General features: G+C 39.0%; 1 protein-coding gene and 1 long non-coding RNA gene across 8 annotated transcripts in view; both read left to right on the top strand.

The window, feature by feature from the left end:
• The first annotated feature begins 29,915 nt into the window (after window positions 1-29,915).
• Window positions 29,916-59,454, top strand: LOC123621832. Its single transcript, XR_006729277.1, has 3 exons — window positions 29,916-30,074; window positions 54,467-54,542; window positions 59,342-59,454. It is a non-coding gene; the product is annotated as an uncharacterized LOC123621832 (long non-coding RNA).
• A 9,145-nt stretch (window positions 59,455-68,599) lies between these two features.
• ZFP2 (ZFP2 zinc finger protein) overlaps window positions 68,600-72,089 on the top strand; it is a 23,083-nt gene continuing 19,593 nt past the window's right edge. For 6 of the 7 annotated variants that reach the window (XM_045527776.1, XM_045527775.1, XM_045527777.1 and 3 more), the window contains exons 1-2: window positions 68,600-68,691; window positions 70,727-70,823. The gene's annotated coding sequence lies outside the window, so the exon portion shown is untranslated. Of the gene's footprint in view, window positions 68,692-69,148; window positions 69,244-70,726; window positions 70,824-72,089 lie in introns of those variants that run through there. The other variant, XM_045527774.1, reaches the window with a different exon arrangement.

Raw genomic sequence — 72,089 nt, 5'->3', positions numbered from 1 at the left:
TTAATTTTTTAAGTCTTTGTTTCCCACATCTCATTCCTTTCCTGAAGTGGGAAGAAATTGAATTTTGTGGTTCTATCTCTTCAACATTCTTTAAAGTTTTTTTGCAGGGTAATATTGGAAATATTTAACAACCCGTATGACACGGGCATTGACCAGTGAGTTGGGTGAGCTGAGGCCACAGACACAGCACAGCTGCTCCACATGTCTGTGTGTCTCTGAACAGTGTATTTAGTGTTGAATGTTTTAAAATTTTTCTTTTTTATGAAGTTATATTTTTGAGATTTATTCATGCTGAAGCATGTAGCTACAGTTCATTTCACTTCTGTATAATGTTCCGTTGTGGGATAATACGTTATTTTATTTATGCTGTCTCTTGACTATGGCCATTATATCCTTTCAAGCTTTCTTCTATTAAAATAATATTGCTAGGAAATTATCTGTGCATTTCTCCTGGTAGACTTGTGCAAGAATCGCTCTAGGTACATACCTAGCAGAGAAATTCCTGGATCTCAGAATATACATGTGTTCAATTTTTGAAGGTAATGGCAAATTATTTTTCAAAGTGGACAGGGGAATTTGTATTCTCACTGGCATTTCAAAGAGTTTTCTTTTGGTACTATTAGCTTCAATTTTTTTTCTGTCTGATAGATGTAAAATGGTATCCTAGGTTTCTAAAAATTTCTATTTCTTGGTTATTAGTGAGGAAGATCATTTTTATGTATTTTGGATTTGGTCATTCCTGTTTCTTCTTTTTTAAATGTTAGTTCACGTCTTTTGCCTATTTTTCTATCGGGTTGCTTCTTACCCTGCCCTGTCCCCTGAGTCTATATATGTTTTTGTTGGCTCAGATAATTAATATTCAAATTAAATGACTCGGTGATGTCACTAATGACATCAAGGCCAGGTCTGGTCTGTCCTGTCTGTCTTCTTTCTTTGCATTGTTTGCTGCAATCACAAAGGCCTTTCTCAGGATGCCTGAGTGGTTGTAGCCATTCCAACCCTCACGTCCTTGCACTGTGCCTGCAGAAGCAGCAGCTCATCATTGACCATGGACATGGCAGTGAGTGGGCTCCTTGAGGGCAGGGATTATTATCTTTCTGGCCAAGATATATTTCCTGTACTTAACTCCCCTGGCATGCTGTGGGCACCCAGTAGCGTATTTTGAGTGAATAAGCAAGAATTGCTTTCCCAAGGGACCTCAGGAAATCTCAGTGGACTTAGTCCTGCGCAGGGGTGGGGTGCCAACACCGGGTTGCAGTCAATGGCAGAGGGAGGTCAGCAGCGGGTGGTTTTGCTTGACAACATGCACATTTCTCTGGACTGACCAGTGTCTTCAGAAGAATGTTTTTCTGCTCCGAGTGCCTTCATTTGTAGCCCTTTACACTGCTCCTTGAGAGTATCCACTTCATCTCCATGTGCGGGAGTCAAATATCTTTTCACCGGATCCACTTGCCTTAATCTGTCCTCAGTACTCCCCTTGCACCATAGAAGGTTTGCAAGTTCTTCTGTGTCTCAAGAAGCAGGTCCTCCTCAGGTGGGGTTGCCAGGAATCACAACCCCAAGACAAAGTCAAGGACGTTCCTGTCTTACATAGAAGAGATCCTTTGGGACAGCATGTAGGATGTTCTCTCTTTTTGTTTTTTGTAGCCTCTGAAGATGGATAGCAAATGTGTAGAACACCATGGACAATGAATTGGAGCAGGGACCATTTTTCCTGCAGAAACGCACATTTTGTCTGAATATGATCTCATCTGATTAAGGAAATAATTTATGATGAATGCACACCTAGTTAAGAAAACCAGTACAGCAGGACAGCCCAAATATTTTTTGCTCATTTTCCCTAGTTTTACTGAAGAGTAATTATGCAAAATGAATGGTTCCTGCCGAAAGTATATAATCTGATGAGTTGTTAACATTTGTACACACCCATGATACCATCACCACAATCAAAATGAACATATTCATCACCACCAAAAGTTTCTTCACATGTCTTTTGTAATCCATTCTCAGGCAACCATGAATCTTTTTTCTGTCACTAGAGATCACTTCGCATTGTCCAGAATTTTATGTAAATGGAAACATGAAGTAGGGCTCTACTTTTGTCTGGTTTCTTTCATGTAGTGTCATTACTTTAAGATTCATTCATTATTGCATGTATCAGTAGTCCACTCCCTTTTTATTGTTGAGTAGTATTCCATCTTGTGGTTAGCCTACAGTTTTATTGAGTTGCCCCGGTAATGGACATTTGGTTGTCTTCTAGAGTGTGGTAATTACAAATAAAACCGCCATAAACATTCATGTCCCAGTCTTTGTTTAGACACATGCTCTTGGTTAAATACTCATCAGTGAAATAGCTGAGTTATAGTGTAGGTGTATGTTTAGCTTCTTAAACTGCCACATTGTTTTCCAAAGTGGCCGTGCCATTTTACATTTCCACAAGCAGCGTATGAGAGTTCCAGTTGCTCTACATTCTTGCCAACATTTACTGTATTCTTTTTACTTTTAGACATTCTAGTGGGTGTGTAGTGGTATCTCACTGGGATTTTAGTTTGCATTTCCTTAGTGACTAATGATGTTGAGCATCTTTTCATGTGCTATTGTGCTATTCATACATTTTCATTTGTCAAGTGTCTATAAAAATATTTTGCCTATTTAAAAAAATTAGGCTATTTATTACTGAGCTGTAAGAGTTTTTCGTGTATTGTTGGCACAAGTCCTTTGTTGGAAATATGTTTTGGAAATATTTTCTGCCTGTTGTTGTCTTGTATGTTCATTTTCTTAACTAAGTATTTTGAAGATCAAAAGATTTTAATTCTAATGAAGTCCATTTTATAATTTTTTTCCTGTTGGAGTTCCTAATCTTGATACTCTGTTTAAGAAATCCATGTTAATCACAGGTTTCTAAAAATTTCTTTTCTGTTTCCTTCCAGAAGTTCTATAATTTCTACTTTTAGATCCTTGATCTATTCTGAGGTAATTTTTGTGTATGGTGTGAAATAAGGGTTGAGACTTATTTACTTATTTATTTTTTTATATGGCTTTTCTACCAATCCAGCATTCATTGGAAAGATTATTCCTTCCCCCTTGCCTGAGTCCCCTTTACATTTTGTTAATCTGTATGTTTATCTTCATGCCATCACTGTACTCTCTTCATTGATTTCTGCTCTTATTTCTTTTTTTTCTGATTAAATTTGGATTTAATTTGCTCCTGCTTTTCTAGTTTCCTCTCATGGAAGCTTAGGCCACTGATTTGATACCTGCCCCCTTTCCCCTTAATAGAAGCGTTTGGTGTTGTTAATTTCCCACAAAGCACTGTGTTAGGTGCATTTCAAAATCTTTAATGTGTTGTATTTTCATTTTCACTCAGTTCAAAATACTTATAAAAATGTCCTTTTGATTTCTTCTTTTATCCATGGACTATGTGGAGTGTGTTTATTTCTTAAGTATTTGGGGATTTTCCACATACTTTTCTGTTAATGATTTCTAATTTAATTTCACTGTGGTTAGAGGGCATTTTCTGTTTGATTTGATTTCTTCTAAATTGAGGTTCACTTTGTGGCCCAGAATATGGTTCTTTTTGTTAAATGTTCTATGTACACTTGAAAAAAATGTGTATTCTGCAGTTGTTGGGTAGATTGTTCTATAAATGTCAATTAGCTCAAGTTGTTTTATACTGTGGTTCAAGTCTTCTCTTATTTTCTTCACACTTGTTCTTTCAATTATTGATAGTAGGGTGTTAAAGTCTCCAACTATAATAGTGAATTTGTTGATTTCTCCTTTCAGTGTGATCAGTTTTTGCTCCAGGCATTTTGAGACTATGTTATCAGGTTATTGGCATTTAGAATGTCTAAATGTCTTCTTGGTAAATTGACACATTTATCATTATGAAACAACCCTCTTTCATCCTTGGTGATACTCCTTGATATGAAATACACTTTATCTGATGGTAATATAGCCATTCCATCTTTGTTTTTGTTAATGTAATCAGGGTATATATTTTTATTCTTTTCCTTTTAATCTATTTTTTTATATTTGAATTGAGTTTCTTGAGGAGAGCACATAGTTAAGCCATGCTTTTTTGTTCTTTTTACTCAATCTGACAATATTTGACATTTAATTGGGGTTTTTAGACCAATGTGATGAATGATTTGATTGGGTTTAAATCTACCATCTTCTTTTTGTTTTCTATTTATTCCATCTATTCATTATCTCCCTTTACCCCATTTCTTGTCTTCTTTTGGTTAAACTAAATAATTTTTTTGTGATTCTATTTTATTTGCAAGTTTGTCTTATTAACAACACTGTTTAGTGTTTGCTTTAGAATGTATAGCATATCTCCTTGACTTATAACAGTCTACCTTCAAATAATATAAAAACTTCATGTATAGTATAGCAATCTATGGACTGAATGTTTGTGCCACCACAAAACTCACATGTTGAAGACTTAGCCCCAAACATGATGGCAAGTAATTAGGGTTAGGTGAGGTCATGTGGGCCCTCATAATGGGATTCGTGTGCTTATAACAAGAGACTCCAGAGAGCTTGCTCTCTCTCTTTCTCCCTCTCCACACACATGTACTGAGGAAAGGTCACATGAACACACGGTGAGAGGGTGGCCATCTGCCAGCCAGGAAGAGGGCCTCACCAAAACTTGACCATGCTGGCACCCTTACCTTGGACTTCCAGACTCCAGAGCTGTGAGAAAATAAACTTCTGTTGTTTATGTTTACCCAGTCTGTGGTATCTTGTTATGACAGCCTGAGCAGACTAAGACAACAACCCTACAATTGTGTATCATCACTTCCCTTCTCCTAATCTTTCTGTTATTGTCATATATATTTTACTTATAGATATGTTATAAATGCCACAATGAACTATTACCATTTTTTGCTTTAAACATTCAGTTATTCTTATGAAAATTAAAACCATAAGAAATAATGTCATATTTACCCCCATATTTACAGTTTCCTGTGGTCTTCATTCCGTTTGTGAAGATCCAGGTTTCCACTGGTACCATTTCCCTTCTGTCTGAAGATTTATCTTTTCCTATAGGGGTGCTTTGGTGACAATAAAATCTTTCAGCTTTTATATGTCCAAAGGAAAAAAAATCTTTACTTTGCATTTATTTTTGAAAGATGTTTTCATGGAATAGAATTCTATACTGACAACGTTTCTCCCGACAATTCTTTAAGGATGAAACAGAACTCTATTCTGGTGTACATAATTTCTGCCAGGAAATCTGCTGCATTTAAGTCTTTATTCCTCGGACATCGTGTGACTTTTTGGTGTGACTGCTTTTGGGATTTTCTCCTTGTTACTGGTTTTAAGAGTTTGATCCTGATGTGGTATGGCATGGGGAATGAGCGTCCACTGAGCTTCTTAGACCTGTGGGCTAAGAGTTTTCATCAAATTTGGAAAAGTTTTTGCCCATTGTTTCCTAACATATTTTCATGTCCCCCCACAAACCTCCACACTTTTTTGAAACTTCAGTTTTATGTTTACTAGGTGGCTTGACATTGACCTACAGCTAACCGGTGCTTTGTTTGATTTTTAGTCTTTTTTCCTTCTGAGTTCCATTTTGGGTAGTTTCTATTGTTACGTATCAAAGTTCTCTGATGTTATTTTCTGTAGTGTCTAATCTTCTGTTAATCCCACCCAGTATATTATTTTAGTTGAAAATATCATTGGTAATTGTAGATTCACTTGATATTATAGATTCACTTGATGCAGCCAAATTACTTGGAAACAGTTTGCTCCTTTGGAGCTAGATTTTAAGCTCTGTTAGGTGAGATTCAAACAGCCTTATTTCATGGGTGATTTGGCCCCCTGCTGAGGAAATACCCTTACATGTTACGTTGTTTCCACTCTAGCTGGGGGGACGGGACAGTGCCGGGTTCTGTGCGAGCCCTGGTGGTTGTTCTGCCTGCTGCTTTCCATCGTCCACCCTGCCACCCAGTCTTCGGTCAGCACAGCTTTGTGTTTTGACGTGAGAATGCTCTATGCGCTCTTATTCTGTTCTTATTGTTCTTCTTTTGAAATGTCTTTGCTATGTTTGTCATTTTGCATTTCAAAATAAATTTTATAATTTGCTTATAAACTTTCATCACCATTAGGGTCTTAGTTGGAATTAGACTAAATCTACAATTATTTTTGGAAGAATTACTTTTTGATATTGAACCTATCTAATGATAAGCTCTATCATGCCATATATTTAGATCTCCTTTACTGTCTCTCTGTAGAGCTTTTAAATTTTCTCATAAAGAGATTACATATTTTTATTAGATTTATTGCTAAAATAAAATTATATTTCCTGATTATTTCTTACATACAGAAAGGTAATTTTAAAATCGATTTTTAAAAATCTGCCCACCTTGCTGAACTGTATTAATTCTAGTAATTACTTTGTAGATTCTTTTTTTAGACAGAGTCTTACTCTGTTGCCTGGGCTGGAGTTCCGTGGCATCAGCTTAGCTCTCAGAAACCTCAAATTCCTGGGTTCAAGCAATCCTCCTGCCTCACTCTCCTGAGTGGCTGGGACTACAGGCATGCACCACTATGCCCAGATAATTTTTCCTATTTTTAGTAGAGACGGGATCTTGCTCTTGCTCAGGCTGGTCTCAAACTCCTGAGTTCAAGCAATCCTCCCACCTCAGCCTCCCAAAGTGCTAAAATTACAGGTGTGGGCCACTGTGCCTGGACTATTTTGTAGATTCTTTAGTGTTCAATGATAATTGTCTCTGAAAAATGTTTTGTTCCTTCATTTCCAATTCTTTCACTTTAAATTTATTGATTTAACTTATTTAATTTTAATTCACTTTTCTGGTTTTATTATTTTGGCCTAGGAACTTCAGTTCAATTGTGATAATAGCAGGCACCCTTGTGTTATTTTTAAAAATAGATTTATTGAGGCATAATTTACATATGACAAAATTTATTCATTGTGAATTTGGTGATTTTCAGTACATTTATGGAGTTGGCCCATTTGCAGTCAGTCCCCACTCACTCCTCTAGTCCTAGGCAACCACCAATCTACTTTATAATTATAGGAAGAGATATGCAGAATCAATGTTAATAAATGAAATTCAAATTAAGGAGAAGTCACTGTTCACCCATTTGGCTGGCAATAGTTAGAGAAGTGGACAATGGTCACAGTTTGTGGAGCATGTAGAGGGAGGAAACTTCACCAGCTGCTGCTTGGGGTGGAGATTGGGGTATCATTTTAGAAAGCATCTCCCAGTGCTTTGTCAAGTACTCACATACCCTGTACCCTAGTCCAACTGCTTCTGCATATTCATGCCAGGGTAATTCTTTCACAGATCTGTAAGAAGCTATGTTCAAGAATGTTTATTGCAGCATTGCTGTAGAACAGGGAGTTGAGGCCACCTGGGAGTCTGTCCAAGTAAAGTGGATAGGTAATGCATGGTATTTGCACATTGTAGCATTCTTATGATGCCATTAAATGTAACAGACTAGAGGAATGCATACTATGAGTGTATCTTAAAATATCAGCTTAGTGGAAAAGGTAAGAAATAATGAGATATATGACATTTGAGTAAATAAAAATGTATGTCCATGAGATTAAAAAGGACAAATAAAATATAAATAAAAAGGGCAATATGCTCTTAGCCAAGGGGTGTGGTTGACTCAACCCACTGAAGTACCCAAGATATAAAACAAAACCCAGAAATCTATCTTGATAGCAAATCTCCTAGGGGTATCTGGCTAACTGATTCCATTGGACCAGGAGGACACAGTCCAGAAAGTCTGAAGTGACCCAGCCCCAAAGGTTTCACCACAATTCTCTATGCCCTGGTCATGTGGTCTGGAAATTTTTATTTTCCTTTCTTTATATGTTCCTAATGCTCTTTTTTCCCCCTCTGCTTATAGTCTGTCTGCTCTGCCTTCCTTCTCTATCATGTAGGTGGACAAATTCTGTTTGACTTTTCAAAGTGGCATCTGCTACTATACTGTTATTGATAATAGTCGAAGTAGTGATTGTACACCATAGATTTCCCTTTCTTGGCTTACTCTTTCATTTTACTGAAGCATATCCTTTAGTAGTTTTCTCAAAAAGTATACATTAAAAAGTAGATTGATACTTTACGTGGCTGAATTCATTGATATTCTGGAGTATTTAAATCTATAGTGGAAGTAGAGTTCCATCAGAATTTTGGATGCATTGTTCCCTGACTACTAGTAGTCTTTTTTTTTTTTTGAGAAATTTTATACCATTCTGATTCCCTTATTTTCTTTTTAAAATTATAATTTTATAGCAATTTTAGATTTATGTAAAAGGTGCAAAGGTAAGTGCAGAGAGTTTTCTCACCCTATCTTCCCCATTGTTAACATCTTAGATTACTGTGGTACATTTCCCAAAACTAAGACACTGATATTAGCACATTACTCTGAATTCCAGGCTTTATTTAAATTTCATCAGTTTTCCCATTAATGTCATTTTTCTGTTCCACGATTCAATTCATTGCATTTAGTTGTCATGTCTCCCCTATCTCCTCTGGGTTTTGGCAGTTTCTCAGTTTTGTTTTTCATGACTTTGGCAGTCTTAAAAAGTACTGGCCAGACATCCTGTAGATGCTCCTCAATCTAAGTTTTTCTCATGATTAGACTAAGGTTATGGATTTCTAGAAAGAATGCCACAGAGGTGGAGTGCCTTTCCTGTCACATCATATTAGAGGTACATGTATCCACATGCCAGCACTGGTGCCATTAACCATCACTCAGTTAAGGTAGTGTTCGCCAAGTTTCTCCACTGTAAGGCTACAGTTCTTCCCTTCCCCTACGCTATTCTTTGGAAGTGGGTAACTAAGTCCATATGACTTATTGCAAGATCTTTTCTTTATTCCCAGAGCTATGAATTTTCCCAGGTCAGCTAGTACTCCTGCATCCATTTTCTTATGATTATTTGGATAATTAAAAGAAAAAGATCTGTGGTCCTTACACAAAATGTAGTGAAACGTCCACCCAGATAAAAAGAGCATTAAATTAGAGTCAGGGGATAGAGTTTTCTTTTTGGAAACAGCTTAGTTGAGATATAATTCACATATCATACAATTCACCCATTTAAAGCAGTGGTCCCCAACATTTTTGGCACTAGGGACCGGTTTCATAGGAGACAATTTTTCCACAGACCAAGGCGGGGGTTGGGGGATGGTTTCAGGATGATTCAAGTGCACTACATTTATTGTGCACTTTATTTCTATTATTATAATATTGTAATATATAACAAAATAATTATACAACTCACCATAATGCAGAATCAGTGGGAGCCTTGAGCTTGTTTTCCTACAACTAATGCCCCCACTGATCTGATAGGAGGTGGAGCTCAGGCGGTGATGCTAGCGATGGGGAGCAGCTGTAAATACAGATGAAGCTTCACTCACCACTTCTCACCTCCTGCTGTGTGGCCTGGTTCCTAGCAGGTGAGGGACTGGTACCGGTCTGTGGCCCAGGGGTTGGGGATCGCAGATTTAAAGGGTACAGTTCAGAGGTTTTAAGTATATTCAGAAGGTTTTCCAACCATCATCACTAGTTGCACAACATTTTTATCACCTCCGAGAAAGGCCTCATGTCTACTAAGTGGTCAATCCCCCTCTCCACCTGCTTCCCTCCAGCCCCTGGCAACCACTAATCAATGTGCTGTCTCTATAGATTTGGTGGTTCTGTATATTTCATACAAATGCTGTCATACAATATGTGGATTTTGTGTCTGATTTCTTTTACGTAGAATAACGTTTTTTAAGGTTTGGCCATGTTGTAGCATGCATCGGTTCTTCAGTGCTTATTATGATTGAATAGCACTCTATTGTATACCACATTTTATTTATTCGTTCATCAGTTGATGGATGTTTGGGTTGTTACTGTTTTGGGCTATCATGAATAATCCTGCTGTGAGTATTCGTATATAAGTTTTTAGGTGGGCAAAATGTTTTCATTTCTCTTGGGTCTATAACTAAGAATGCAACTGTTAGGTCAGATAGTAACTCTAAGTTTAAGGTTTTGAGGACCTGCCAAACTGTTTTCTGCAGTGGCTGCACCACTGTACATTCCTGCCACAAATGGATGAGGACTCTGGTTTATTCATGTCTGTGACAACACTTGTTTGTTTGCATTATTGTGATTATATAATAGCTACCCTGATGGGTGTGAAATGGTATCACATTGTGGCTTTGACTTGTGTCTCCCTGATTGTCCATGTTGAGCATCTTTCCATGTGCTTATTGGCCACTGGGAGACACGTCTATTCAGATCCTTTGCCCATTTAAAAAATGGGTTGTTTATTTTTTTTACTATTGAGTTGTATGAATTCTTTATATATTCTGGGTACAAGCACCTTATGAGACATGTGATGTGCAAATATCCCCCCTCATTCTCTGGGTTGCCTTTTCACTTTTTGATGCACAATTTTTTTAAATTCTGGTGAAATCCAATTTATCTTTTTTCTTCTGACACATGTGCTTTGGATGTCATATTTAACAAGGCTTTGCCTAACCAAAGGTCACAAAGATTTACTTCCGTGTCTTCTTATAAGAGTTTTATACTTTTAGCTCTTACATTTATTTAGGTAGATTTTTTTGAGGGGGTGTTAGGTGTCCATTTTGTGTGTTGTGTGGGACAGGAGTACAAATTCATCTTTTTGCATGTGAATATGCAGTTGACTCAGCATCATTTGTTGAAAAGTTTATTTCTTTTCCACTGAATTTTCTAGACATACTTGTCAAAAGTCAATTGACTATGAAGGTAAGGCCTTATTTCTGGGCCCTCAGTTTTATTCCATTGATCTATATGCCCATCCTTATGTTAGTACCGCATGGTCTTGATTACTGTAGCTTTGTAGTAAGTCTTGAACTCGGGAAATTTGAATCCTCCAACTTTCTTCTTCTTCATCTTCTTTTTTTAAAGGCTGGTCAAGTGAAGCAGTGGGAGTGGAGAAGGAACAAAGGAATCTGTAACTGGTTGTGATGAATTAGTTGTAAACACCACTGCACTCGGACCAATGTTATTCTTCATGCTTAAGATCATTATGGCTGTGCCAGGTCCCTTGACATTCCTTATGGATTTTGAATCAGGTTGTCTATTTCTGTAAAATAAAAAAGGTCAGCTTGGAATTTGATAGAGATTGCATTGAATCTACAATCTGTAGATCAACTTGGGGAATACTTCCCTCCTAAAAATATGAAATCTTTCAATTCATAATATGGGATATCTCTACAATTATTATTTAGGTTTTTAATTTCTTTTAAAAATGTTTTGTTATTTTCAGCATACTTGTCTTATACTTCTTTTGTTAAGTTTAATCTCAAAGTATTTTAGTATTCTTTTGGATGCTGTTGTAAATTTTGTTTTTCTTAAAATCATGTAAAAACTTCTAGTGTATAGAAACACAGATGATCTTGTATCATGCACTAATCTTGTATTTTGCAACCTCGCTGAACTAAAAGATTTTTGTGGATTATTTAGAGTTATCATTCCATCTGTGAATAGACATAGTTTTACTTTTTCCTTTCTAAACTGAATGTCTTTTATTTCATCTTGCCTAAGTGCCTGGTTACAACTTCCTGTGCAAAGTTCAAAGAAGTGGTAAAAGTGGCCATCCTAGCCTTCCTTGTTCCTGATCTCAGGAGGAAAGTTTTCAGTTTTTAGCATTGTGTATGATGTTACCTGTGGGTGTTTCTTTATTAGATTGAGGAAGTTCCCTTCTAGTCTGAGTTTGTTCAGTGTTTGTTGAGTATTCCTATCATGAAAGGGTGGTTGGTTTCTTCAAATGCTTTTACTGCATTTAATGAGATGGTCATAAGTTGTTTTTTTCTACTATTGTATTAACATGGTGTATTATATTGATTGATTTTTGTATATTGAACAAATCCTGCGTTCTGGCTAGGATAAATCCCCCTTGGTCATGATGTATAATGCTTTTTACATGTTGCTAGATTTGGTTTTCTGGTATTTTGTTGAGGATTTTTGAGTCTGTGTTCATAAGGGACATTGGTCTATAGGTTTTTGTCGTTTGTGATGTCTTTATGAGATCTTGCTGTCAGAGTAATACTGGCATTATAGAATGAGTTAGGAAGTGTTCTTTCCTCTTCTCTCTCTTTTTAGAAAATTTTGATAAAAATTGGTGCTAATTCTTTTCAAAGCACTTGATAGAATTCACCAACAAAGCCATCCAGTCCTGGACTCTTATTTATGGGAATTTTTTTGCTTACTTACTCAGTATCTTTACTTGTCTATTTAGATCTTCTATTTCTTCTTGTGTCAAATTTTCTAGTTTATGTGTTTACAGGAATTTTTCCACTTCATCTAGTTTATCCAATTTGTTGGCATATGATTGTTCACAGTATTCTCTTATGATAATTTTTGGTTTTGTAAGGACTATGGTAAATTCTCCTCTTTTATTCCTGAATTTAGTAATTTCAGTCTTCCCTTTTTTTCTTCTTGGGTATTCTCGCTAAAGGCTTTTCAACTTCATTGGTCTTTTCAAAGAACCAACTTTTGAATTTGTTGATTTTTCTCTACTGTTTTTCTATTCCCTATTTCACTTATTTTTAGCTTGAACTTTATTATATCCTTCGTTCTTGCTTTTGGTTTAGTTCGCTCTTCTTTTAGTTTCTTAAGGTAGCAAATCAAGTTATTAATTTGAGACTTTTTTCTTATTTACTATATACATTGTACTATACATTCCCTTCTTGCCCTGCTTTCACTGCTTCCCACAGTTTTGGTGTCTTATGTTTTTCTTTCATTTATCTCAAAACATTTTCTAATTTCCCTTGTGACTTATTCTCTTTAATCTTTGGTTGTTTATTGTCCTTACTTTCTACATATTTGTGAAGTTCCCAATTTCTTTTTATTATTGATTTTTAGTTTCATACACTGTTCTCAGTGAATATACTTTGTATGATATCAACCTTATTTATTTATTCCCTCTGTCACACCAGCTGGAATGCAGTGGCATGATCATAGCTCACTGCAGCCTCAAACTCCTGGTCTCAAGTTATCCTCCCGAGTAGCTGGGACTACAAGTGTGCACCACCATGCTCAGCTAAGTTTTCTTATTTTTTGTAGAGATAGGGTCTCATTATGTTGCTTACACTGGTCTCAAAATCCTAGCCTCAAGCAGTCCTCCTGCCTCAGTCTCCCAAAGTGCTGAGATTATAGCCACCATGCCTGGCCTGTATGATATCAATCTTTTAAAACAATTTTTGTTTTAAAGTCTATTTTTTATGATACTGATTTAGCCACTCTTGCGCTTGCATGTGTGTGCGCACTCTCTCTCTCTCTTTGCATGATGTACTTTTCCCATTTTTTTTACTTTCCCCATGCCTTTAGAGTGAAAGTGTATCTCTTGTACACAATGTGTAGTTAGATCATTTTAAAAAAATCTATTCTGTCAATTCCTACAGCTTAATTGGAGAATTTAATCCATTGATATTTAATGTAATTACTGCTAAGGTAGGATTTATGTGGCCATTTTGCTAATTGTTTTCTATATATCTTACATCTTTTTTGTTCTTCAATTCTTCAATTACTGTCTTCTTTTTTTGTTAAGTAGAAATTTTCCATTGTATCATTTCAATTCCCTTTTTTAAAATGATTTTTTGAATTATTTTTTTATTGGTTGCCCTGAACACATTAATTTAAGACAATCTAGTTCAGATTAATCCCAACTGAATTTCAATATTATGCAAAAACTTTGTTCCTATATAACTCTGTTTCCCTCTCCTTTATATCACAAATTACATTTTTATACATTGTGTGATTGTCAAAATAGATTTATAATTATTGCTTTTTGCAATTGTCCTTTAAATCAAATAGTAGAAAAAAGAAGCTAGATACAGAAACTACATTTATACTATTTTTAAAAATGTTATATTTACCTCTATATTTACCTTTGCTGGTGCTCTTTATTTCATCATGTGAATTTGTGTTATTGTCTATTGTCCTTTAATTTCTGCCTGAAGGGTTCCCTTCTTGTTGGGCAGGTTTGCTAGTGATGAACTCTCCCAGGTTTTATCAGGAAATGTCTTAATCTCTTTTTCATTTTTGAATTACAGTTTTGCTCTGTATATTATTCTTATTTGGCAGTCCTCCCCCACCACCAGTTTGTATATGCTACCCCACTTCACTCTAGCCTGTATGGTTTCTGATGAGAAATCAATTGTTCATCTTACTGAGGATCCCTTGTATGTGATGTGTTGCTTCACACTGGCTGCCTTCAAGATTGTCTTTTGACAATTTAATTATGATGTGTCTAGATAGGAATCTCTTTGAGTTTATCTTACTTAGGGTTTGTCAAACTTTTTGGATGTGCAAATTAGTTTTTTTCCAACAAATTTGGGGATATTTTGGCCATTATTTATTCAATTATTTTTTCCTCATTCTGGAACTTTTTCTAACTAATTTTCTAAAGTGTGGTTCTTTATTGTATGTGATGTCTCTATTGACATCTCTACTAGGTTAGTTTAGTGGTCAGCTAATGATTAGATAGATAGATTCTTAAATGCCTGGAACCAATAAATCTCCTAGTTTTCTGTTGAGTTTACATGTAACACTCAGCCAGGCAACTCACAAGTCTGCTTTATCCTTCACTTCTTGCTTTTGCATACAGGAAAAGCAAATGGTTAGCCAGAGGTGAGAGATTAGGGCCATCTCAGGTCTTAGCTGGCCATGCACACAGTCCTTTGCATACACATGGTTTTCTAGGAATATGTCAGAATATATCCTTATGAGCATCTTATCCCTTAGCTTTTCTTTTAAAGCTTTTTGGTTAATCTAACCAAACTTTTGCCCTAACTTTTATCTATCACCGTGGGCAACAGTGATATTAATACACTTAACCTGTAAATGTTTCAATAAATGCACCTTGGGAAGAGGACCTTAGAACTGGACAAACACTGATCCAGGCCAAATAAGTCTTTCTTGTGAGAACCACCAGACAGGTCAAATAATGACAATTCTTTTGGAATAAAGCTCTGAAAAAGCTCCAGATCTGTTCTGTTCCTCTCATACTAGGAATGTGAACTGTTATTTTTCAGCTCTGTTATTAGGCACATAAACTTTGTGATTTGTTTGTCTTTTTATTGAATTGATTCATTACTATTCAATAATCCTCTTTACTCCTGGTAATAGTCTTTGCTCTGAAATCTGCTTTGAAGTGGAGAAAGTCACTCCAGCTTTCTTATGATTTCTGTGAGCGTGGCATATCTTTTCTTGTTCTCTTCACTTAAATTTAATTGTTTTTATATTAAAAATGGGTATTTGTTGGGAAATAGGCTAAAAGACGTGAAAAGATTTCAGGAGTTTTGCAGGGCTTTGCCTTGAAGGAATCTGTGGACATGTTAGTTCACAGAATAGAAGCTGCTTCTTCACAGAATAGAAGCTGCTTCCTATAAGGGAGGCATTGTCAGAGGACGATTGCAAAGCAACGTTTCTTCTTTGCTGCTGGCCATTCCCTTGAGCTTTTTTGCAAGGCAGAAGCTTGGTTTGGGTCCTTGGTGGAGAAGCTGACTAAAATGCCTGCCCAGCAGATAATGTGCAGCTGGAACTATCCTAGACTTCAAGGCTATTCCTGCTTCACTCCTGACTACGTGTCTCTGTGTTTAGAAGAAGTAGATTAGAGCAGTACACAGACTCAGTGTTCTCATTTTACACATTTTTAATTTGTTATGCTCAGCTAGGTCTGTTTCTAACTTAGGGCTTAACATGCTTATCTTAGAAAACTTTTGTAACCATCTATTCTTGTAGACAGAATTAGGTAAAGTTCCCCTGGAAACCTCAAAAAATGAGCTGTACACATAATCCTTTAACAAAAGACAACTATTTGCTGTAACAATAAATACTGATGTGGGATTTCAGTTGGGGCCTCACAGCTTGTGGGAATGCTGAATGATCCCCAACTCCCTCATCATTTAAACTGCGCTTTGTCTCCATCTCAATCATTTTTCCATCTACATTATTTCTTTATTTCCTATTATTTCCAAATCCCTCATGATGATCCTGCCTTGGGGCCTTTTTTGCTGGGAGAGTAGCTAACTCTTGGCGGGTGTTTTTAATTGGCATTATATATTTGTGTCTTGCTATGTTTAAATTCCATCTGAGAATATCTACCTTTGTTCTGTATAGACACTTTATGTTTAATGTGACTATTGATATGACTGAGTTAAAATTTACCTTCTTGCTATTTGTTTTCTATTTTGATCATCTTCCCCCCCTTTCACCTTTCCCTTTTCTTTTGAGGGAAATTTTAAAAATTTGTATATATTTTTAGAATCCCATTTTATCATTTCTTTTTGCTTATTAGTTGTAACACTTTGTTATTTTAGTGGTGGCCTTAGGGTTTACAGTACACATCTTTATCTCATCAAAGTATGCTTTCAAATGGTATATCAATTCACCTATAGTATAAAAATCTTACAACAATATAATTTCATTTTTCCACTCCTGCTCTTTGTGCTATTATTGTCACACATTTTGCTTCTGTGTATAATAAACCTCACTATACATTGTTATTATTTTAATCAATTATTTTAAAAGAGATTTTAAAAAGAAGAAAAAACTTTTACATTTTTCCTTTTATTTACCATTTCTGGAAATTTTTATTTCTTTGCATAGATCTAGATTTATATCCGGTATTATGTTGTTAGCCTGTAAGATTTTGCCACTTGGTATAGAATCTAGGCTGACTTTTTTAAATTTCAATATTTTAATGACATTGCTCCACTGTCTTCTGTTTGTATTAGTTCCCATGAGTTGTTTACTGTCACTTGCACTTTGTTCCTCTGTAAGTAGGCTACTTTTAGATTTTTTTGTTTTATCAAAGGTGATAAGCAATTTCATTTGGTGTACCTTGGTATAATTTCTTCGTTTTCTTATCCTTGGGGTTTGGTGAGATTCTTGGATCTGTGATTTTATCATTTTCACAATGTTTGAAATAATAAGATTACTGCTGCTCTGCTAATTTTCCTGTCTTTTTTCTCTATGTGTTTCATTTTGGGTCATTTCTGTTTTTATATGTTCAAGTTTGTGAATCTTTGCAATATCTAATCTGCTTTCAATTCTATCCAGTGTAATTCTTACCTCAGATATTACAGTTTTCATCTCCACTACTTCAGTTTGGGTTTCTTATATATTCTGTGTCTTAATGTGCTTAACTTTCCCCTCTGTCTTGAACTTATAAAATATAGTTATAATAAATCTTTTAATATTTTTGTCTACTGATCCTATATTTGGTCACTTCTGGATCTCTTTCTGTTGATTCATGTTCTCCTAAATATGGGTCAGATTTTCCTGCTTATTTGCATACCTAATATATTTTTAATGGATGTCAGACATTGTGAATTTTACCTTTTTGGGTGCTGGATACTTTTGTATTTTTTATTTTTGTACATATTCTTGAGCTTTCTTTTTGGACATAGTCACTTGGAAATATTAATAGTTTCGTTATTTCATGGTTGCCTGTCAGCACTGTTAGATGGGATCAGGGCAGCTTTCAGTCTAGGATTAATTTTGTCCTACCTTCAGTAATATCCTCCTGAGAGTCTTGTCAGTGTCCTGTCAATTATGATATTTTCCACTCCGGCAGGTGTAAAACATACGTCTGAGCCCTGTGTAAAATTCTGGGAGTTTTTCCTCTGCTACATTAGGGTGGTTCTTTTGCAAACTTTGGGCAGATTCTTTATGCACATGTGCTGGTCTCTGGGCAGCTTCTCCAGCTCCTTCAATAGAGCTGTTGCAAGGCTCCTGGGCTCTCTTCCATACATGCTCTGCTCACATTTGCTCAGCAAGGATGTAGGGGAGTCTATATGGGTATTTGGCACTCCCACTGTCTGTGTATACTTCCTTAATTTCCAACTAGAATGTCAGTATTCACCTTCCTCCACTAACACTTCAAGCCTGAAATACTGTGGCTTTCTGCTTGAGTTTTAGCTTCTTTGTGCTGCACAGACCGGAGGTACCCTTAGGTGACAAACCATAGAAATACAGGCCTCAGCCTGTGTGGCTCATGTCTTTCAGGGATCAAATTAATTTTATTGATTTGCTTTTTTGCCAGTTATTGCTCACTTTCTATTCTCTTTAAATAGTTGTTTTTTTAAGAAATAACATGAAGTCTATAACTATTTTTCACTGCAGGGTTAGTTGGATACAAGCTATTAAACCATTAGAGGTACCTTTACTTTTCATATAATATCTTCTTTCTTTCCTTTTCTTTTAGTTTCTTCTTTTTACTTAGAGATAATTGCCTCAGGTTTCATTGCCTTTCTAAATGTACCCGTCATAAATTCTTCCTCAAAACACTGATATGGAATTATATTATAAAATTCCTCTCAATACAGGCCAAACACATTTAGTGATCTACCAGATCTATTTTTTTTCTTTGTATGTAGTCTCTTCTGGAGTCCCTCATATTTCTGTTCTAGGAGGAACTCACTTCTCTCTTGGCTCGCTAGGCATTTTTCATCCCTATCCTGGGAGTTTCCATCAAATTGCTTCTTTGTTGGATTCTCTGTTTACTGACTCCCACTCTTGGCTTTCTTCCTCAGTTTGTGAAGCAAATCCTCTCCAGTGGTTTCATAATTGGCACATGATAGGCAAAATATCTGAAATCTTACATGTGTGAAAAGATATTCTTCCTTTACTAGGATTGATAGTTTGGAGAGATGTAAAATTGTAATTTGGCAATAAATTTTGCATTGCTGCATTGTCTTCTAGATTCGGGTGTTTTTGCTTAGAAGTTGAATAAATTGTTATTTTTGATCACTTTTTCCCTTGAAAATAGTTTTTAATTGATTTTGACCAAGATTCTAAAATTTTAATTATGTGCTTTTGCATGGGTCATTTTCATTAATTATTTTCTGTGTACTTCCATATTCTATGTGGAATAATCCCATTTGAGTGTGGTATATAATTCTCTTTTGGCTGGATTTGATTTGCTAATTTTTTTCTTTTCATAACTTACTGATTTTATTTTAATCATCACCATGGCTGTACTGTGTTGGTGTAAGATTTGGTCTCTACACAGTTGACCGCTCCTCTACAGACACCTCTGGAGCTGCAGCAGGCAGTTCTAGGTTTCTGGGGTTCACTACATACAGGGTGTCACTTAGAGAGAGGGGTGGAGTTCTCCAGGGTCTTTTGTCTCTGATTTCTTTTCCCATTCAGCATGTGGTAACAGACGAATATTGTTGGCTTTTTTCTCTCTTACGCTTTCTTGAATAGGCAGTAGATATTTCCAAGGATCCTTTTCCTTGTATGTCATTAAAAGGGTATTTCTACCCTCATGGATGTTTTCTGCACCTTATTACTGTCTCTGGACTTGCACTGACAGGGGTCAGCCTTTCTTTCCTTTCATGAGTGCTTGTGGCTCATTGTTCTATACTCGTGGTTGGCTATTCCACACTTGTGGTTGGTTGTTCTGTACTTGTGGTTGGTTATTTCACATTTTTTTCTTTATTCATGGTTGGCTATTTCACACTTGTGGTTAGTTCTGTACTCATGATTGGCTATTGCATGCTTCTGGTTGGTTATTGTGTACTCGTGGTTGGCTATTCATGCTTGTGCCTGGTTGTTCACTGCTAATATTTTCTTGGGGATTTTTGCATCCATGTTCATGAGAGATATTTGTCTATAGCTTCCCTTTCTTGTAATGTCTTTGGCTGGCTTTGATATTGGGTGATGCTGGCCCCATAGAGTGAGTTAGGAAGCATTGTCTCTGCTTCCATTTTCTGAAACGGATTGTCAATCTTTAGTATAATTTCTTCCTTAAATATTTGGAAGAATTCACCAATGGGCCTGTTTTGGAAGGTTTTAAATTACTGATTCAGTTTTCTTAATAGATATTGGCCTATCCAGATTATCTATTAACTATTATTAAAGCAATAGTTTACTAACATTAAACTGTTAGCATAGCTTAATAACATTAAGCTATTAGTGTGAGTTTTGTAATATTGTGTCTTTCAGAGAATTGGTCCATTTCATCTATGTTGTCAAAGTTGTGGGCATAGAGTTGCTTATTATATTCTTTTATTACTCTTATAATGTCCACGGTATTAGTAGTGATGTCCCATCTTTCATTTTTTTTCTTTGAGACAGGGTCTTTCTCTGTCACTGAGGGTGGAGTGCAGTGGCACAATCATAGCTCACTGCAGCCTCAAACTCCTGGGCTCAGGTGATCCTCCCACATCTGCCTCCCAAAGTGATGGGATTACAGGCACACGCCACTGTGCCCAGCCTCATTCTGATATTAGGATATTGGCAATTTATGTCTTTTCTCTCTTTTCTTTCCTGGTTTATCAATTTTTGTTGATTTTTCTTCAAAGACCCAGCTTTTTTGTTGTTGTTAATGTTTTTCTATTGCCTTACTGTTCTAAATTTCATAAATTATTGCTTTAATTTTTATTATTTTCTTTTGCTTACTTTGGATTTAATTTTCTCTTTAAAAAATTTTTATCTCCTAAGGTGGAAGCTTAGATTACTGGTTTTAGATCCTTATTCTTTCCTAATATATGCATTCAGTGCTATAATTCCCTCTAAGCACTGCTTTACTGAAGCCCACAAATTTTATTAAGTTGTACTTGCATTTTCATTTAATTGAAAATACTTTTAAATGTCTCTTGAGACTTATTTGACTCGTGTTACTTAAAAGTGTGCTATTTAATCTCCAAGTATTTGGGGATTTTTCCAGCTATCTTTCTGTTGCAGATTTCTAGTTTAATCCCACTGATGTCTGGCACAGACACTGCATAATTTCTATCCTTTTAAGCTTGTTAAAGTGTGTTTTATGGCCACAGACTGTGGTCCATCTTGGTGAATGTTTCATGTGGGCTTGAGAAGAAGGTGTACACTGTGGTTGTTGGATGAAATAGTCTATAACTGTCAATTAGATCCAGTTGATTGATGATGCTGTTCAGTTCAATGGTGTCCTTACTGGTATTCTGCCTGCCAGATCTGTCCACTACTGATATAAGGGTGTTGAAGTCTCTAACTATAATAGTGGATTCACCTATTTCTCCTTATAGTTCTACCAGTTTTCTATTAGTTTTTGTCTCATGTACTTTGATGCTTTGTTGTTAGGCTCATACACATTAGGGATTGTTATGTCTTCGTATGTAATGCCCCTTTTATTCACGATAACTTTCCTTGCTCTGAAGTCAACTTTGTCTGAAGTTAATATAGCTACTCTAGCTTTCTTTTGATTAGTGTTAGTTAGCACATTCTTTTGCTATCCCTTTACTTTTACTCCACCTATGTCTTTGTATTTAAAACGGATTTCTTTAAACAACATATAGTTGGGTTTTAAAAAATTCACTGTGTAGTCTCTGTCTTTTAACTGGTGTATTTACACTGACATTTAGAGTGTTTAATGATAGAGTTGGATTAAAATCTACCATGTTGTTGTTTTCTATTAATTGCCCTTGTCCTTTGTTTCTTTTTTTTAATGTCTTCTTTTCCCTTCCCTGATTTTAATTAATTGAGCATTTACTATAATTCCTATAATTTCATTTTCTCTCTTTGCAGCATACCAATTATACTTTTTTAAACCTTCTTTATTCATTGCCCTAGAGTTTGCAATATACTCCTACAAATAATCCAAGTCTACTTCCCAAGAACACTATTTCACTTCACACGTAGTGCAAGTATGTTGTAACAGAGTGCTCCCAGTTCTTCCCTCCCGTCCTTATAACATGGCTGTCATTCATTTCACTTATCCACAAGTTATACTCACCAAATTCATTGTTGCTATTATTATTATTATTTTTTTTTGAGACAGAGTCTCACTCTGTCACCCTGGCCAGAGTGCCGTGGCGTCAGCCTAGCTCACAGCAACCTCAAACTCCTGGGCTCAAGCAATCCTTCTGCCTCAGCCTCCTGAGTAGCTGGGACTACAGGCGTGTGCCACCATGCCCGGCTAATTTTTTTCTATATATATTTTTAGATGTCCATATAACTTCTTTCTATTTTTAGTAAAGACGGGGTCTCGCTCTTGCTCAGGCTGGTCTTGAATTCCTGACCTCAAGCGATCCACCCGACTCAGCCTCCCAGAGTGCTAGGATTATAGGCGTGAGCCACTGCGCCCGGCCTGTTGCTATTATTTTTTGAACAAACTGTTATCTATTAGATAATTAAGATTAAGAAAATATAAAGATTTTTTATTTTACCTTTATTTGTTCCTTCTCTAATGCTCTTGTTTTCATTATGTAGATCTGAGTTTTTGACGTATAAAATTTTCCTTCTTGTTGAAGAATTTCTTTTAACATTTTTTGAAAGACAGGTCTACTGGTAGCAAATTCCTTAATTTTTGTTTGTCTGAGAAAGTCTTTATTTTTCCTTCACTTTTGACAGTTAATTTTGGTGGATACAGAATTCTAGGTTGTTTTTTTTTTTTCTTTCAACACTTTAAATATTTCACTCCACTGTCTTCTTGCTCTCATGGTTTCTGAAGATATGTCCAATTGTAATTCTTATCCTTATTTCTCCATAGGCAAAGTGATTTTTTTCCTCTGTCCTCAAGATTTTCTCTTTGCCTTTGATTTTCTGAAGTTTGATATGGTACGCCTAAGTGTAGATATTTTTGGTGTTTATCCTGCTTGGAATTTTCCAAGCTTCCTAGGTTTATGGTTTGGTGTTTGTCATTAATTTTGGAAAATTCTCAGTCATTATTACTTCAAATATTTTTTTTCCTTTCTTCTCCTTATGGTATTTCCATTATGTGTATATTATACCTTTTATAATTGTCTCACAGTTACTGGATATTCTGTTCTGTCTTCTTCATTCTTGTTTTCTTTGCAATTCAGTTTTGGAGGTTTCTATTGACATTTCTTCAAGCTCACTGATTCTTTCTCTGCCAAGTCCAGTCTACTGGTGAGGCCATTAAAGTCATTCTTCATTTTTTGTGGTGTTTTCTATTTCTAGCGTTTCCTTTTTATTCTTTTTTAGAGCTTTCCTCTGTCTACTTACTCTACCTACCTGTTCTTGTATATTTTCCACTTTTTTCATTAGAGCTCTTATCATATTATCATAGTTATTTAAATTCTTGGTCTGATAATTCTGAAATCCCTGCTATATCTGAGTCTGGTTCTGAGGCTCTACCTTCAAACGATGTGTGTGGTTTTTTTTTGTTGTTTTGTTTTGTTTTGTCTTTTAGTCTGCCTTGAAATCTTTTGTTACAATCCAGACATCATTTATTGGGCAAATTAAACTGAGGTAAACAAGTCTTTAGTGTGAGGTTTATGCTTATCTGGGTAGGAGTTAAGCTGTGTTTATTGTTTGCTGTAGCTGTAGGTATCAGAGGCTAAAATTTTCTTTGTTGTCCTTGTTTTTGTCTCCCCACTATCTTTTGATTTCCTAGAGTCTTCTTTTTAAATAGAGTCTGAGACATGCAGTTATTTCAGTTTAGTTTTTTGCTATTATACAGGAGCCCTTTCGATGTGGTCAGGTGTGGAGGAAGGGGAAGGATTCTATAGTTCTATGATTAAGGCTACCATGTCCTTGGGCTGTGACTTTCACAAGTGCAGTGCTTCTCAATCCCCTCCACCTTAGGTGAGGAAAAAAGGGATAGAGGAGATTGGAGTTGGATATTTCCTTTCTCCCAGATCAATTAGGCTCTGGTAAAACCCTAGCTGTTTAGGCTCTGGTAAGGTAGTTTGTCTTGAGGGCCTTAAGAAGAATGGGCTGCTTTGGGCATATTCCAACATGGCTACTTTTTCCTGCCCCCTGCTGGAAGCATGAGGAGATTTTCCTCTGATTTTCACTTTGGGAACCTGGTAGGGCTCCTGGAAGTAAAATTCATGAAAGTATGGGCTTTCCCATGAGTTTATCTCCCCCATCCCCAGAGCTTTTAACTCTCAAGTTTGTCCACACTGAGCCTCCAGGAATTCATCAGTTACAATTTGGGTTTTCTAACTCCAGCCCTGACTCCAGCAGCAGGAGTTTGTTCCTAGTGAGACGTGATTCTCCATATTTGCCTGCTTGTTTCTCCTATTTTTGAGGCGGCAGCTGCCCTGCAATCTCAATTCTCTGGTGGATCCAAAAAGACTTATTGATTTTCCGTCTGTTTAGCTCTTTTCTTGTTGTGATGACAGGGGTAAGCACTTTCATGCTTCTTACACACTGGAGCAGAAACCAGAAGTCCACATCTTTGGTTTTGTAAACTGTTCTGATGTTTTGCATTTGCTGCTACAGCAAAACTGAGTAAGAGTTGACTGATAAAAATGTCTCTTAATGTATGTCTCTCTGTTAGTACTGAAGAATGAGACACTAAAAAGCTGATTGGAAACTGCGTGTGTGTGGTTTGTTCAATAATGAAATCTATGTTATGTGGGATTATTAATTGGGGACCAAATCATTTCATTGAGGGACCCAAAACATCAGTATCTGTTACTCCTTTGTGCCTTTCAGTTTCTCTGAGAGGATTTTACCATCTTCTGTCTGTGAGTCAGAGGCTGCTGCCAGCATTCTGAGTTCTGAGCAGGGAAAGTAGGCCCTGGACTCAATTTTTACCCGAGGCTTTTGCTTTTAGCCCTTTGTCTTGTCCCTGCCTTCTGTTGTATGGTGTTCTTAGGTACAGAGTCCCTAGGCTTTACTATTTCCAGAGAGCAAATCTCTCACATTCTGCCTGGTAGCAGTGGGTGCATTTGGTGAATGAACTTCCCTTTACACATAGCTTCAACTCATCTTTCTGTTCTTAGCACACCCTCTTTATCTCCAAAGTTCCTTGATGCTCTTAACTTCTAAGACTTTTGGGGTATAATTTTACTTGCTGATTTCTGGCTTTTCTTCTCTCGGTAGTAGATTTTAGCTTTCTTTACTTTCCTAAATCACTTGCTCTTGTTCCTGTGCTTTCCATCTTTCAACATTTGCTCTTTCCGTCACCTGGTTCTGCCTTCTCTCAGTATCTGTGTTTGTGGGTTTCTATCCTCTAAAACATTTTATTTGAGTGGACTTGGAGAGAGAAGTGCTGTTTCAATATGATATATTTAGGTAGAAGTCTTTTCTTATTGTTCCTAAGGTCTTTCTGATTCATGTACTGGACTGACCCCTAAACAATTTCTTAGAAAATCCTGATTTGGCTGATAATTTTCTACAAAATGATGCCACTCACTCCATTTTTCTTTCAATACCAGTAGGTAATACTTATTGAGAACTTACTGTGTGCTAAATATTGGGCCAAACCATTTACATGTATTATCCCACTTAAACCCCATCGACACCTTACAATCTATTATTGTGCTGATTTCAAATATGAGGAGAGTGAAGCTCAGAGGGGGTAAGCAGTACACTCAAAGGCACACAGCTAGGAAGTGGAAGAGCCTTGACTTGAGCTAGGTGACTTAGCTCCAGCGCTCTACCCGTGTGGGAGGCAGAAGCTCCAAGTCTGTAAAGGGCTAAGATTACCAATATTTAATTCTAATGTAGAAAATCTCTGAATTTTCTGCTCTTGTCATCTTTGCTGTGGATATGTTATTCTGTTTCAGAAGTCACAATACTCTGTGTTTGCACAATGGCTCTCCTGTCAATAAAGATTTTTTGAAATTAGCTATGGGGTTTCCAATTTTGCTAATGTTAAACTGTGTAATTTGGAACAACACTGCTAGTGAAGAAGACTAAAGGTACCACACAAAATATCTGCTTGAACAAATCAGGTTGTTTATAAGGCAGTAAAAGCTTAGCCCAAATTCACACGGTAAGTGCCAGGTTCTGAAGACCAGCCTGGGCTGCCGGATTCCACAGCTCATATTCTCCCTGCTTCACTACACTCTTCTTTTAGATGGCAACAAATCCCTTCACAAGGTACCAGCCTCCTGTTGTTAAGGAGCTAGAAAAGAAAAAGAGGAGGAGGCTAATTTCCCTCATCTGTCATACGAATGCTCCAATAGTATAGTTTTCGATACACAGCTTTGGTGCTGAGGAGGCTGTCCACACCGGCACATACGCTGGTGAACAGCACATGGAATGCAAAAGTTCTTGGTCAACAGCCACAAAGGAAACCTCTGCTCTTGACCCTTTTGTAAGGGGTTGTGCAATGATGGAAGGGGCTATAGAGCCAGACTGAGAAGATGACGTCATGCTTTGGCATAAACTCTGAAGGCTTCCCTCTTGAACTAGACACGGGCTATGGCTTTTCCTGAAGCCCATAGCAGGAGAACTCCATTGGCCAAATGAAATCTTCTGAGTACCTGCAATGCAGAGGCATCTATATCTTCTGTTCAGTGACTTCAGGGCTACAGCTACTAGAAAGATTGCTCCTGTACCAGTATAGAGTTTGAGTCTGTTTAAATGTTGTTTTCTTGAAAAAATCACTAGTGTTCTCTCTTTCCTCTATCCTCCCTTTTTGTCCCTGGAGGTTAAATTTCAGCATGTGCAAATGTTTTGTTGTGTCAGTAAGAATGCCACAGTTGGTGAACCGCTAGGGGGAGAGCTATAATTCCAAAATGTCTTTGATCTGAGAAAGTAGCCCATGAATCTCCTCTTCAGATTGCCTTTGTTTAACCATGTAACTAAGGTAAAGAAAATGAAATCCCTTTACTAGCCTTTGAAGCCTTTCGTAGAATCCTCCACCCAGCAAGAGGAAAGAGTCCAGCTTCCTCCATCACATCACTAACCATATTCAACTCACAGATTTCCCAGCACAAACTTCTGATAAATGATGCAATGGAATCTTAATACAAGGACGTTATGGCCCTGACATTCACTGAAGGTACTCTGTTTCTTTGCTGATTAGCTCAGTGTTTCCAGGTTTTGACTTAACCTCTCAAGTTCTTTACTGGCCGATGATTAGGCTTTCAGAGTCTATGCATGTAGACTAATTAGGTAACAACATTCTTGCTAAGATGACAGGTGGTGTGCAACTTGAGAGCAGGCAGGTCACTAGATCACCTATTGGATACAGTGGGCCATTCCAGCTTTAGAGCACCCCGAAACTTTGCAGGAAGAAAAGGAATCTCTGTACCATCTTTGAAGACTATTCTCACTGATGTGGTAAAGTGCCCTTCCAGCTAAAAAAAACTACACCCCAAAAATCAGAAAAGCCAAGAAGAAACAAGAAATGGCCAGGGTCATTTAGGAGACATTGAGGAAAGACCACAGAAAAATGCAAATATAAATCATTGCTTTGTTATCAAGCAAGTAAATATGAATTCCCTTGAGTAGAGAGCAGAGAAGGAGGGAGGAGAAGATACCAGAACGGAAAATCAGGAGAGGGTCTGAGCAATGTTAGAAAAGGCATTTGCTCAGTCCACGTCTCAACAGCAGAAGTAAAAATGTGAGATTTTCTTAAGTGGGAAATGTGCCCATATTAGCATAGCTACTTACTGCCCCACTGCCAGCCTCATTTTACGCCAATTTCTCCTCATGCGTCATGGCCTTTTAGTTTCTCCATGAATACTCCGCCAAGGCTCTGTGGGCTGTCTCTTCTGTCTGAAATGTTCCTTCCCAAATTCTCTGCATTGTTTGGTTCTTTGTCAACTTTCTGACAGGAGATAAGAGAGAAGTTTCACTGGAGCAGACAAAATTCTTCTGGGCAATGTCCCTGCCAGGCCCAGGGGCCCAGCTAAGGCTTCTGTGAGCTGTCACACTGCTGCTCGCGCAGTGAGCTTGCATCACTCATCTACACGCGCACCAAATGCCCACTATTGCTTTTCCTTTTGTCCCTTCCCCAGTCCAGCCTCCTGGGGTCTTTCCTACAGCACCTGTGTAGATCGTATTGGTTAAAGTTACTCCAGGTCTGCAGCGTGCTGTGGTCTGTCCTTGGAGCTGAGGGAACTGGCAGGTTTCCTCCCGAGGACAGTGAGAGGACTGTCTTGAGGCAGAGGAAGGGCCTCCTGCAGCCTGGCCTTCACCAATCCCGCCCCACAGAGGTCTTTAACTGACATGGTTTTCAGTTGCAGGAGTAATAACACTTTATTTTTAAAAATTTTTGAGTAATTTACTTGAGAAGAGAAATAAAATTTTAAAACCACCACCCGACTACTCTTCCAGCACAACAATAGTCTGTTGACCACTGGTAGACCTGCTCCCTCATTTTAATGCTAAACGTCATGCCCCAGGGTGGAGGTTTAACATGCTAATGAGACATGTGATGTATGAAGAAGCATGATCGCCAGATGTGCAGCTGCCCACAAAAATCTGCTCCCACATGCTGTGATTTCAATGCTGGTGCTAAACTTCTCTCTCCACGATCAGACAAGATCAGGCGTGCTCGGGGCAGTGTGAGTATAGATAGCTTCCTCTCTCTCTCCCTTTTAACATTCCCTAGCCCTTTGGAAAGCCTGTCTGGTTGCGTCTTAACCAGGCCTGCTTCCCTTTTGTTTGAGCAAAAGCCCCGAATAAAGCCTTGCCTGCCTAAGTCTTGCCGGTCTCGTGCCAATGTCTATTGACTTGGGGTCCAAGAACCAGAAGTCCGGCATCAGTTCCACCCCCCAACACCCACTGGCCCTCCAGGCTGGGACGGGGCAGCCACCCGGCCCCTGGGCAGCGCCTGCAGCTCTCCCTGAGGGCCTCACGGCCTCGGGCCTCTGCCTCGCAGCTCGACCTGGAGCCCGACTGCTCCCAGTGCGCTTCAGGGACCCTCCTGTCCTCCCCCTCTCCGCTGGGAGGTTTTAAGCTGTTCCGCCTGACCCTGGTCGCTCCTAGCACCTTCCACTTTCACAGCCGTTTCCCTTCTCTGCCTCTTCTCCCCGGTCCTTCCCCAAATAGTCTTTTCTGCATTTCTGACACTCCAGCTACAGACTGGCCTCCACCGGGCCTTGCTTGTCAGTCTCCGTCTGTCTCTGAGGGACAGCAGCTCCTCTGCTGGCACAGCCTGTGGGGCGCAGAGCCACGGCCACCCCTCCCACACCCCTGCACCCGCCCCCGCCCCATGCGGCCTTAAGATCCCCCTCAGGAGGCTGTAAGAGCTGCAAGAACAGGTTGACCAGGACAAGGGCGCAGAGGAAGATGGAGGAGGCTCCCCCCAAGGGGGGCATTTGGGCAGAGGCCAGTGAAGAGGGTGAAGGAACAAGCCGTGCGTCCTGGAGGAGACGCACATTTCAAGCGACCCAAAGAGAAAATGCACGTGCTCTGTGCAGGGCGTGCCTGGCTGGGGCAGGGTGACTGCGGGAAGGGCTGCCCTGGCTGAGAGCTCGACCAGACTCAGCGGGAGGTTGGCACTGTCATCGGTCTGATCCCGTGGAGCAACAAACGGTGGATGAGCTGTGCAGCAAGGTAGTGGACAGCTTAAGGACGCTGAATCCTTCACGGCTCTCAAGCATTCCCTTGCTTCTGAAAATCCACGTAAGTATTTGCTTTCAGGTATACTCTTTTTGAATAAAGGCCTGAACATTGACAGACCTCATGCCCCCTCTGCCAATGCAGCGGAAAACTAAAGACAGACCTAGGTTTGATTCTCAGCTCTGCCGCATATTAACTATGATTTATGGCATGTCCCTTACCCTCCCTCGGCCCCACTTACTTATTTGTCCAATGAAGTGTGATAATATTGGTTTGAAGACGGAATAAGAAATTGCATGTGAAATTCTACAGTGCCTGGGATGTGACAGGTGTGTGCAGTGTGGTCAGACTTACAATTAACCTTATATCTTCATTGCGAATCCAGAGACCTTTTACGAGTGGCACACTGGTGACCGGCGTGTGAGTCCATTCCGCACTGCTGTAAAGGAAGCCCCGAGGCCCGGTCATTCACGGAGAAAAGAGGTTTGCGTGGCTCCTGGTTCTGCAGGCTGCGTGAGAAGCCAGGCCCGGGCGCGAGGCAAAGAGGGCGCGGGCGTGTCACGTGGCAAGGGCAGGCGCGCGCCAGAAAGAGAGTGGGGGGAGGGGGGCAGGGGGAGGGGGAGGGGAGGGGGAGGGGGAGGGGAGGGCAGGGGCTGGCTCTTTCCAACAACCAGCTCTCGCGTGAACTGAGAGAGCCGGAACCTCTCATTATCGCAGACGGGGCACCCAGCCGCTCGCGTGGGGTCTGCCCCGCGACCCGACGCCTCCGGCAGGCCCACCTCTGACGCCGGGGTCAGATTTCAGCATGAGAGGCGGAGGGGACCGGGCCGGCACGTACATGGATCTTCTTCACCTCCCTGGTACAGTAAGAAGCCGCATCTGGTCTTTATTCCTCTCCGTTCACTTTCTCTTTCCTGGATGGCTCCCTTCTCCTGCCCTTTATCTGCCTCTGCTGTTGTCGCTGCTGGTCGCTCTCCAAAGCCGAGTCTGGCCCAGTGTGGCCCGTGCCAAATGTCAGTCGCCATCTGCGGAGCGCCCGCCCGGCCCGACCGTGGCTGCGGCAGCGTCCTGCCCAAGGGCAGTTCAGAGCTCATTCCGGAGCTGATTTCCCTGTCTGCCGCCTGTACCTTGTCATCGTTCCCCAGGAAGAAAACGTTCACACTGCATTTCTTTCCAAGACCTTCGCTAAACCTTTATTCTTTTAAAACCTGAAAACCCTTCAGCAGATTGAGCATTTAGTCATTTTACAAGTCTTTTCTTAGGTGGACTTATGTAACTTGATGCTTTGTACCTTGGCAAATCAGTTATTAAAATTACAGCGCAAAAAAAAAAAAAAGAATTGAAATCAACATCAAGTATTTTCTGTGACCACAATGGAATAAAACTAGAAATCAAGCCAAGTGTGGTGGCACCTGTAGTCCCAGCTACTCAGGAGGCTGAGGCAGAAGGACTGTTTGAGCCCAGGAGTTTGAGGTTGCTGTGAGCTAGGTTGACACCAGGGCACTCTAGCCCGGACAAAAAGAGGGAGACTCTGTCTCAAAAAAAAAAAAAAAAAAAAAAAATTAAAAAAAATTATGAGATAGATATTCAATGTAAAGATCACTTCCAGATCTTTTCCAATTGGAATTAAATTAAAGAGAGAATAGAGAGGGAGGAGGAGAGAAAAAGAAAAGGACACACTGGTATCTTAACTTTTAAAAATCTTGAAAGCATATTTGTCATAGAAACTTTTATGGCTTATCAAATGAAAATTTGTCATCTTTTCAAATGAACAGAAGAAGGTGAAGATAACTGACTTTTTAAACTTTAGGTGGAAATTGGCAGGCAGTGAAAAAGATGATAAAGTATTAGAACAAATATTCCATTAGAAAACAGTTGGCTAGTTTGGTATTCAGGCCATTCTGCTTAGCAGATTTCCGTGTCCTTTACAGAAATTCATGTAGATTCCTTAGTATAGTTGTCTTCGTCTGTTCTTGCTGCCATAACAAGGTACCTAAGACTGAGTAATTTATAGACAACTGAAATTTCTTTCTTTCAGTCTGGAGCCTGGAAAGTCCAAGATCAAGTTGCTGGAAGGCTCAGTGTCTGGTGAGGGCTTGCACCTTCTTGCTGCATCATCACATGATGGAAGGTGGAAGGGCGAAAGGGCCTAGATAGTTCCTCCAGGTTTTTATTTTTATTTATTTTTTTTAATGCTTGAAATTTAGCTTTTAATCATCTCAATCTCTTTTTTTTTAATTTCAGAATATTACAGGAGTACAAATGTTTTGGTTAAACGGATTGCTTTTGTGCTGCTTGATTCAAAGTTATAAGTGTGCCCGAGATAGTGTACATTGTACCCATTAGGTGTGATTTCACCCATCCCCTCCTCCCCTCCCACCTGCATGATTTCCACTTAATTTTACTTCCATCTGTGCACATGAGTGCTGATTGGTTAGTTCCAATTTAATAGTGAGTACATGTGGTGTTTGTTTTTCCATTCCTTAGATATTTCACTTAGGAGAATGGTCTCCAGTGCCATCCAGATTGTTGCAAAATGTATTAATTCATTTTTTATGGCTGAGTAGGACTCCATGGTATACCACATTTTATTAATCCACTCATGAACTGATGATGGGCACTTGCGTTGATTCCATATCTTTGCGATTGTGAATTGTGCTGCAATAAACATTCTATTCTGAAGACTGAGTCTAGGCCTACTAATAAGGGCAAATTTTTTTTTTTTTTTTTTGAGACAAAGTCTCACACTGTTGCTTGGGCTAGAGTGCCGTGGCATCAGCCTAGCTCACAGCAACCTCAAACTCCTGGGCTCAAGTGATCCTTCTGCCTCAGCCTCCCGAGTAGCTGGGACTACAGGCATGCACCACCATGACCGGCTAATTTTTTCTATATATTTTTAGTTGTCCAGATAATTTCTTTCTATTTTTAGTAGACATGGGTCTCACTCTTGCTCAGGCTGATCTCGAACTCCTCACCGTGAGCAATCCTCCCGCCTCGGCCTCCCAGAGTGCTAGATTACAGGAGTGAGCCATTGTGCCCGCCCGACAAAGATGTTTTATAAAGAATTTAATGGATTGTTTACCTCTTGCCCCTAATCCCCCTAAAACAACCAAAACCAAAACAAACCACCAAAAACAACCCCACCAAACTACCAATTTGGTTCAGACTAGTTTGAGAAACTTAAAACAAAATTCTCAAAACTGAATCTCTAGTTAGCTGGGCATGGTGGCGCATGCCTCCCAGCTACTTGGGAGGCTGAGGCAGGAGGATCGCTTGAGTCCAGGAGTCTGAGGTTGCTGTGAGCTAGGCTGACGCCACGGCACTCTAGCCCAGGCAACAGAGAGAGAGACTCTGTCTCAAAAAAAAAAAAACAAACAATCTCTCCAGCTATTCCCCCCCTGCAATTGTAGAATATAACTCTGTTTAACAATTTATGCAACTTATTTCTATTACTATAGCTTTCTGGCTCATGTTCCCAATCCTAATACTAACAGAAAACCTTGGTGACATAAATATGTATTTTATCCTAGCAGTTTACCATCTCACTGTGCATAGATTTTTCTCTAGCAAATGAAGAGCCACAATTGTACTATAATAATTTTTTGAAGAAGAGTTGTAATAATTTTAAAATATGGTCTGCAAACTAACCCAGGTTGGGAATATTGACTTCAAGAACACTTTCAATGATACCTACAAAAAACAAAATTTGGGATCTTTAGAAGGTACTGTTTATAGCAAGACTAATTGATTAGCAACTCAGAATGAAATTGTTTCATCTATATGAAAAACAAGCTTACTTTTTGCTTAGCAGTTAGTCAAGGTCACAATAAAATCATTGTTACGTAAAAAAAAAAAGCAGCTGGCTAAAGCTGGCCGATGATCACTGTCTTCATGGATAGGAAGACTGGATTTAAGAGCCTTAATCTGAAAGAGAAAACATTTATTCTAGACAACCAAATTCTGAAATTAAGACCTAGTTAAAATAGTATCTCTAAATCTGCACTGTCCAATACTGTAGGCAATAGCCACATGTGGCTATTTACATTTACATTAATTAAACTTAAATAATTTATCTGCAAAAGACATGGCTTAGATTCAAAGACACAGTAGGTTGAAATAAAAGGGTAGGAAAAGACGTACCATGCAAAGAATAACCAAAAGAGACCTAGATATAGGTGGCTATATGAATATCAGACAGAATAGACTCTAAGTAATATTAGAGAAAAAGAGGAACATAAAAAATCATAATGATAAAAGAATCAACATATTTGGAAGATATAACAATTGTAAATGCACGTGAACTTAACAGAACCCCCAATACTTCAGGAGAAATAGACAATTGAACAATTATAATAGGAGATTTTTCAACTGATACAACAGCCAAACAGAAAATTAGCAAGGTTATGGAGGACTTGAACAACAGTGTCAACCAATTTGAGCTAAGTGATTTATATATACATACATATAAATGACTCTACCCAACAACTACTGAAAATTAAGTAAATTAAAACTTCAGTTTCTCAGTTGCATTAGCCATATTTTAAAATGCTCATATAGCCACACATGGCTAGTGACTACCATATGTCACCAGGGCAAACTATAGAACATTTCCATCATCTCAGAAAGTTCTACTAGAATGTGCTGCTATAGATTTCTCAGGGACTTACACAAAAATGTAAATTTTTGCATTAATAAAACAGTTTTACCCACTCACCAGCACCCTCGTCACATTATTTTTAGAACTGTTTAAAGTGTGGCTTAAACATAATGAAACACTTATAACATTTGATTATGTTTTTAAGTAATCATCTCCAAAAGGGTGTTCCTGTCATGTTCTGCCACTGGGGGACGGTACACAGCTTTTCCCACGATGTTGCTATTGCCCAAAACAATTGCTGAACCTCCCTCTGAGAAATGCCTTTCTAATTAAAAAAGGGAAAACTACCTTGTTACTGCATAATTGTTCCCTGTTGAAGCAAAAAGTATTTCCCAGGGTATCACCCATCTTTTCCACCAGATTCAGCTCTGGACACCTTTATTTCTTAAAATTGAACCCCGCCCCCAACGTGAAGATTCATCACCACTGAAATACATTCAAAGAAATGTGCCTGATCAACTTAAGGCCATGCCCAAAGAGGGCTGGCAGAAGCATCCTCAAAAATGACCTCAATGTTGCAATAGATCATCTTCCAAACTGCGCACTTTGGAGCCAACAGTATTCTTTCTAAAACAGTAATCCCAGTTACTCAGTGTACACAACTGGTGTGATAACATTCCTGCACAAGCACTCATGACCCATAAGTTAAACAAAACATATACCAAAAAGAAAATGTGAGAAATGCTTTAAATTTTAGATTTCCATTGTTTTCTTAAGTGGGAAAATTTAAGGAAACATTGTGAAACAAAACTTAATTTGACGTCTTAGGGCACGGTTTCTCACAATGTGATTGCAAAGCCCATCAGTATTGTAGGGGAGGAAAGATTTCTTTCCTCACCCATTGCTAGTTCATGGCTGAGGCACCTATAACAAAAGACAGCTTAACAATAGAAAAGCATGCAAATTTATTTAATATATGTTTACATGACATGGGAGCCTTTGGAAATGAAGACTCACAGAACCTGGGAAACCTGCATATTTTTATGCTTAAGTTTGATGGAGAGTGGACAGTCGTGGGGAGTGTGATTAGACACAGGGGTGTGATCTAATGGTAATAAACAGGGGGCGGGCATTCAGCAAGTGAGGGCACCTCTCAAATGGGGGTCTTCTGACCTGCTTCAGGAGAGAGGGGCAGGAGAAAGTCAGAGCTTCCAGCTTTTATGACCTGCTTCAGGGAAGAAAGGTGAAGGGGAGGTGAGAGTGGCCTTCCTGTCTCTGCTGTTTTCTCAAATGCCAGCATGTTCTGAACCTCATCAGAAAACATAGAGCTTGTTAAAGATGAAGGTACTGGGTCCACCCTGGATCTATGGAATCAGACTCCTCAGGTGGGACATGGGAATTTTTAACAAACTCCCTAGATGATTCTTATGCATAGCAAACTCTGAGATAATTGTTCTGAAGTGTGGTTAAGTCCTAAGGAGGGTGGTTTTTCTTTAATCTCCTTGACTGCTTATTGTCTTTTTGTTTTTTGTTTTGTTTGTTTGTTTGTTTGCTTTTTGAGACAGAGTCTTGCTCTGTTGCCTGGGCTAGAGTGCCGTGCTGTCAGCCTAGCTCACAGCAACCTCAAACTCCTCGGCTCACAGCGATCCTTCCGCCTTAGCCTCCCGAGTAGCTGGGACTATAGGCATGCGCCACCATGCCCGGCTAATTTTTTCTATATATATTTTTAGTTGTCCAGATAATTTCTTTCTATTTTTAGTAGAGATGGGGTCTCGCTTTTGTTCAGGCTGGTCTTGAACTCCTGACCTCGAGCCATCCACCCTCCTCGGCCTCCCAGAGTGCTAGGATTACAGGCGTGAGCCACCGCGCCCCGCCGTGCTTATTGTCTTAAACACCAAGAATGCCCCATGACAGTCCAAGACCAGGACAAAGTCTGGTAGCATTCAGCATTGAGACACATAACTCCTCCATTTCCCAGGTTTCAGATTTGTGAAGAACAGTTGGCTAAAAAGAGACTGCCCAGCAGCCCGAGACCCCTGTAAGGAGGATTCCCTAGTGTCATTAACATCATGAAGCTATTAAACCTGCCTTCAATTTACATCTTTAAAGTATGTCATGGCCAACTACCTCTCCCCAGGGCTTCAGCCATTCTTTGCCAAGAGCAAGGGGAGGCGTCAGGGTATAAAGTTACTGATTTGCTGAAAGTTTGAAGGCTGCATTAGAGCTCTGAGTGTGAACACCTAAGACATTGCACGGATGACGAGATCTCTGTGGGACCTACATTTTCACTGGAAGCATTCTCTCAAGACAGGTTCTACCCTCAAAAATCCTTAATTTTTAACAAACTCTCTAGATGATTCTTATGCATAATAGACTCTGAGATAATTGAGGGAGAATATATATTTTTAAATTTTCAATAAAGATTTTATTTAGCCTGATTTTATTTTATTTTTATATTTAAGGTGTACAACTTGATGTTTTGATATATACATACATTGTGGAAAAAAGCCACCACAATCAAGCTAATTCACATATCTATCACCTCACATTGTTACCATTTTCTTTTCTTTTGAGAAAACACCAAACAACTTTCCACCATGGCTGGACCATTTTACATTCCAGTCAGCAACGTACAAGGGTTTCAATTCCTCCACATGCTTTCCAACACTTGTTATTTTCCTTTATTATTATTATTATTATTGTCATAGCCATCCTAGTAGATATAAAGTAGTATCTTGCTGTGGTTTTCTATTCACATTTCCCTAGTGACTGGGGATGTTGGACATCCTTTCATATAGTTATTGACCATTTATATATCTTCTTTGTAGAAATGTCTATACACGTCCTTTGCCCACTTTTAGTTGAGTTGTCATTTCGTTGTTGAGATTTAGGAGTTCTTCATATATTCTAGATATTAAGCTCTTATCAGATACATGATAGGCTGTTTTTTCACTTCCTTCATCATATACTTTAATTCACAGTTTTTAATTTTGGTAAAGTGCAGTTTATCTCTTTCTTTTCTTGCTGATGTTTTTGGTGTCATGTCAGAGAATCAGTTGCCAAATCCAAGGTCATGAAGATTTATCCCTACATTTTCTTCTAAGACATTTGTGGCTTTAGCCCTGATATTTAGGTCATTGATATATTTTGATTAATTTTTGTATTCGTTTTTAAATGCTTACAAATATATTTACAGAGATGGTGGGCTTTCTTTAATTTGGCAGAGCAATGAGGTTGCTGGTTCAAAACATTTTAAATTTCAGAAGACAATGTCTATGATGTCTTCTCTTGTTACTTCTGTTCAGTATCGTATTGAACATTCTAGCCAGGACAATTACGCAAGAAAATGAGGGGAAAGTATCTAGACTGAAAAGGCAATGTTAAAACTATCTCTATTCACAGATGACAGGATCTGGGACATAGAAAATCCTAAGGAATCCGCTAAAAAACTATTAGAACTAATAAAGTTAGCAAGGTTGCAAAGTATAAAAATCAGTTGCATTCATATACACTTGCAATGAACAGTCAGAAAATGAAATTAAGAAAACAAGTCCAGAGGACTCATGGGCTCCTGAGGAAGAAGACAGGTAGCCAGGCTGGAGGGCGACAGGCAGCCCCAGTACAGACAGCCTCAAACAAGGTCATGGGCTCTGAACTGTCTGGAACTGGAAGAGATCAAAAGCATCTCTCAATCACTGTCCTCCAGGCACCCACGTGACCCAGTTGTCATTGCTGCATGTGCAAACGTATTCACAGCTGTGGCTGTTGTCGTCACTTCAACGGGATTATGTGCATTATTGGTGCTCCATGTGCCGGGTTTAACTGCCATGTAAAATGTCTTCAGAAAGATTATAGTATGATTCAGCATTGAAAGGAAAATATACAGTGTATTCAGAAAGGCACGGAGACAGGGCAGCGGAGCATACATTTGTTATTTGTGACGAGAATATTCATTACAGGAGGAGTAATTGCAATTCCATGTTTTCCTGCAAAACAAACCAAGTGCTTTACAGCTCTGCTACTCAAAGTGCGGTCCATGGACTAGCAGCAGCACCTAGGAGACTGGTAGAAATGCAGAATCCCAGGCTCTCCCCCAAACCCACTGAATCAGGATCCACATTTTAGCAAAATCCCCATTTGATTTGTGGGCACACGAAGCTTTGCGAGCCCTGCTTTAAATAACATGAAGTGAGGCTATATGATGCCGAATTAGGGAGACATCTGAAGAGGACGTTCATCAGAAGCCAAGCAGTGCAGCTGGAGAAAGGGGAACCATCAAGTCTTTCCAGATCCAGGAATGAAATTCCAATGCATTGAGAGGCCCGTGTGACCGATTCACTCATCAGAATGATGGCTCAAAACCAAACCAGAGCATGACATGACCTTGCTTTAAAACCACTCGCGGTTCTCTTGCTGCAGAATGATGACCACACCCGCCAGCCTAGCACTTGGATAGGGGTTCCTCTGCTGTTCTTGTCTGGGCTCATTCACATGACTGCATTCAGCTGGCTGGGATGGAAGGATGAAGATGGACTCATCACAGCAGGGGCCTCGGTGCCAGCTGGCAGCTGGGTGCCTGGTCCTCTTCCAAGCATCCATTCGTCCTCCGTACACTGGACGAGCTTCCTCACTTGGACAAGCTCCAATGCACAAGCCTCCGCTACATCATATATATTGGTGTCTCATTGACCAAGGCGAGTCACATAGCCAAGCCTGGTCGACAAGGGGGAAATTAGACTCTACCTCTTGCTGAGCAAAGCAGCAAAGAATTTACAGTCATGTTTAATCTACCACAACTTCATAGACACCCTATTAAGTTAATTTTCTTGTTGCCGCTATTGTAAATAGGATCTTTTTCTATTTTGCCTCTTCCTGCCAATATTTTTATCCTTAAATTTAGATTCTTAGCTAATTTTATTGGTTAGCCTTCCTAGGTCAGTGTTTAAGAACTAGTTCTGAACTTGCTGGGAATGCTTCTGCTATTTCATCACTTACAACATTGGCCATTGATTTAAGTAGACATTCTTTACCACGGAGGGCAAGATCTCTATTTTATTTCACTAGAGTTGTTGTTGCTGTTTTGTTTATTTGTTTTAATTAGTAATTCATGTTGCATGTCAACAAAAAAGAATCTTTTGGTATGATTGTTTTCTTTTGATTTATTAATATGATAGGTTATACGAATAGATTTTCTGATATTGAGCATTCACTGTGTTTCTCATACAAAGCCTCCCTCCCCCACCTCCTACCTTTAGCTCCCGGGAGGTGGCTATTCCGCAGACGGTCAATGAATCCCAGCTGTCCACTCCCATGTCTGCCTATTCCCCAGCTGTTAGCACCTAGATCTGTGCTGTCCAACATAATGGCAACCAGCCACAGGACCCTACTTAGCACTCGAAATGCTGTGAGTCTGAAATAAGGCAGAAATACATATAGACTTTGAAGGCTTAGTACAAGAAAAGAATGTAGAATCTCTCATTCATAATTTTTATATTGTGTACGTGTTGAAATAATACTATTTAAGAAATATTGAGTTAAATAAAATATAGCATTAAAATTAAAATAAAACAAGTCCATCTACGATAGCATCAAAAAGAATAAAATGCTTAGGAATAAATTTAACAAAAGAAGTTCAAAACATATACTCTGAAAACTATAAAATATTGTTAAAGGAATTTAAAGCAGATTTAAATAATTGGAAAGCCATGTTATGCCCATGGACCAGAAAACTTCATAGTGTTAAGACGGCAATGACTTTCCAGATTGATATAGAGAGCTCGGTCAGAATCCCAGCTGGCTCCCTTATAGAAGTTGACAACACTGATCTTAAAATTCATATGGAAATTAAAGGGGCCAAGAATAGCCAAAATAATATTGAAAAAGGAGAATGAAGCTGGAGGACTCACACTTCTTGAATTCAAAACTTAGTTCAAATCTATAGTAATCAAGACAGCATACAACTGGTGCAAGGATAAACATATAGATGAATAGATTACAATTGAGAGTCCAGAAAGAAACCTATACATCTATGGTCAATTTATTTCAACAAAAGTACCAAAACCATTCAATGGGGAAGGACTAGTCTCTTCAACAAATAGTCCTGGGACAACCTGATGGTCTCACTCAAAAGAATAAAGTTAGATCCTTACCTCCCACCATATGCAAAAATTAAGTCAAAGTGGACTTAAAAGAACCTAAATGTATGAGCCAAAACCATGAAACCCTTAGAAGAAAACACAGGTTAAATCTTGGTGAATTTGGATTTGGCAATGATTTTTTTAGATATGTCAAAAAGTACAAACAATAAGAAAATAAATGAATTAGACTTTATAAACTTTTGTGCTTCATAAGTTACTCTCAAGAAAGTGAAAAAAACCCATGAGATGGGAGAAAATACTTGCAAGTTATATATCTAGTAAGGGATTTTCATCTAGAATATATAAAGTACAAATACAACTCTATAATATAAAGACAAACCAATTCAAAATGGGCAAAGAGAAGTGAATAGATACTTTTCCAAAGAAGGTATACATTGGTCAATAAGCACATGAAAAGATGTTCAACATCATTAGTCATCAGGGAAATTCAAATCAAAATCACAAAGAGATACCACTTCATACCCACTAGGATGTCTATAATTAAGAAGTCAGATAATAACGTGTTAGAGAGGATGCGAAGAAATTGGAACCCTCATACACTGCTGGTGGGAATGTAAAATGGTGCAGCCACTTTGGAAAACAGTTTTACCACTCCTCAAAATGTTAAACATAGAATTATCATTTAACCCAGAAAGTCCATTCATTGTTATATACCTAAGAGAAATAAAAACATATATCCACACAAAAATTTTATATGAATGTTCATAGCACCATTATTCATAATAGCCAAAAGGTAGAAAAAACCCAAGTGTCCATCAACTGATGAATGGATAAACAACGTGGGCTATATCTATACAATGGAAAATTATTTGGCAATAAAAATAAATGAAATACTGATATGGTACAATATGGAAGATGCTTAAAAATATTATGCTAAGTGAAAGAAGACAGTCACACAGGACTACATATTTTATGGTTCCACGTGAAATGCACAGACTAGCAAATCTATAGAGACAGAAAGTAGATTAGTGGTTGCCTAGGGGGTGGAGTGGGTAGATGGGAGGGGTGCTAACTAGAGGATATGAGGTTTCTTTACCAGGTGATTAAAAATGTTCTAAAATTGATTATAGTGATGGGTGTACAACTCTGAGAATATGCTAAAATCCATTGACTTGTACACTTTAATATAAGTTAATTGTATGATATGTGAATTATATATCAACAAAAAATTATATCCTTTCATATGTTTTACTTAGATGAATAATCAGTTCAATTCAGTAAACATTTTTGAAAGACTTTATTTTTTAAAAAGGACAATGACAAATATCCTTCAGAAATATTGCCTCTCACAAAAATCAAATCACGGTGGATAACAGATTTAAACCTTAAATGGGAAACAATTAGAATTCTAGAAGAAAATGTAGGAAAGACTCTTACAGACATTGGTCTAGGCAAAGAATTTATGAAGAAAACCCCTAAGGCAATCGCAGCAACAACAAAAATAAACGACTGGGACCTGATTAAATTAAAAAGCTTCTGCACAGCCAAAGAAACAGTCATGAAAATAGACAGCCTACAGAATGGGAAAAAATTTTCGCATACTACACATCAGATAAAAGACTGATAACAAGAATCTATTTAGAACTCAGGAAAATCAGCAGGAAAAAATCAAACAATCCTATCAAAAAATGGGCAAAGGACATGAATAGAAATTTTTCAAAAGAAGACATAAGAATGGCCAAAAAACATATCAAAAAATGCTCAACATCCCTAATCATCAGGGAAATGCAAATCAAAACCACAATGAGATACCACTTAACTCTGGTGAGAATGGCCTTTATCAAAAAATCCCAAAACAACACATGTTGGCGTGGATGCGGAGAGACAGGAACACTCATACACTGCTGGTGGGAATGCAAACTAGTGCAACCCCTATGGAAAGCAATATGGAGATACCTTCAACAGATTCAAGTAGACCTACCATTTGATCCAGCAATCCCATTATTGGGCATATACCCAGAAGAACAAAAGTCATTCTTTAACAAAGACACCTGTACCCGAATGTTTATAGCAGCACAATTTACAATCGCAAGGATGTGGAAACAACCCAAGTGCCCATCAATCCACGAATGGATTAGTAAACTGTGGTATATGTATACCATGGAGTACTACTCAGCTATAAGAAATAACAATGATACGACATCTCTTTGGTTCTCCTGGAGAGAGCTGGAACCCATTATACTAAGTGAAGTATCCAAAGAATGGAAAAACAAGCATCACATGTACTCACCAGAAAACTGGTTTCCCTGATCATCACCTAAATGTACATCAGGGAAGGATACCAATTGGATATCAGACTGGGATGGGGGTGGGGGGAGGGGATGGGTGTATGCCTACATGATGAGTGCGTTGCACACCCTCTGGGGAATGGTCATGCTTGAAGGTGCAGACCCGGGGAGGTGGGGGGGGGGAGGGGCTGGAGGTATGACTACATGATGAGTGCCAGGTGCACTGTCTGGAGAATGAGAACGGACGCGCTTGGGACTCTGACTCGGGGGGATGGGTGGGACATGGAAAATGTATATAACCTAAACTTATGTACCCCCATGATGAGCTGAAATAAAAAAAAAATATATAAAAAAAAAAAAAAGAAATATTGCAACAACTTACATCCCCACCAACAGATGAGGACACCATCCACTAGACTGAGGGCTCTAGCCTGGGTCTACTGGCATTTATGGCTGGCATCAGTTCCGAGTGGTCAGTGTCCACACCACACTGGTTGTTAGAATATTTTGAATCTTTCTCCTACCTCTTCCCTACTTCCTGACCTATCTTGGGTGTCATCAAATTTTCAACATTTTTCCAAAACTGACAAATTGAAAGTGATTTGATTGAATTATTTTAATCATGAGTGAGGTTGACTATGACTTTTTTATGCATTGAAACTTTATTTTCATTGACATAATTTACATGTGGTCTAAATATTTAATTAGATCATAAGAATGCAGCTTTATTGCACCTTTAATGAAACACATCGGTTCCTGCTCCCATCTCAGTCCTGTTCCCTAGAGGCAACCATTTTTCTCTTGTAACATTTTCGGATTTCGTTTTCATGTGATTCTCTATATTTTTAAATTTATTCAATACCTCTCAATGACATACATAAACTCCTATTTCTTGATTTAACCCTTTAAGAAGCTATCTCTTGACTTTCTGCCATGCTAAGTCTTAGCTCATCTCCTCTCCCATCTTCCACAGAGTCTTTATCAGTTGCTTTTTTTTTTTTTGGTCAATTACTAGCACAAGGCTATTAGGTTCAGGCTTCCTTCTGCCATTTTCCCTTTCTCCTTCCCACGTTGTGTTGTCTGTACCTGACAACTTCGACATGTCAAGGTGGAGGTGATTTATATTCTGCTTTGAAATGGTAAATTCATCTGTGCTGTGTCAATGCTTAGATTCTAGAAGCTGAAACTCAATAACCTGTTTATGTTACTGTGACCATGTAAATATCATTGAACTGCAAATCCAAGAAATGTGCTTGTTTATATTTCTTTTTTTTATTCCTCCTGGAGCTTCTTATTTTTTTGGCGTTGTTGGCTTTATTGCATCTTTAAATTTTCCATTCTCCAAAGAATACTGCCAAATGTATGAAATCTCCTTCTCCAAGATGCCTCCCTCCAGGATACCTGGCTCCCCCAGGCTGACTGTTTCCTGGCTTTACTGCACAGCTGCAATCTGGGACTTGCCTTTGTCATTCTTGCAGATGCTTCAGATCCTGCTATTGCTCTTTAAGCATTACTGCCTAGGAAAGGCGGTATGAGAGCTACACTTGGTCTGAAAATGTCTTTATTCTTTCTTCATTCTTGATTTATAATTAGGCTGAGGCTGGTATCAACATTTTCAGATGTTGATATCAGAATGTTTTGATTGCAAGTGTTAGAAGGCTTGGTTTAAAAAAAGGAGGGGTGAAGTGTTTCTGGCTAAAATAACTAAAAAGTCTAAAGTTGTATTGACTTCAGGTATGGTTTGATCCAGAGACTCACAGGGTCATGTGGGCTTTGTCTCCATTTTTGGTTTTTAGTGCTTTTTTTCCCCCTCTCTATGCACTGTGGTTAGAGAACATGCTCTGCATTTTTTTAAATGCTTTTTGATAGTCATTGAGCTGTATGCGCCTAATATATATGGTTAATTTTAGAAATGTTTCTTAGATTTTGGAAAAAAGTATATGCTTTTGCCATAACAAGGAAGGCATTTTTTTCAGATTCTACAAATACACATTTTTATATTAAATTTAAAAAACCCAGCTTTTGAAATTTTTCTTAGCATTTATCAGTATGTCTTTGCCCTACATTTGCTCTATTCTCTCAACTCACTCTTGTGCTCCAGTTGTTGCAGCAAAAGCTGTTTTAAACCCAAAGCATTACCTGAACTATTTATGGTATAAAATCTTTGTGTAACTATATCTACAACAGCCCAGTGCATGGGTGCCCAAAAATATTTGTTAAAAGGATTAATGAATAAAATAGGAAAGCATGTATAATCAAAGCAATTCAATACTGTTCTGCTTCATATAAATATATCTGTTTATTTCTGCAATTGTCCATTTGTTTTGTTTTTTTTATTCCCATTAGCTGCTTAAGATCAATATCTAATTTTCAGTGGGAATTTCTCAGGGGCAGGAATATATTATTGACCATATTTTTGCCTGCTTTTTTTTTTTTTTTTTTTGAGACTGACTCTCACTCTGTTGCCTGGGCTAGAGTGCTGTGGTGTCAGGACTACAGGCATGCACCACCATGACTGGCTAATTTTTTCTATATATTTTTAGTTTTTCAGCTCATTTCTTTCTATTTTTAGTGGAGATGGGGTCTTGCTCTTGCTCGGGCTGGTCTTGAACTCCTGACCTCCAGCCATCCTCCCGCCTCGGCCTCCGAGAATGCTAGGATTACAGGAGTCAGCCACTGTGCTCGGCCGGCTGGCTTTTTAATCCATCCAAATTAGGACTATTTGTTTAACTAAGAGTACAGAAGAATATTTTCTATTCATGATTAAATTCAAAGAACTTACGGAGTGTCAGTTTTCTCAAAGTGTATTAAAGGCAGTCACTGAGGGGAGTGCAGTTGTGTTCACAAACAGGCTGGGGTGGCCTCTCAGTGGGCATGAGGCCTCTCCCCCTGGGACCCCGAGGTCGAGAGCGTGGGGAGGAGGGGGTGGCAAGGGCTGAGTGGCATCAGTGGTCTGCTCCTCTGGGAAACACGGCCCGGGGCCTGGCCTTGATGAAAGTGCTCCAGCTTGATGGATGGAGCAAATCTAGCCTTGCCCAGAGTTTCTCTTTTCCCTAAAATTAAACTTCCATTTGGACTTCCACCAACTATTTTGTTCTTTTTAAGGACATATTTCCCTTCCGCCTTTCCTGAACCCCAGTGACTAAAAGTATAATTCGAGTCTGTCATGTGGTGCTGATATGCGGGAGGGTTGGTCTGGCTGCCAATACTGGCAAAAGGAGTTGAGTTTCTCCCAATAGGATGAACATTCTGCATTTAATGAAAGCAACATTCTAGAAATTGGCTTCTATTATACAGCATCTAGGTCCTGTAAAATTATATATGGCTTGACAACCATGTAGGGGATATATGGGGGTGATAGGGGTGAGCGGAGCTATTCTACCCCAAGAAGTCATTCTTGATTCCAGTTGAGGTCCAGGGCCAACAGCTTCGTATGAACCTTACTTGCAAGAGACTGCAGGAGATTGTCCTACTTGGCATTCTTGTGTTCACTGTGACTAACAACACTCTTTTTTTTTTTTATTTCAGCTTATTATGGGGGTACAAAAGCTCAGGTTATATATATTGCCCATGTCCCGCCCATCCCCCTGAGTCAGAGCCTCAAGCGTGTCCATTCCCCAGGCAGTGCACCTGGCACTCACCATGTAGTCATACCTCCAGCCCCTCCCCCCACCCCACCTCCCCGAGTCAGTACCTTCAAACATGGCCATTCCCCAGACGATGCGCAACGCACTCATCATGTAGGCATACACCCATCCCCACCCCCCACCCCCTGCCTCAGTCTGATATCCAGTTGGTATCATTCCCCAATGTGCATTTAGGTGATGATGAGGGAAACCAATTTTCTGGTGAGTACATGTGATGCTTGTTTTTCCATTCTTGGGATACTTCACTTAATATAATGGGTTCCAACTCTCTCCAGGAGAACCAAAGAGATGTCATATCACTGTTATTTCTTATAGCTGAGTAATACTCCATGGTATACATATACCACAATTTACTAATCCATTCGTGAATTGATGGGCATTTGGGTTGTTTCCACATCTTTGCAATTGTGAATTGTGCTACTATAAACATTCGGGTGCAGGTATTTTTTCTATAGAATGATTTTTGTTCTTCTGGGTAGATGCCCAATAATGGGATTGCTGGATCAAATGGTAGGTCTACTTGAATCTGTTTAAGGTATCTCCATATTGTTTTCCATAGGGGTTGCACTAGTTTACAGTCCCACCAGCAGTGTATGAGTGTTCCTGTCTCTCCACATCCACGCCAACATGTATTGTTTTGGGACTTTTTGATAAAGGCCATTCTCACTGGGGTTAAGTGGTATCTCATTGTGGCTTTGATTTGCATTTCCCTGATGATTAGAGATATTGAACATTTTTTCATATGTTTGTTAGCCATTTTTATATCTTCTTTTGAAAAAATATCCTTTGCCCACTTTTTGATAGGGTTGTTCGATTTTTTCTTACTGATTTTCCTGAGTTCTAAATATATTCTTGTTATCAGTCCTTTATCTGATGTGTATTATGTGAAAATTTTTTCCCATTCTGTAGGTTGTCTGTTTACTCTCATGACTGTTTCTTTGGCTGTGCAGAAGCTTTTTAATTTGATCAGGTCCCATTTATTTATTTTTGTTGTTGCTGTGATTGCCTTAGGGGTCTTCTTCATAAATTCTTTGCCTAGGCCAATGTCCGTAAGAGTCTTTCTTACATTTTCTTCTAAGATTCTAATAGTTTCCCACCTAAGGTTTAAGTCTGTTATCCACCGTGATTTGATTTTTGTGAGAGGTGAAAGCTGTGGGTCCTGTTTTAGTCTTCTACATGTGGCTATCCAGTTTTCCCAGCACCATTTATTAAATAAGGAATCTTTTCCCCAGAGTATGTTTTTGTCTGCTTTGTCAAAGATTAGATGGCTATATGAGGATGGTTTTATATTTGGATTTTCTGTTCTGTTCCACTGGTCTGTGTCCCTGCACTTGTCCCAATATGAAGCAGTTTTAATAATCACAGTTTTGTAGTATAGTTTGAAGTCTGGCAAATTAATACCTCCCATTTTGTTTTTGTTGCTTAAAATTGCTTTTGCTAAACGGGGTCTTCTCTGGTTCCATACAAAGCATAAAATTAATCTTTCTATGTCTGTGAAAAATGATGTTGGTAATTTAATAGGGATTGCATTGAATCTGTAGGTAACTTTGGGCAGTATAGACATTTTAACAATGTTGATTCTTCAATCCACGAGCATGGTATGGTTTTCCACCTATTTACATGTTCTGCAATTTCCTTCCTCAGTGTTTCGTAGTTCTCCCTATAGAGGTCCTTTACCTCCTTAGTTAAATATATTCCTAGGTATTTTATTTTCTTTGTTGCTATTTTGAAGGGTATTGAGTCCTTAATTTGGTTCTCCGTTTGACTGTTATTGGCATATATGAATGCCTCTGATTTGTGTGTATTGATTTTGTATCCTGAGACTTTACTGAATTCATTGATCAATTCCAGGAGTCTCTTGGTTGAATCCTTGGGGTTTTCTAGATATAACATCATATCATCACCAAAGAGTGAGAGTTTGATCTCTTCTTTCCCTATTTGGACTCCCTTGATTCTGCTCTGTTGCCTGATAGCTCTCGCAAGGACTTCCAATACTATGTTGAAAAGTAATGGGGACAGTGGGCAGCCCTGTCTGGTTCCAGTTCGAAGTGGGAATGCTTTCAATTTTTCCCCATTCAGTATGATATTGGCTGTGGGTTTGTCATGTATGGCTTGTATCATTTTTAGATAGGCCCCGTCTATGCCTATTTTGTTAAGTGTTCTTATCATAAAAGGGTATTGAATTTTGTCAAATGCTTTTTCTACATTTATTGAGAGGATCATATGATCTTTATTTTTGCTTCTATTTATGTGGTGAATTACATTTATATATTTGCGTATGTTAAACCATCCCTGCATCTCTGGGATGAAGCCCACTTGGTCGTGATGGATTTTTTTTTTGATAAGCACTTGGATTCGATTTGCTAGGATTTTATTGAGAATTTTTGCATCTATATTCATAAGGGATATTGGTCTGTAGTTTTATTTTTTTGTTGCATCCTTTCCTGGTTTTGGTATTAAAATTATGTTGGCTTGGTAAAATGTGTTGGGGAGAATTCCATCCTTCTTGATATTGGAGAATAGTTTATGTAGGATGGGCACCAGTTCTTCTTTGTAGGTATGGTAAAATTCAGGTGTGAATCCATCTGGTCCAGGGCTTTTCTTTTTGGGAAGGTTTTTTATTGTTGTTTTGATTTTAAATCTAGATATTGGTCTATTCAGGAATTCTATTTCTTCCTGGTTGAGCCTGGGAAGGCTGTGTGTTTCTAAAAATTTGTCCATTTCCTCCTCATTTTCCAGTTTGTGTGCATAAAGATTTTTGTAAAATTCATAGATGATGTCATGTGTCTCTGTGGCTTCGGTCGTGATTTCTCCTTTCATGTTCCTAATGGAAGTTATTAGAGTTTTTTCTTTTCTGCTCTTGGTTAGCCTAGCCAGAGGTGTGTCAGTCTTGTTTATTTTTTCAAAGAACCAACTTTTTGTTTTATTAATCTCCCTTATGGTTTGTTTGTTGTCCTTTTCATTCAGTTCTGATTTGATCTTAACAATTTCTCTCCTTTGGCTGGGTTTGGGGTCGATCTGTTCTTCCTTCTCCAGCTGTTTGAGTCTGTTCATTAGATTGTCTATTTGTAAGTTTTCTGTCTTTTTGATATAGGCATTTATGGAAATAAATTTTCCTCTCAGGACTGCTTTAACTGTGTCCCACAGATTTTGATAAGTTGTGTCCCCTTTGTCGTTTAATTCAAAGAATCTTTTGATTTCTGTCTTGATTTCTTCATTTATAAAATAATCGTTCAAGAGAAGGTTGTTTAGCTTCCATGACTTTGAGTAGGAATGAGAATTTCTGTTAGGGTTCATTATTACTTTTATTCCGCTGTGATCTGAGAAGATGCATGGTATAATTTCTATTTTTTTAAATTTTTTAAGACATGCTTTATGTCCTAGGATATGGTCAATCTTGGAGAATGTCCCATGAGCTGATGAGAAGAAAGTATATTCAGTGGATTTTGGGTAGAATGTCCTGTAGATGTCAGTCAGTCCCATTTGTTCTAGCATTCTATTTAAGTCCAATATTTCTTTGTTTATTTTTTGTTTGGAGGATCTGTCCTGTATTGTCAGCGGCATGTTAAAGTCTCCAACTATTAACGTGCTGTTATCTATCATTTTGCTCAAATCAAGTAGGGTTTGCTTTATGAATCTGGGTGCACCTAAGTTGGGTGCATATATATTAAGTATAGTTATGTCTTCTTGTTGAATTGTACCCTTCACCAGTATATAGTAACCATCTTTGTCTTTCATTACTTTAATTGATTTAAAAACTAAGTTATCGGAGATTAAAACCACCACGCCAGCTTTCTTTTGGCTTCCATTTGCTTGAAATATCGATTTCCACCCTTTTATTTTCAGTCTAAATGCATCCTTGGAGGTTAGATGAGTTTCCTGAAGACAGCAGATACTTGGCTTGTATTTTTTTAACCATTGGGCCAGTCTATGTCTCTTGAGTGGGGAATTCAATCCATTCACATTTAATGAGAGAATTGATAAGTGAGACTGATTTCTGTTCCTCATGTTGGGTTGAATTTCATTATTCTGTTTTCTCACTTGAGCCATTGTGAAAACTGGGTTTTTATCTTCTCTTGAGTAGTTTTACATTCGTGGGTCTTTCTTGTGCTGGTCCGTGTGTAGCTCCGTTTTGAGTACTTCTTGGAGAGCTGGTCTTGTCTTGGTGAATTCTCTGAGTTTTTGTTTATCTGAGAATGTCTTAATTTCACCTTCATATATAAAGCTGAGCTTAGCTGGGTATAAGATTCTAGGCTGGGCATTATTCTGTTTCAGAAGAGTGAGAATGGGGCCCCAGTCTCTTCTTGCTTGTAAGGTTTCAGTTGAGAAATCTGGCGTAATTCAGATGGATTTTCCTTTGTATGTTACTTGTTTCTTTCTCCTTACAGCTTGAAGAAGGGCCTCTTAAGTGGGAATTTTGGTCAGTCTGATAACTGCATGACATGGTGTCTTCCTGTTTGGTATGAATCTCCCAGGGGTTCTTTGAGGTTCTTGAACCTGTATATCTAGAGTTTTGGCAAGGCCTGGGAAATTTTCCTCAATTATGTCTTCAAATAGCTTATCCAACCCTTGCTTATTGTCTTCTTCACCCTCAGGAATGCCGATAACTCTCACGTTAGGCTTCTTCACATAATCCCACATTTCTTATAGACTCTGGTCTTTTCTCTTATTTCTTTGCTCCATCTCCGTGACTGACTTATTTAATTGGAAAGTGTTACCTTCGATCTCTGAGATTCTTTCTTCTGTTTGATCTACCCTGCTCTTGAGACTTTCCACTGTGTTTTGTAGCTCCCTGAATAAATTCTTCATTTCCAGGAGTTCAGTTTGATTTTTCTTCAATATTTAGATTTCTTCAGTGAATTTTTCTTCCATGTCCTGGATATTTTTTGTGGTTTCTTTGTGTTGGTTATCCATTTTTTCTTGCATAAGAAAAATGATCCATGTTTGAAATTCTTCCTGTGACATGTTGCTATTTTGAGTCTGGTTTGTGTCAATTGGTAGAGAACTAGTAATCCTCTTTGAGGGCAAGATTTCAGCTCGATTCTTTTTACTCCCAGAGTTCTTTCGCTGAGGCCTTCCCATCTGGATCAATCCTTAGGTCCCTCTTTCAGCTTTAGGCTGGACAGAGGCACTCCGTGCGTGCAGATCTTGGGCTGTGCAGCCGCCCAAGTAAGCTGCGTCCTCTGTCACTAGGGGGAGCCCTTTGCCTGCTGTTCAGGATTTTGCTGCCTCAGCTGGGGGGCTGCTCCTGTTGGGTCCAGCCCCAGAGAATTAATTTGGCCTGAAACTGGTTTGAGAGTCCCGTCCCTGGGCTGATTTAATTGCAGACGGAAAGTGACTTTTTCCTTGCCTCTTCCTCTCCCGCGGTGGTTTCTGCCTCTCTCTGCGCGAAAGACAGCAGCTGGGGGAGGGGGGTGCCCGTGTTCCCCCAGTGCCCCAGCTGCTGCAGCTCCCGGGGGCGACGGTCCACCTGCCCCCATGTCCGCAAGGTCCACGCTCCACTCCCTCACGACCGGGGAAGCCCTCAGTGTTCACGCAAAGGCGGAGCTCCTAGTGGGGGGCCACGGACTAGGGGAGGGAGCCGCCCGGTTCCCAGTCACTCCGCAGCGGCTAGGCTGGGGACCCCGACAATGGCGGCTGCCCGCCCGCTGGTCGCTGGCGCTGGAGGCAAATGTTCAGGGTCTGGCAGGGGCCGGGGGAGCCGGGGATTGAGGGAGCCCAGCCCCCCGGGTAAAGGAGACAGTTCGGCGTCCCCCAGGTGTCTGTAGCTGCAGCCCCACGTGAACCCTCTCCCGCGGGTCGCAGTCCGCCCACAGGGCTCCGGGGTCCAAAATGCCCCCCGCTATTGTCTCCTCTCCACAGAGCCCTGCGTCTCCTGCGGTGATTCCGCACCGGCTTCAGGCAGATCCCTAATTGAGTGGGAGTGGGGCTCAGTGGGGGAACAGGCCGCTTTCCTGTGGGGCTGAACCCCCTAACAACACTCTTGTCAGTGTGAATTGATCGCACAGATTGGATCTGGTATCAGTAATTTTTAAATGACCGTATTTCTTAATGAACTTTCCCCATTGCCCACTACATAGGAGGTGCTACTCATGTGATAGCTCTTTTTGCATTATGCCAGAGTGAGAAGAACGTTGCTGTGTATCTTGTCATTTCAAGTACATCTTCAAGATAAATGCCTCCACACCTGAATTTGAAATTAATCAAGGCAGCTGAACCAGCACACTGGGTGTCACTGATGTTTTCCAGTTTTTTTCTTCTTAGTCTAAGCAAAACTAGAAAGCTTCTTCCTCTTCTAAATTGTAGGAAACAAAAGTTTAGAATAGATGGGTAAAGAAAACTTAGTTTTTAAAAAATTCCACTTTTAAGAATGTAATAGAATTTAAAATGCTTTTAAAAAAAACACACAGCCAACCTATAAAAAGATCTTCACTCAGCATTTTTTAATTGAAAAAGAATATATGAAGACCAGTTGTATGCCAATTAATGCAGACTATCAAAACATATGGTAGAATATATAGGATATGTATAGCATCCCACAGAATTAAGTGCTATGCAGCTGTGAAAAAGAATGAAATTGGTCTATTTGTGCTAATATGGGAAGTTCTTCAAGACATTTTATTCTGTGAAAATAAGGCAGATGAGGTGCTATGGGTATTAACTGTATGATCCCCTCTATAAAAAATTTAAAATGTATGTTGTGTGTGTAATGCATATTGGAGTCTATGAACAAACATGTTTTCTGAAAGAACTATAAGAAACTGCTAATAATCAGGATTAGAATTACCAGATAAGGCTGAGGAAGCAGAATATTACTTTTCATTTTACAACTTATTGTACTGTTGAATTTTTCATTATGCACATGAATTAATTTTTAAAATGTAATCAAAGGTAAGAATATAGGACATTAGTATGTTCTTTATAGTTTTATGCATGAAAGAAACACTAGCAAGCGTTATTTTTTAAAGCCACAATTGTGGAACTATACTCCTAACAACAGTAACTAAGGGGATTAAATTTGAAAGTTTTAATTGTTTCTTTAAAATAAATTATGAATTCCAAGCTCTTCTGATCTAACAGAAATGATGCCCATGCAAGAATAATTTTAACTGTTATGTGAAATCGTCTAGCTATGAAATGCAGTTGAGTTTGGGTGCAGAAAGTTGTTTCAAAGTGTGGTAAACTAGAATTAGGATTTTTACAAAGCCTATTAGAAATTTTTAAAAATATAAATGTATAATGATTTCAGGAGAAAATACATAAAATAAATGTGCATAAACTATAAACAAATGCATTTCCCACTGTTTTTCTTTGTTTATACACATATTTTCTAGAAACTTTTGTTATGTATTTTCTCCTGAAATCATTATGCACTAATATTTTTAAAAATGTAAAGATTATACTCAAAGATATCATAATTTGCTGCATTTTTAAGGAAGAAATACCACCAAATAAGACATTTAAAGGTGCTGAATTATAAACACATACTGGATGTATTCCTTTCATGAGGTTGCTATTTAAGTCATTCTACATTTCTTTCCCTCTCCCTGATAGTTTCAATTCTGAGGTTAAAATTTCTTGAATGCAGCTCTGAACATTCAGTTAAGACAGTGCCATTGTTTTTCCTCCCACAACCTCACACACCACTGCATATAACGCAAAGCACACAAACTCCACTTGGACTTATTGATTAACTGATTGAGCATAAAGTAGGATAGAAGTTGATTCTGGTATATATCACTTCCATAAAATTCATGATCACCTCAGAAGTGGTTCCAGTCTACACTTAACAGGGCCTGGGAAGTAATTTTCACTCAGCTTGAGGTTTTAAACAATAGACTTTCCTGTTTTCCTAGATATTGAATTTCAAAGACAAGTGGCTCTGACTATTTATAAGAAAGAAGTGAGTCAGATTTGCGTGTGTGATTTGTGGAGAACCTTAGTGCCTGATGGTGAGAGAAAATGAGGAAGTAGAGGGAGCTTCGATCAGGGACAGTGGACTTCTGTGGGGAGTTAGCTACGCTCCCAGCAAAAGTTCAGGTCCTTCAGACAGGGGTCATCACGAAGGATGAAAAAATAGTAGGAAACAGAAATAAAAATAATACACAGAGCCAAAAATATAGTTTACAAAGAACAGATTTATGAAGATATGTAAGGAGGGTACTTGAATGGTTACATGCCCTTCCCGTCAGATGTGCAACCCTGACTGAAGTATTACACAGGTATTTATGGGTACAGTGTTTCGGTTGCCAGGGGTAACAGGATTTACATAATAACAGGTAGTTTGGTTTAGGTTCAAAGTCTTCCAAAAGGCTTCTACAGATCCCTTAACTAACTCTATCTAGGTGAACAAAGGGTTATAAAATCTTCCTAGGGCAAACTTCTAAGTTTTAAGATAAAGCTATCACTTTAGCAAAAACAGAGACATCGTGGTTCTGGTTATTGTGTATTAGAACAGAGATTTCAGAAGTTAAGCATGAGCTATCCCTTATGCTATTTACTTTATCCACATGGTTCCATCTGGGCCTGGCTTGGGCAGCATATCTTATTGATCTGCTCTCATCTCTAATCAGCTCCCCATCCCTTGGCTCCATGCCAGACCTGTTTTGTCTTTCAAAGCAGGCGAGAACCACAGTCCTGAGACTGCAGCGTCACCTTGGAAAGCAGCTGCTACTGACCATTGAGACGCCCTCCTGAGGTGAGGCAGCTTTTGACATGCAAACTAACACTGTTACATTTTCCTTCAGGGCAAAGCCTTGCAAGACTCCTGAAATCATTTCTGTCTCTAAAAATATAGGGGGCATTTCTATAAATCAATATTTCTTAGGCTCAACAGACTTCCACGAGGCCACAGGTTCTGCACATTTTCTGAGAGTTCTCGGAGATTTAAAAGCATTCTCTTAGCAAGTGAGGCCTCAGAGGGGGCAAGTCTTGCCATTTTTATTGACACTGCTTGGTGTGAGTAACCAAATTTGGGACACACCTTCCAGGGTGAATATTTTAACAATTTTTTGTTGGAGTTGACTTTTGCCACAAAAGCATTTCAATTAAATATACTGGGATATTTGCTCAGAGAATACCTATTCCCTGAGCAAATGGGTGTGGGTCATAGTCTCTGCCTTGGCCTGGACTCCACAGCTGGTAACGACTGAACGTTCTCCCTATTAAGTCAGAGTGATGACTCATTAGGTTTCACGAATCTTCTGAAAAAGACTTTCCTCTCTCTGGATTCTTGTGAGACTCCTTGGAAACCTGCTCCTGAATGTTATTCCTCTTCTCAATGCTAGTTTACTTTTAACTCCAGTTCAGGAATGTTGGAAGTACTGTTTCAGGCTTTAACTCTCCATTGCCTGCATCACTGCCCACTCCCCAGAAGCTGCAGCCACACTGGAACTTTCTACAGCATGAGTAGACCCCTCCCCCACTAGGAATGCTTCTGTTGGCGTCCTACACGTGGCTGGCTCTCAGGCATTGGATCTCAGAGAGGGTTCCCTGACTGGCCTGTCTGAGGGGTCCTTCCCACTTATTCTTTCCTTAGTCCATTCTGCTTCCTGCTCTGGACTGAATTTGTGTTGACTTGTTTATTTTTCTTTCCCCCACCAGAACATTAACTGCTTGAGGGTGGGGGCTCAGTCTTTCTTGGTTACCACCGTATCCCCAGCACCCAGCACAGTGCCTGGTGATAGGAAGTTCTCAGTAAATAGTTGCTGACTGAATTCGTGATTATTTATAACAGTGAAAAACTGCAAATAATCTAAGTAGTCACTAAGAGAGGGTTCATGAAAAAAGAAATGATAGATTCACGTGATTGGAGATTATGCTGTATAGAGGAATATTTTATAGGAGGAAAAAATGTTAATTCTCTTTTTGTAAATAAAACTTTTGTCTAGATTAGGTGTTTAAAAATATCCTGCAAAGATAGGTACCCAGCTATTATTAGTGTTATCTATGTGGGTGAGTGATTATTCTTCCTTTCCTTTTTAAAAAAATAATTTTTATTTTAAATATTTTCCACAGTGAAACAAGTATGTGTTTGTAGTGACAAAAATTATTGTAAATGAAATCACGTGATAATGACCTGGTGTGTGAGGTGGAGAAGAATGAGGTTTGGGCCAACAGTCCTTAAGATCTGGAGTCTTAGTTGACCTTCTCGTTTCAGCTCTGGAAAGTCTAGAAAGCTATGAGGACCAACCTGTGAAATCTTTGGCCCAAGCCATTGGAAGGAGTTGAGAGCAATCTGCCTCCCAATTCCCCACTCCCAGGAGGACCATAATGGGCATCAAAGCCCTAGGGAGGAAGATGCGCCTCTTCAGACAAGAAAAAGACCCTCGGCAAAATAACTGTTGCCAACGACTCTGAGATTCCTTTCACAGGTGGCACAACAGAAGGGTTACAAGTACTCCACCTTAACAGGCTTCATCTCCAACCAAGGCACAAGGACATCTCAAACCCACCTAAGGCCAGGCATGCTGGCATGTACCTGGAGTCCCAGCTACTCAGGAGGCTGAGGTGGGAGGATCACTTGAGGCCAGGAGTTCAAGATGCAGTGAACAATAATCACAACAACAAAAACAAAACCCAGGAATCTAATGTATCTGCTAAGATCAAATCTTCCTCCTTAGTTTTAATCCAAAGTAGCCCATTACCTTGGACCAAAGGTAGTCTCACTGACATCTGGACAAACAAGTGGGAAAACCTTTAGTTCCCACCTCTAAATATTCACAGTGACTCACAAATGGCTTTTAATCAGAACCAACTTCTTCAGGTGGACTTTTATTGTTTTTACTTCCTTAAGAGACAGAGTCTTGCTCTGTCGCCCATGCTGGAGTGTGGTGGTGCTATCATAGCTTAGTGCAGCCTGGAAGCTCTGTGTGCAAGTGATCCTCCCACCTCAGCCTCCTGAGTGGCTGGGACTGCAGGTGGGTGCCAACACACCCACCCAATATTTTTTTCATTTTATTTTTAAGAGTCCAGGTCTCACTATGATGCCCAGACTGGTCTTGAACTCCTGGCCTCAAGCCATCCTCCCACCTCAGCCTCCTGAGTATCTGGGACTCAGGCAGACACCCCCATACCAGCTAATTTATTTTTTACATTTTCAAAAAAATTTGTTTGAGCCAAATTGTCATGAGCAACACAAGGTCAGAGATAACCAGGTCCACACACATTTGTGTCTCTCTACGACTGGAACACAATGGTAAATATTTGTGTCTCTAAACATAGCTAAACATAGAAAAGGTATAGTTAAAATATGGTATAAAAGATTAAAAAGTAGGCCAGGTGAGGTGGCTCACGCCTATTATACTAGCACTCTGGGAGGCCGAGGTGGGAGGATGGCTTGAGGCCGGGAGTTCGAGACCATCCTGAGCGAGACCCTGTCTCTACCAAAAAAAAAAAAAAGTTACACCTATATAGAATACCGTGATATTATGATGTCCATGATTCCTGGCTTATAACTCCCATAGCCCTTGCTACAGTTTTGTTATAAATGTTGGGGGCTGTAGGCCCCAGAAGTAGGCCTGAGAAAACAGAATTTCTTTCTCTGAACTTCTCCTGTCCTCCTTTCACCTGCCCAAGGCAGGACTCTAATCTGCTTGTGGGTCATAAGACCCTCATTCCAGAGAGGGTTCTGCCCCTTATCCTGGAGGAAGGAAAGCTGCACAGAGAGGCCAAGAACAATCTACACACAGGCCTTGCTGGGTGTTCCCACTCAGACAACTAGTATTAGATGACACCCTTTTTGTCCAGTCACATTTCTACATGGTTGTCAATCATGCCCATCCAGTGAACTCTCCCTGCGAGGTTCAGAAAGACAGGGTTTGGGAGCCTCCAAGTAGTTGAACAGGGGAGGCTTACAGGGAGGTGGACCAGAACTCACACACGTGCCAGGAGGGTGTCGCATCCCAACGTCACTGGGATAGAAGCTCCAGCACTTGGGATCTTTTCAGACCTCACCCTATGTATCCCTTTATCTGGCTGTTAATTGGTATCTTATAAAATATCCTCTGTAATAAACCAGTCGGGGAAAATGTTTCCTTGAATCCTATGAGATGCTCTAGCAAATTAATCAAAATTTACTTAAAATTAGCAAGAAGTAATGACGACAGAAAAAAACAAAGTATCAAAAAAATGCTGGCCAGTGAAAACTAAGACAATGCGCAATATATAGCTTAGAGATTACTAGCAGCGGAGGCAAAGAACACAGAATATATAAACAGGTCTCGCTGCTGAGTTATAGAAAGCACATGCATACATTCATAGGAGAATTTTTCTTCTAGCCCTAAGTTTTGAGAGGAGTTTGTTAAGAAAGACTTCGAGTTAATTCAATGAATGGCACCGTCTGAGGCTGTTTGATAGAAATTGCGGAGGTCGTCCACGTAGGGCTGACTTCTGATATTATCTTTGAGACTGCTGGGGCTCAGAAAGTGATATCCCAAAATATGGCACTTTGACAGGCTGAACTGCAGAAGCCTCTCTGACCTCACCCTCCCCACTGTCTCCCCCAAAGAAGTGGAAGTTCCTGTATCTGCCTAAGACCCAGACCCCCCAAGGAGAACAACTGTTCTTTGTCTTCCCCTCCCTGGAAGATTGGGAATCTAACCACCTCTGCCCGGACTTGCAAATTTCTTGCAACGTGAAGTGTAAACTTACCTGTTTGCTGCCTTAAGCCTTCTGTAGCCAGCCCCTGATTGACCCTTGACTGACCAATTTAAACTGGAGAATTCAGACCCTGGGGGGCAGGGCAGGGATTTGAAGCAATAGGGTAGATCCTGCTGTGTCTTCTATCCTGGAGGCGTCAATTTACCAGACAACAATTACTTTAAAATGTTATTTTTTATACTAAAGTATACATAGACGATATAGGGTAGACTATAACATTTACATGGATTTTAAAGTTAAAATTAAGACTTTAAAGACCTTTTTAGGATTTTGCTGAGCCACATTCCAAGACCCAGAAGGGCGTCAGTTCTTGGTCCTCTCCAAACCGCCCCCGTCAGTGGTAACGTGGAAGCAGATGACAGACAACTGACCCTGGAATCACCTTTTGTAAATTACCACCTCCAAGCTTTTAGAGAGTTGTTACACTGATTGTAGGAGTTATTTACATTGTCATTTGATCAGTAGTTTGCCTTTGCCTGACTCCAATCTAATATTCTCTATTTAGCAGTTGAGATGCGTGTGTGGTTCTCTAACAGTCTGTTGTAAAATAATTTGTTCCTTCATTGACTTACTTGCATGTCTTTGTTTGAGGGGAGTGCTACCTAGGCGTGCACATATATGTCTCAAGAACCTTTGTTCTGCGTTCTGGTTATTGAGGCTGTTAATTGAGCCATGTTTTAAAAGGAGCTATCTGAACATTTATGTTCAAAACTTGACCTACCATCAGGCTGTCATCATCTTCCCAATCATGTCTTTAGTGTTGTCAGTCCTGTTTAACTTAAACTTCAGCATAATCCAGTTATTAATTGATGTTCTCTTTTTGCATTCTTCCTTTAGCACCTGAATATGTCCTAGTGGCTTTGACATGCAAGTATACTTCCAAGGACACATGAAAAACATCAAGAAATTTTGAAATGGTATCTAAATAAAATAATGTTTGGCCAGTATAAGTCTAATTCTATAGTACAAACATTATTATGTCTATAAAATGGTAAAATATTCACCCTTCCTATTTATGGTCCTTATATGATAAATGTATTTTAATAAAAGACCAGCCCATTTTTATGTCCTTTCCCCCTTATTTATGTCATTTTAGAAGTCCATTTCTTAATTAGTGTGTTTCCAAAAGATTCCGTTGCTTTGAATTTTAATTCCAAAGAAAGGTTTTTTTTCAGAATGCTCAGATAATATTTGAAGATCAGTATATGTACAGATTTTTCAAAGATGAGTCTACAAGATAAAATAATAGAAAAGTTCAAGGAACAGTAGCTTGTGACTTGGTCAGTTTGGGGCCAAAAGGGAGGAAAGCAACCATAAAACAAAACATGGCAATAGTATGAACTGACCTGAGTAATACATGTAACTATCAAAGCTGCAGTATTTTCAAAGATAGTTGAATCAATTCATAAATTAAGTATGTTTCCTATAATAACGGAGGTTTTATGTCCAAAGTGTTTCAACATAGAATTCAGAGAACAGAATGTCATCTGTGAGTGTGCTTTGTCATTTGTGGTTAGGCCGGCAATGAGAGGGCATAGCTGAAGTTTCTAGTTCATATCAGGCAACTCTACAATTTCTTTGTTCTTTACCAAGTTATTTAAATTTAAGAATATTTGTGATTTGTCCCAATGCCAGTTTTGATGGCATATTTGACCTCTATTCCCTAAGAATTTTAATAAATTAAGTTTATTTGAATTTTAAGGTATATAGTTTAATGGCTCAGAGTAGCTATTTTCTTTTTTCCTTTGGAATGTGAGTTCTTTGTGAAGTGCTTTCTTTTAGCTGTTTTGAACTTTTAGTATTATGTTGTCTTTTTACATTAGCCATTGATCCAGAAATCATGGCTCGAGGTACTGCTGGCTTTTCTGGAGCAGAGTTAGAGAATCTTGTGAAACAAACTGCATTAAAGGCAGCTGTTAGTAGAAAAGAAATGGTTACCATGAAGAAACTAGAGTTTTCCAAAGACAAAATTCTAATGGACAGGTTTTCTTTGTTTTTTCTATCTTTTACTTTTCATTAATAATATATTATTAATAAAAATATTATTATACATTAATATTATTATTGAAAATAATAAATTATTTTCTTGGCAAACATTCTTTTGAGACAGCTAAAGCTGTGGCTGTGTTGCATCTAACCTTAATCTAAAATTTAACTGCCTGAGTATTTAAGTTTTGCAATAAGTAATTTCACAAATTCCCAGTTTGAGAGTCAAACAAATGTCAATGAACGGGAACATCTTGTTGACAATGCCCATCTTATCAGTGACGCAGAACTGACTTTCTAGTTCTACATTCATTAGTTCTATCTTTTTCTTAGAAGACCATTTTATCTGACTGAAAAGAGAGCAAGGTTAAAAAGAAAGAAAGGTTCTGGGAACATGAAAACATATACTTGAAAAGAACAGGCCAGGCGGGGTGGGTCACGCCTGTAATCCTAGCACTCTGGGAGGCTGAGGCGGGTGGATCATTTGAGGTCAGGAGTTCGAGACCAGCCTGAGCAAGAGCGAGACCCTGTCTGTACTAAAAAAAAATAGAAAGAAATTAGCTGGACAACTAAAAATATATAGAAAAAATTAGCTGGGCATGGTGGGGCATGCCTATAGTCCCAGCTACTCGGGAGGCTGAGGCAGTAGGATCGCTTGAGCCCAGGAGTTTGAGGTTGCTGTGAGCTAGGCTGACGCCACAGCACTCTAGCCGGGGCAACAGAGTGAGACTTTGTCTCAAAAAAAAAAAAAAAAAAAAAAAACCAACAAAAAAAAAACCCCAAAAAGAACACAGTTTGGCCTCTTAAACAACAAATATATTCCACTTGCTTATGTAATTGGACTTGCAGTCACTTGCAGTGACACTTGGACAGGGAGCACCCAAGCATTTCCTCTTGTCTGATATTGCTGATAAAAAGGATGGTTAATTTTATGTATTCTTTGTTTAATTTTTATTGTAAGTTTTGGATTGTCTTAAAAGCAGCTTAATTATAACATTCTTGTTAAATAGCAAGTTTATTTTCTAGAAAGAAAATCATTCTTTCCCTTTTGATGTAAGGATTAAGATGATAGTTCTGACAGTTTTGGTTTGTAGATGCAAATTGTTATAGTTTGCATGTGTTGTGGAGTAAATTCCACCCATTTTCTTTAAAAAAACTTTTACTCTGTTTAAAATATTTATTAATAATATTGTTATGTCACTCTAAAATGACTTTAAGGAGAATGATTTTTTTTAATATTAATCCCATATCAGATACATTCATCCCTCATGGGAGGGATTGGTTCCAGGAATCCCCATGGATAACAGAACTCAGGGATTCTCAAGTCTCTTATACAAAATGGCATACTATGTGTATATAACCTATGTTCATCCTCCCAAATTGATTAAATCATCTCTAGATTACATATAATACCTAATACCATGTAAGTTCTATGTAATTATTAATAGTTGCTATCCTGTATTGTTCTTTTATTGCATATTATACAGAAGATGCAATGCCTGTCAACAAAGCTACAATCATGACATGAGGGCCAAGACTTGAACATGTACATTTCTTGTAGTTTTTTCTTTGTTTTCAAATACAGCCTTCCAGAAGATTATGTAGGGAATTACTGATTAAAACATTTACCAAAAAAATTCACCTACTTCCTATGTTTTTTGATACATTCTTCTTTAACTTCTTGAACCATCTTGAAATCAGATAGAGGCATTTGTGGATATTTTTTCTATTATTAAAGACAGTTTCTTAACATATTTTATGTTACATATGTACATTATAAAATTTAATTGAGTAATGGCAGCAAACTATAATTCTTAAATGTCTAATTGCTCAACTCCCCCCAAAGAGAGCTTATGTGTCATAGTAATTGATTCAATAGTTTTTCTAAGATTTTTCTCATTTAGTACAAGTTTTATTCATATCTTTCCAATTGTAGACATTTTAAACATTTGTATGTAACTGGAGAGAAAACAGTCCTATTGCAGTATTATCCACTTATTGTTTTTAAAATGCACTTTTTTGCCTTATAAACTATTTTTTATTTTCTAAATTGCTGGTTTTGTCATCAGTCATCTGACAGTCTTCTCTATTAATGTCTTTCATCTTTCAGCATCATGGTATTAAGTACTTACTTTAGTGAGAGTTAAACGGTAATTCTGGTTTTTAGTGTGACTATTTCAGAACTGTGTCTAAAGTTTCTTCTTGAGTTATCATCTGATTATTTTTCAATTATCTGGGTGCTCCTGTTCCCTAAGAATGACAGATGGAATGAAAGTAGAGCCCAGCTGCTTGCACAAGGGATGTTGGTGTGGGAGGAAGAGTGGCAGAGAGAGGAACTTATATTTGGAATGGACCATGCTACCACAGGTTGGCTTGCAAGAATGGCTTTAGTTCAAATTGTGTTTGTAGGTTTAAAGATTTTTTTTTTTTTTTTTTTTTTTTTGAGACAGAGTCTCACTCTGTTGCCCGGGCTAGAGTGAGTGCTGTGGTGTCAGCCTAGCTCACAGCAACCTCAAACTCCTGGGCTTAAGCAATCCTACTGCCTCAGCCTCCCGAGTGGCTGAGACTACAGGTATGCACCACCATGCCCAGCTAATTTTCTCTATAAATATTTTTAGTTGGCCAGATAATTTCTTTCTATTTTTAGTAGAGACAGGGTCTTGCTCTTGCTCAAGCTGGTCTCGAACTCCTGACCTCGAGCGATCCACCCGCCGCGGCCTCCCAGAGTGCTAGGATTACAAGCGTGAGCCACCGCGCCCGGCCAAGATATTTTTTTAAATTGAGTTATATTTGTTTTAATTATTTTATGTTAGGTGCTTCCAGTGATTTTGATAATGCAACTAAAATAGTAAAGCAGCAGGTTACAAAATTTGGAGTAAGTGAAAAGGTAATAGCTAATTTTAATTCTTTTCATGTATCAAATCGTGTGTCAAGTGTCTCTTTCAGAGATGGTTCCAATTGCAAATTAGTAACATTTATTTTTCCCTATCTCATTCCAAGTGTATTTAAGGTGACTTATTATAAACAGTATTCTTAATGTTATTCTCTGAGTAACAAAAATAGAGCATTCTTTGAGCTGAGAATTAGCTGCTGAGACTTTAACTATGACTTCATGAGTTAACCAAGTGGTAAAGTAAATTCTTTAGCCTTTTCATGTGGCCTAAAACAGTCCACTTTCTGAGCTTGCTTACTTTTCGCTTTCCACATATTTCACATTCTCAAATTATCATGGTGGCTCCTTGAAGCACTTCTATACTGTGGACTGTGAATTTCTGTATTTGGAATGGCTTACCAAGGTTTTCTCGGGAGTACTCAGAACTAGATTAAAGTGATTTTAAATTTTCTCTCTTGCTCATACTTTCACTATTTTTATTTTAGTCTTTATACTTGCCCTCAAATGCATCTTTACATTGTATTTCTTCCTTGCCACCCATGATGTTTATTTCCTTATATCTAGAATAGTACTTTCTCTGTTAAATGTTGGTGTCTGGAGGCTTTTCTGTTCAATTATTTTCTTCTTTTCAGTTACAGATTGAAGTTATGACCTACAGTAATACAAGGAAACTGAGTTCAGAAACTCAATCTGCTATTAAACAGGAAATAAAAGTCCTAATAAAGATAATGACAATATTTTTCTATTTATTTATTTTGTCATTTAATAAAATAAAATCAATATATAATGTTCCTAAATAGGTACTTTAAAATGATAAAAGCTGTAGGCCTTCTGTTCACCAGAAACATCACTCAATAAAATAAGGATAAGAGGTGCACTATTACAGTAGTGATTTAAATATGTTATTAAGGAACTTTGGTCATGAACTGAGTCTTTATTTTATTCTGAACGTGGGCCAAGAACAGTTGTATTTGTGATTATAAAAATTTAATTTTACTTTATCTGCAAAACCAGAAGAGGTGATAGAAAGGGGGATATTGTTTAACGATTCTCTGTATCTCTGACTTTCCCACTCTGACATGTACTTATTCAACAAATATCATTGATGATTTGCTTTGGGCCCAGCAGTGTGCATCTGCTGAGAATATAGAATAAGCAAAACAAATGTCCCTTTGACTACAATGTACATTACAGATCAAGGTTAAAAAATACGTAAGAGTAGATTCAGTGAGATCAGTTAGTAAGCACTGCAGTAGTCCAGGAATGATATAATGGATGCTTGGATTAGGTTGGTGAAAATAGAAATAGAGAAACATAGGTTGGTTCAAGAGATGTGTATGTAATGGAATCACTATAACTCTGTTGTTTTGATGCGAGGGGTGAGAAAAGTTAAAGCTCTTTTCTAGGTTTCCACCTCATGCAACTATAAAATTGTTTGTGCCACTCCCTGGGAAACCTGGAGACTAAAGCGGGCAAAGGCTGGAAAGTAGGGAGATCATGAGTTCAAGCTAGGGGGAGAGGAGGTTGTTTTTTAAATTTTTTTAAGAGATGAATTCTTGCTATGTTGCCCAGACTGGATTTGAACTCCTGGGCACAAGTGATCCTCCTGCCTCGGCCATCTGAGTAGCTGGGACTAGAGGTATGTACCATCACGCTGGGTCCATGAGTTGTTTTATTCATGTTGAATTTGGGGTATCTTAGTAAAGATTTCAAGTTAGAAATAGAAATGTGGGTCAAGAGTATAGTGGAGAGGTTGGTGATGTGTTCCATTTGGATGCTGAAGTTACCCATTCTTTAAGGCAGGTCTTGAAATGAAGAGGAAGACCAAGTTCACTGACAGAACCCTTAGTGAATGAAGAATGTAATCAGGGTATTTGTTAGATGGCACATGAAGGAGGGTGGATAGGGCTCTAGTCCAGTGGTTTGGACTTCAATGGAATAGTGCTTTATACAAGAGAATGGGTTAGAGATGGTCTGGGAGTGGTTATAGAACAAAGAGCTCACTTCTTTACCCTGAAATATCTGGGATAAGAGTGAATAAATAACAATAGAGAGGGCTTAGGGACAGCAGTATCAGCAGGAGAGAGCCAGGTTTTGATTAGTTCAAAGAAGTAGAAGGAATGTTTTAGAGAAGTTAAGAACATGGAAAGTTTGTATAATGGAAAAGGTCTAGAAAGTGTTTCAGAAGATGAGCTCTCTCCCCTCTCAGAATGTTTATTCTCTTTTTCTTACTATTTATGTTATGATGCCCAAATTGTCTACACTCTAGAACCAAATGGTTCTAGATGGATTTATAAATGGCTTCTAAATGGATTTATAAATCAACAGATTTCACATTTTTTAGGGTACAGAAAATTTTTATTTCTTTTCCCATTGACTATAGTTTTTTGCTTCTCCTACATTTTCTACTTCTTATATATCTGCTTTTCTATTTTGAAACTCATATGAAAGAGCAAAACATCTCAAAAACTCATGCAAAAGGACATAAGAATTTAACAGAATCTTTATTGACCTATGAGACTTTGGATGCCAAAGAGATTCAAATTGTTCTTGAGTGGAAGAAATTGGAAGTGAAATGATGGGGAGAAACTGTAACTTTATAGTTACACATCTTTTGCAGTACTTCTTATAGTCTGCCTGTTTGATTATGGCCATTCTAGTGAATATATATATGAAATGGTATTTTACATCACTGACATCCAAATTTTAATCTCATCCAAATTAGATCATTTCCCTAGTGACTAATGATGTTGAGTATCCTCTCCTATACCTATAGGTCCTTTGTATATCTTCTTTGGAGAAATGTCTATTCAAATATTTCCCCCCTTTCTTGTTTGGGTTGTTTGTCTCCTTACTGTGAATTATAAGAGATCATATATTCTGAATGCAAGCCTTTTATCAGCTAGATCTTGCTTTTTATCCAGTCTGACAATCCCTGCCATTTCAGTGGTGTATTCAGTTCATTTATACTTAATATTATTGATAAAGTTGAACTAAAACCTGCCTTTTGATATTTTTCTGTTTTTCTCATATCTACAGAGATTCTTCTATTCCTCCTTTACCACCATCTTCTATTTTCAGTAGATAGAAGATGGTGGTGTTTTACACGATCTTATTTCCTCAATCTTTATCTGGTAATGTCTGTTTTGCCTTTGCTTTTTAAGGGTTTTGCTGGGTGTAGAATCTATCCTTGACAATTTTCCTGTGAACCTCCTTGAATATGTCATCCAAATGCACCCTGACCTTCATTATTTTTCAGGAGAAATCAGCTGTTAATCATTTTTATCTTCTTTATATGATAGATTGCTTTTCTCACTTCTTTCAAGATTTTTTTCTTGGCCTGTTCTTTAAATAGTTTGACTAGAATGTTTTTAGGTGCAGCATATCTTTTTTTTGTTTGTTTATCTTGCTGGGTTGTTTTTTTTTTTTTTTTTTAGTTTCTGGATCTATGGATTAATGGTTTTCAAATTTGAGAAATTTTTGGCCTGTATTTCTTCAATTATATTTTCCTGGCCTTTTATCTCTCTCTTCTTCTATTATTCCCTTTATACATTTGTTGGTACATTTGATGTTACCATGATCTCTGAGCCTCTGTTCTTTTTTTTTTTTTCAGTCTTTTTTCCTCCATGTTCTTCAGGTTGAATAATTTATGTTGATTTTTCTTTAAGTTCACTGATTCTTTCTTCTGCCATCTCAAATCTACTCAATTTTCATTTCAGATATTGTATTTTTCAGCTCACAGGTTGTCATTTGATTCTTTCATCTATTTTGTACCTCTCTAATGAGAATCTTTGTTCATTAAATCATTAGCATCAGTTTTCTCAAATACTATAAACACACTTCCTTTAATTTTTCAACATGTTTATGAAGTCTTTGCTAAATATAACATCTAGAGATACTCAGGCAGTTTGTATTGAATGCTTTTCCTCCTTAGTGAATTATTTTGAAATCACACATCAACTAAAGCAATTTAATAAGAGTGGACTTAGAGAGGACTTGTAAACTTTTCAAAGCTATCCATTCAAAGCTATGAGAATGCTAGAATTTCACCTTTTTATCTATATCTGTTATTTTAGTGAATGATATTTTATTTTTAGATACTTTTATATTGTTTATATTCATTTTAAAGTAAATACTGAGTTATTTCAATCCAGCCAGTCACAAGCCTATTTCTTAGCGTAAGTGTCTAACATTTTGATGTAATATGTTGGAATATAGATAATCTTTGGATGGACAAAGTAACACCTAATTGTGGACATGAAGATTTGGAGAATTGATAACTTTGAAATGAGGATTTTATTTCTATGCATATTCCTTTCTGTCCCCATTCTGTCACAGATGAATCCCTATTTTAGTCAGGAATATTGTATTTCCTCCTCCTTCACAACAGAAACTTAATTGAGTTACATATAAGTGCTATGCTGTTTTCGGAACTATTTCAGTCTTGTATTAGCATGACAATATAATGGGTAGCTACAGTAAAGACGGTAAAGGTAGTAAAGACAGATTTTATTTGGTACTGTTGCAATAGGGAAGAGCAGCTTCAGTAAAACTGAGGTCAACTTTCCATACTGCAAGACAGCTGGGGATTTATAGACAACAAGCAGAGGAGTTGTTCAGTGGGTAGAAAATTACTAAAAGCAGACATCAAGGGTAGAAGGATTCTTGCCAAAGGCAGGCCAAGTACTTAAGACGTCCAGGATGATGAATGAGAAATTTGATCCAATATCGAGAGTGGGAGACAGGATTTTTACTAAAACTGGGCTTGGCAGGCCCAGGACTAGGCCTCACCAAAAGACGGCTCCAGGAGACCGTCTAGAGTTTGGCTAAGGACAGTGTCTTTGACACAGCAAAAGGAAAAGGCAGAGGAAATTATTAGTTATTTTTAGAAAAGCAAATAGTACAATCTAAGCTACCATACTGATTTGTACTTCAGGTTCTAAAGTGGCAGATCCAATTGATATTACCAGAACACAGGCCACACGTCTAATTGGTGGAGATTTTGTCTGCGTCCCACAGTGATAATTCTGAAGCACACAGAGCATGGCCTGACCCCGAAGCAGGATACAGGTGCACTAGCACCAAGGGGGGGCTCCCTACGTATCTGCCACGCCTCTACTTGGTCTCCTCAATGCAAGCGGGTCCTCTGGGTTCCGCCACGGGCGGGCACCGCCAACTTGCCGCGAGAACAGCCTCGCTCGCCGCGGCCCGCGCCTGCGCACTCCGCGCCCGCCCCGCGCCGTGTGGGAGATGGCGCCCGGCGTGCTGGGCTGCGGCCGCCGGGCAGCGTCCGCTCCCGCCGGAGAGGGTGAGTGCGGAGCCCACGTTGGAGACCCGGGTTGTCGGTCTCGGAGGCCCCCGCAGGAGGAGCCCCCGACTGCGGGGTGAGGCCCCTTCGGCCTGAGGGGCAGGGCCGGCCTCTCTGCCCCTGCGGGGCGCCGGGCCGCCGAGCTCCAGGTGCACCCCTAGTCAGCCCGGGAGCCAGGCCGCGGCGAGAACACCGAGAGCGGAGACCGTGCCCCGACGCCGCCCTTCCGGCTGCCCCAGCGGGCGCCGAGGCCGAGTCACAGCCCGGGAGCGGCGAGGGCCGGGGACTTGGCGCGGCGGCCCCGGGCCGAGGGGTCCGTGAGGGATCCTCCGCGGGCTTTCCCCCAGCACCGCGCACGCCTGCCCGGGGCGCGCCCCAGCGTGGAGGGAACCGGCCCCTCGCAGGTCCCCTGCTCGCGGTACGGCCGCATCTCGGCCCCGCCTGCCGGGTTTGATTCCGCGGGCGCTGGCGTGGGCTGCCCCTGACCCGTCCCTCCGCAGGAACGGGGAGGCCAGCCCCGTGCGGATTTCTACTTAAGGAAATTTCTTTTTTGTAAGCAATTCTTTTCATTTAAAAGTTCAGTATAGGGCAACTAGAAAACTCATAAGCAAAATCATTCAAAGTCTGCATGTCGGCGTGTATCTATGTATAAACATAGAAGTACTTTGTTTTTTAACAGAAATATCAATAATAGTTTCCTTTTCTCCATTTACCTTTTAAAATTGAGTCATGAAATGCAATTGGTAAGGTATTTGAATTGCACAAATCTTAAGCTCCATAATTTTTAGCCGTCTGACCACCATCCAAGGAAGATAGAAAAAAACTTTTAAAAAAATTTAATTGTGGAAACCATCTACTTATACCAAGTTTTACAAACAGCTATGCCCTTTTAATGAGTGAGGGAAAGTACGGCTGTGCCATGTTTAGTCCTCCTGTGTGCTCTCGGGTTTTTATTTTCAATATTATAAACAATATAGGCTATCTGGCTGTATGCACCTTTGCATTCTTGTCTCATTCTATAAATCTCTTAAAGAAATTTCTAGGTCAAGGGTACAGCAAGGCTTTTGATACTTCCTGTCCTACTCCCTCCAGAAAAGTAGCAGTTTATATCTTGAATTGTTATATGTAAATTTTCTCTTGAACCATTTATGTTGGTAGAATTTTAATTTGTTCCATCTATCCTTTTACCTGTTGGGCTATATCATGCATGAGGGCAGTTTTATCTGTTTTATTTGCAGCTATATTTACCCTTGCCCAATGGAATGATGCCTGATACATAGTAGAGAGTCAACAATATATCTGGTGAATAAGTGATTCTGCCTATGCAGTAATATTACGTTCTAATTAACTTAGCTTTATAAATTTTGGTGGGCAAGTTCTCTCTCATCAGTATTCTTTAAAAAAAAAAATCTGTGGCTACTGGAGGACACGTCAACTTTAATAAATTTTTTCCATAACTAACTTTAAAGCATTCTTACTTAGGTGTAACTTGGTTAGGAGCATGTTAAGTTTTTAAATTAATTTTAAAGAAGTGACAGGCCAAGCGTGGTGGTTCATGTCTATAATCCTAGCACTTTGGGAGGCCAAGACAGTAGGGTTGTTTGAGGCCAGGAGTTTGAGACCAGCCTAGGCAACATAACAAGACCCCATCTCTACAAAAAATAAAAAAATTAACCAGGCGTGGTGGCATGTGCCTGTAGTCTCAGCTACTGGGGAGGCTGAGGCAAGAGAATCACTTCACCCCGAGGTTCCTGGTTGCAGTGAGCCTTGATCGTGCCATTGTACTCACTCCAGCCTCGGGGACAGAGCAAGACCCTGTCTCTTTTAAAAGAAAAGTGATACCTTAGAATATTGAGACATCTAAGAATATGGTATGTCTCTCTGTTCATCTTTAAATAAGTTTAATACACTTAATAAGTAAAAATTGTAGTTTTCTTTATGTAGATGCCATACGTCTTACTTAGTTTATTTGTAGGCATTTTATTCTTCACTGTTGTAGGAGTCTTGTTTCTCATGGCCTCTTTCCTTCCCTCAGCTCTGCTTCCTCTGGATTCTGCCCCTCGCCTAGGCAGAACCCCACAGGAAGGAAGGAGAAGACAATGGCTGCTGGGCCTCTGCCATTGGGAGCTCAGGTGAGCTCATTTTCCTCTCTCAACCCTCTCTCTTACTCCTGTACTGTGTGTGGGCTTCACTGCAGAGGACAGGCTATTGAGATATTAGAATGCTGGATATTCTTCACAAAGCTTCCCTCGGTGTCCCTCACCTCAGTTCCCAGCTACCATTTATTCAGTCAACTAGATACCCTGACCTGCTGACTTCTTGGTGCTATTCCAGGGTCAGAAAAGGAACAGAAACTATATGAGAGCTGGTCCTAGTGCTTGTAGAGCATATAGACTCTTAGGGATTGTAAAAGAGGACACATCTGTACACATACAGTGATAATGATTGCACAGGAATATAATAAGAACAGGTGTGGTTAGGTTTCCAGATTATCAGTGCTCCAAGACAGAGAAGAGGGTGATCAGGGTGGCAATCAGGAGAAGTAGGGAGTGTCACACATCTCAAGGGCTGGGAAGGGATAACTGGAAGAGATTTACTATAATGGAGCCAGAGTGTCCCAAGTTTAAATCCTGACTCCACCATTTAATAGCTGCATTGTCTTGGGCAAGTGGCTTGACTTCCCTTAGCATCAGTTCCTCATGCTTACAATATCAGCTGAGTGTCTTCTGTATACTTAGCATTGTTAAGAATTTCAGAGCTGGGTGCAGTGACTCATGTATAATCCCAGCTACTTGAGAGGCTGAGGCAGGAGGATCACTCAAGCCCAGGAGATCAAGACCAGCCTGGGCAACATAGCAAGATCCTATCTCAAAAAAAAAAAAAGGAATTTCACATGTTCGTTTCATTTAGTAATACCTGCTTCATAGGTTTGTTGGAAGCTCAAATAAAATAATGTAAGTAAAAAGTGCCTGTCATGGTTCTTGCAGTGTTGAAGGTGTTCAGTAAGTGGTAGACACTCCTAGTATTATCCCAATGAAGGGCTTGGTATTTAGAATTTTAGAGGGGGTGCAAATGTAGCAGTAGGCTGGAGTAGAGGGAATCAGATATGTTGGGGCCAAGTGCCAGGAAGGAGGAGTTTGTATGGGTGGTGGCCATGAAGGTAGAGGAAGAGGAGATCAGTCTGAGGAATTTTGATAAGGGAGTTGGCACTATCAGAGCATTTCTAGGAAAAAGCTGTCTCTATCAGATAGAGGAAATCGGGGAGCTGGGACAGTAGGGAGGATTCCAGGCTTCTCTGAAAAAGAAAATAAGAAATCCAGGGACTTGGCCCTAAGTACTGTTTTTTAAGGTTAAGTTTACTTAACCTTGTTTTCTGCAATATTGAAGGACTTAGGGTG

This window comes from Lemur catta, chromosome 16 (genome assembly GCF_020740605.2).
Source record: "Lemur catta isolate mLemCat1 chromosome 16, mLemCat1.pri, whole genome shotgun sequence".
In the NCBI taxonomy this organism is placed as follows: Eukaryota; Metazoa; Chordata; class Mammalia; order Primates; family Lemuridae; genus Lemur; species Lemur catta.
The sequence above is the reverse complement of the archived record's forward strand: the minus strand, read 5'-3'. Positions and strand labels throughout refer to the sequence as shown.